Raw genomic sequence first — 59,837 nt, 5'->3', positions numbered from 1 at the left:
CAAATAAATTCAATCGTTGCTGATCTTTAATATCTACTCCATAGATGGATTGTTGGCCTTTGTTGCAAGTGGGCTGGAATATGAAAAGAGGTAAGTCTTACTACAACTATTACAGGGCATTGCTGAGACTGCAAAGGCTGTAAAGTGCCTAGCCAGAAGATGAGATGCTATTCCTTGAGTCTGTATTGAGTTTCACTGGTACGCTGCAGCAATTGTAAGCATGTGGTTAGCTCAACCAATTAATAAAGGCTCAAAGCTCAGCAGAAGGAATCAACCCATTAATGTGCTTACCTGAGTCCAACGCTGGCATCTCCACAACATTGCAGCAAGCTAGGGACAAACAGGTGGGCATGGGAGCAGGATCATGTGTTAAATTGGCAAGCAACTGGAAGGTCAGGGTCCTGATTGCCTACAGACTGAAGGTGCTCAGCAAAGCGATCACCCAGTCTATGCTTGGTCTCTTCGATATGGAGACGACCACATTGGGAACAGCAAATGCGATACACCAAATTGAAAGAGGTGCAAGTGAAACACTGCTTAACCTGGATGAATATTTTGGACCTTGGATGGTCAGCATAGAAAAGGTAAAGGGACAGGTGTTACACCTTCTGCAATTGCATGGGAAGGTGCCATGTGTGACGGGAGAGGTGTTGGGTATAGTGGAGGAGTGAACTAGGTTATCCCAGAGGGAACGGTCTCTTGTGGAATGCTGACAGGGAGTGAAAGGAAGATGTGTTTGGTGATGGCATCACGCCAACTCCAGTGTTCTGCAGAGACTGTTCCCTCCAGGATAACCTAATCCACTCCTTCACTCTACCCAACATCTCTCCCATCACTCATGGCACCTTCCCATGCAATCGCAGAAGGTGTAACACTTGTCCCTTCTATACTCACCATCCAAGATCCAAAACATTCATTCCAGGTTAAGCAGTGTTTCACTTGCTAGGCACTTTAAATAAAACCTTCCAGTCTCAACATCGAATTTAACAACTTCAGATGATTTGCTGTACCCCACCTCGACCCCTTTGTTTTCATTCTATTTTAATTTTTTACTGTTCTCTACCTTTTTTCCTTGTCTCCATTTTTCCCCCCACCCTTTTTCCCTCACTTTACACCCTTCCCTTGCCTAATTTCTTTTCTAAATTTTATCTCTGTCCCATCCATTCCTCCCCTCCCCTTCTTCCAACATCATTGTTTTAGCTTCTCTGCCATTTGGCCATTCAACCCTTTATTCTATCTATGGACAGCTATTAGCTGGTTTCCCTGGTTCCGTGGCTACGACTCATCTTTCATTCCCTCTTCCTGCAGTATAAATATCTCCCACTTTTCTATGCCTTTTAGCTTTGACAAAAGGTTGTCTGGACTCAACGTCAGCTCTTTTCTCTCTTTAGGTGCTGCCAGACTTGCTGACGTTTTCCAGCACTTTCTCTTTTGGCTTTGATTGTTGAGCAGATTAGGCCTAAACCTACTGGAGTTCACAAGAATAAGAGGTGATCTTATTGAAACGTATAAGATTTTGGACAAGGTGGTTGCTGAAAGTTTATTTCCCCTTGTGGGGAAATCTGGGACCAGAGGCATAGCTTAGTAAGATGTCTCCCGTTTAAGATTGAAATTAGAATTTCTTCCCCAGACAGCGGCGGAGGCTGAATCATTGAATATATTTAAGACTTGTCTGAGTTTTGATTAAATGAGTCAGTTACTGATGGTGGGGGTAGTCGGTGAGAGGGAGCAGTTGGGCCACAATTAGACAATCCATGATTTTGTTGACTGGCTTACTCCAATTTCCTATGATCTTTCAAGACACATCCCAGTATCTGGATTTCTTTGGCATTCCAAATGATCAATTTCCCTTGAGTATTATCACAATGCTCTGGCCCCTTTGTTTTTGAAAATACAGTTTTTCAACTAGCCCAAAACCTCTCGGGAATACACAACGAATGGAGTATTTCAAGGCAAGGCTGCCTAGCCATTGGAGAGATTCCTAAGTGACACATGCAATGCCAAGAAAATAGACTGCAGGCTGCATTCTCTCCCTCTCTGTTGGAATAAGTGTGTTTCCTGGTTCCAGAAGCCAACTCTACCAGATACCTGCCAGCAAACAGATTGCAACATCTACCTCTGACCACATTCAAGAAACCAGCTAATCCAAACACCACTTTTTTTTATTAGATATTTATTCTGAAGCAGGTGTACCCCATTCAGCCAATTGAGCTTATTCTACCATTCAGTTAGACCGTGGCCAAGTTGACTCCATAGCCTCCATATCCAAAAATCTATGTATTTCTGTCTTAAACATGTTCAGTGATTGAGCTCTCTAGGGTAAATAATACCAAAGATTCACTGCACTCTGAATGAAAGCATTTCAGTCTTAAAGGGCCTGTGGTTCTAGACTTCTCAGTCATCTACCTTACCACACCTTGTAAGAATTTTGTAAGTTTCAGTACAATCACCTTGTTATAGAGAGTACAGGCCAAGTATCTTAAATTTCTTCATAAGTCAATCCCACCATCCCAGGGATTAATCTGGTGAAGCTCCATTGCAATCCCTATATGGTAAGTATATCCTTCCTTGGATAGAGACCAATACTCCATGTGCAGACTTACCACGCTTCTATACGAGTGCAGCAAGGCATCTTTACTCCTGTACTGAATCCCCATGCAGTGAAGACCAGCATACCGTCTTCCTTTATGATTGTTGCATGCTAGTTTTTAATGAGTCATAAATATATGGACACCAACATTTCCCAACTTTACACCATTTACGATATTTTAAGTCTTTCTGATTTATCTACCAAAGTGGATAACTTCACATTTATTCACATATTCTACCTACGTTCTTGCCATTTAGCCTTTTTTAAGTCCACTTGAAGCCTCCTTGCAGCCTCTTCACAGCTCACGTTCCCACCAAGTTTTGTGTCATCTCAAATTTGGAAATATTACACTTGATCCCTGCCTATCAAGAGATCAAGGACCTTTTCTGTGCTGTGTGCATCAATGATTTGTTTAGATTGTGAACAGCCCTAGTACTGATCATTATGGTACCCCAGCAGTAGCAGCCTGGCACCCGCACAGTGATGCATTTATTCCCATTATGCTTTCTGTGTTAACCAATTCCCAGTTTCATGTGCTCTAATTTTATTTACTAGCCTGTGTGGCACCTTAACAAAAGCCTAAATTCTAAATACATCAGAACCACTGGGTCTCCTTTATCTGCAATAACATCCCCAAAAAACAAGCAGGTTTGTCAACTATGATTTCCCTTTCATAAGGCTGTGCAAACTTCACAGAGTGATCCAAGCTGGGAATCGAACCTGGGTCTCTGGCGCTGTGAGGCAGCAGTACTTGCCACTGTGCTACCCTGTCCATACCCCTCGTAATCTTACACACCTCAAATGATATCTCCCCTCAGCCTTCACTGCTTGAAAGAAAACACCCCATGCCTATCCAGTCTCTCCTTATAGCTCAAGTGCTCCATTCCAGGTAACATCCTGGTGAATCTCTGTAGCCCCTCTAGCGCAATCACATCCTTCCTATCGTGAGGTGACTAGAACTGCACCCTGTACTCCAGCTGTGGCTGAACCAACATTCTGTACCACTCTAATATTACCTCCTTGCTCTAGTACTCAATGCCACTAACTGATGAAAACAAGTTTGATTTGATTTATTATTGTTATGTGTATTAACACAGTGAAAAGTATTGTTTCTTGCGCACTACCTTCTCATCTGTCCTATTCATGTGCTCTGCTGCCTTCAGGGATCTGTGAATATTTACCCCAAGATCAATCTGTTTCTCTGAGCATCTCAAGTGTCCTCCCACTCATTAAATACTCCTTTGTCTGATTACTGCTTCCAAAGTGTATCACCTCACACTTAGAGTTAAGTACCATCTGCCATTGCTCTGGCCAAATTTCCCTTCCAATTTGATTTTCAAGTTTGTTGACGACACCACCATAGTGGATCGGATCTCAAGCAATGATGAGACTGAGTCCAGGAATGAGATAGAGAATCTGGTGAACTGGTGCAGTAACAATAATCTGTCCCTCAATGTCAACGAAACAAAGGAGATCATCATCGATGGTTAGGAAGCATAAAGGAGAATGTGCCCTTGTCTACGTCAACAGGACGAAGTAGAAAGGGTCAAGCGCTTCAAGTTTTTAGATGTCCAGATCACCAACAATCTGTCCTGGCCCACCCCACCCCACCCCACCCCCTGCCAACACTATAGTTAAGAAAGCCCACCAGCACCTCTACATTCTCAGAAGAGAAAGGAAATTTAGCATAGCAGCTACAACTCTCACCAACTTTTACAGATACAACCAGAAAGAATGCTTTCTATGTTGTATCAAAGCTTAGTATGGCTCCTGCTCTGCCCAAGACTGTAAGAAACTTAAGGTCATGAATGTAGCCCAATCCATCATGCAAACCAGCCTCCCATCCATTGACGCTATCTACATTTCCCACTGCTAATCCGTCTTACCTATACATCTTGAAACACTGAGGGGCAATTTAGCATGGTCTGTCCACCTAACCTGCACATCTTTGGAGTATGGGAGGAAACCCATGCAAACTCCACATGGACAGCCACCCAGGGCTGAAATTGAACCTGGGTCCCTGGTGGTGTGGCATGTCTTTGGCCCCTTACCTCCAGTCCCTCAAACAGACTTCTACTATCACTCTGTGTCCTATTACTAAACCAGTTTCAGACCCATCTCACTAAATTTCCCTGAATTCAATGGGGATCAAACTTCTCAATCAGTCTTCACTTGGAACCTTGTCAAAGATTTTGCTAAAATCCAAATGAAAACAGATTAACTGCAGTTTCCCTCATCCACACACTTGATCACATTTTTGAAAAATTTTAACAAATTTGTTACGCATGACATTCTGACAATGCCACGCTGACTAGCCCTAATCATAGACTCCCTACACTACAGAAGAGGCCATTCTGCTCACAGTCTGCCCTGACTCTTAACAGTGTCATGTCCATCTGCTGGCCCCATGCCCTATCCCCTTAACCCCACACGTTTCCCGTGGCTAATCCATCTTCCCTACACATCTTACAACACTAAGGGACAATTTAGCATGATCAATCCACCTAATCTGCACATCTTTGGAGTGTGAGGAAACCAGAGCACTCAGAGGTCCAGGGGATTTATTCAACCTTCAGTCCAATTAATGTCCCAGAATTTCCCTTTTATTTAATACTAATTTCTTTTAGTTCCTCATTCACAATATTCTTTTGGTCCTCCACTTCAAGGAGGTGTTTTTTTATCTTCCTCCATGGAAACATACAAAAGCTGGGGTTTTCCCCGATATCTGCAAAGGCTGATGTTGGACTGGAAAGGTGTTAAAACCACTAACAGTAAAGGCGGCTTTCTCTGCCATACAGTGTGGTGCTTAGAAAGAAAAGCTTGGAAGTCATGAGTCCCAAGATAATCATGGATGATTCACTCAACCCACCAGTGAATCAGATGCTCGATGATCCGGGCGCCATTTTAAAGGTCGCCCCAGTGCAGTCAGGAAACAATCTTCATCCAGGTACACTCCAGGGACGGAGAGAAGCTTCCTGGTTTGCTCTTCATGAAATGTGGCTTTGGCCTTCCTACAATATTTTCCAGTCGCGTTGCTGAACGTGCTTGATGGGAGTGGGAACAAATCCATATGCTTATTCCCCATTATCCTATCTCATTTGTCTTTGCTAATCTCCTTTTTAAATACCTATAGAAGCTGGTTTCCTTCCATATTCTATTTCTTCTTTATCAATTTCTTGGCCCTCCTTTGCTGAAATCTTAAAAAGTTCCCAATCTTCAGGCTTCCTACTTCTTTTGACTTATTTTATAAGTCTCTTCTTTTGGTCTAAAATAATCTTTAACTTCTCTTGCTGGCTATGGTTGGATTACTTTTCCTGATGGGTTTATGTGTGTCACGGGAATTTAAATTGTTGTGAATCACACATTAACTTCTCAAATGCTGGCTGTTGTCTCTCTACCGTTTCAATGTACTTCTCCAATCTTACCTCTCATACCTTTATAGTTCCTTTGTTTACATTTAAGACCATAGCTTTCACATCACTTACAAACTTACTGTAAAATTCTTTCAGATCATGCTGTGTAGGAGGATACATTGAACAAGTCTCCTTCTTGAAGTCGGCTCCACAAGCATTAACACAAAACTTCTGCAAAGTCAATTCCGATCAAAATCGACTGGATAGAACCATAGAAACTAGAAGCAGGAGTAGACTATTCGGCCCTTCAAGCCTGTTCCATCATTCATTTTGATCTTGGCTGATCATTGAATTCAATATTCTGATTTCCCCCTTCCTCCCATATCCCTTGATTCATTTGCCCCAAGAGCTATTATCTATTTTCTTCTTGAATTCCGACAACGTTTTGGCCTCAACTACTTTCTGTGGTAGGGAATTCCATACATCCACCACCCTTAGTTTAAAAGCTTTACCCCTTATCTTCAAACTATGACTCCTAGTTCTGGACTCCCTCACTATTGGGAACGTTATTTCTGAATCTGTCTGTTAGTACGTAGAATATTACAGCACAGTACAGGCCCTTCGGCCCTCGATGTTGCGCCGACCAGTGGAGCCAATCTAATGGCCTTCTAACCTAAACAATTCCAATGTTATCCATATACCTATCCACTGACCATTTGAATGCCCTTAAAGTTGGCAAGTCCACAACTGCTGCAGGCAGGACATTCCATGCCCTTACTACCCTCTGAGTAAAGAGCTTACCTCTGATATCCATCCTATAATTACCACCCCTCAATTTAAAGCTATGTCCCCTGGTATTAGCCATCACCATCCAAGGAAAAAGGCTCTCACTATCCACCCTATCTAACCCTCTGATCATCTTGTATGCCTCAATTAGGTCACCACTTAACCTCCTTCTCTCTAACAAAAATAACCTCAAGTCCCTCAGCTTTTCCTCATAAGACCTTCCCACCATATCAGGCAACATCCTGGTAAACTTCCTCTGCACCCTTTCCAATGCTTCCACATCTTTCTTATAATGCGGCGACCAGAACTGTACGCAATACTCCAAGTGCGGCCGCACCAGAGTTTTGTACAGTTGCAACATGATCTCACGGCTCCGCAATTCAATCCCTCTACCAATAAAAGCTTACACACCATACGCCTTCTTAACATCAATTTTATAAGTTTCTATGACATCCCATCTCACTCCTCTAAACTCCAGTGAATATAATCTGACTTAGTTGCTCCTCATATGACAGACCGGCCATCCCATGAATCAGACTAGTAAACCTTCACTGTACAGTCTATAGCAAGGACATCCTTTCACACGTAAGGACACCAAAACTGCACACAATACTGCAGGTGTGGCCTCACCAACACCCTATACAATTGCAACAAAACATCCCTATCCCTATACTCAAGTCCTCTCGCTATGAAGGCCAACATACCATTTGCCTTCTTTACCGCCTGCTGTACCAGCCCGCTTACTTTCAGCTGTCTGGAATATCAGCTGGCTGGAAAGCATTCCTCTACCAGGCCCTATTTTCCCCAACTTTCAATGGCTAGCTTTGCAGGGAAGAACAAAAGACATTTTAAGGACAGCGCTGACATTTTTGCCTGGGGGAGCTTTGCTGTCAAATGTTCAAAATGGTGATAAAGTGCAGTTTGATGGGCAAGTTGAGTCACAACATCTTACTGATGTGGCAGAGTGATAACAGAGAAGGGAGCTAGTCCTGATACACTGACTCTGTGGGAATTGCTTGGGAAGTCTGAAGTTCCAATGGGCAGTTTCTCTGCTCCCAGAGACCCTCTGGAAAAAAATGTCAACCCTGAATTAGACTCTGAGACTTGGACAGTTCCTACTAATCTAATTGAACAATTAGCTAAAAAAAATGTTAAACAGAAAGATTCTGGCCCAATTCGTGGATAACTGGTTGAACCCCGGCTCCGGTCAAACAACCTCAAAATCATTCACACTGACCTGCCCAACTCCCCCTTCAACTCCCGGATGCATCTCTAACCAGCTGTCAAATTAACCAGCTGCCACCTTACACACCTGCAATTGCACCCAACTTCCACTTTCCCTACCAACCACCCTACCTACCTCTCTACCCAGTTGCTGCCATTCCAATTTGCCTCAACCACCCACTGACATGTCTATACATTCACCCATTTGCTCTCATATTCACTCATTCACTAATACACTGAGAAGCTTGGGGACCTTTAAACACTTATCTAGGGATACAGGTTCATAGCTCCTTGAAAGTACCGTCACCAGTGGACAGATTGGTGAAGGCGACATTCGGCATGTTAGTTTTCATTGGTCAGAATATTGAATACAGGAGTTGGGATGTCTTGAAGTGTCTTAACAAGACATTGTTAAGGTCATATTAAGAATTCTGTGTACAGTTTTGTTCATCCAATTACAGGAAAGATATTAAATGTACAGGAAAGATATTAAAGATATTAAAGTGTGCAGAAAAGATTTACTAGGATGCTACCTTGATAGTTTGAGTTATAAGGAGATGCTAGATAGACTGGGCCTTTTTTCCCCTGGAGTGTAGGAGCTTAGGAGTGATCTTACAGAGGTCTATAACATAAGGAAGTGCATTGATGAGGTAGATAGTCAACATCTTTTCCCAAAGGAAGGGGAGTCTAAAACTAGAGGGCATAGGTTTAAGGTGAGAGAGGAGAGATACAAAAGAATCCAGAGGCACAGTTTTTTCACACACAATATGGTGAGCCATCTGGAATGCAGAATGAAGTCAAAGGGTCGATAACTTTGCTGGGTGTTTTCTATGGGCCGCCCAATAGTGACAGGGAAGTTGAGGTGCAGATAGGGAAACAGATCCTAGACAGATGTAGTAATAACAGAGTTGTCGTGATGGGAGACTTTAATTTCTCAAACATTGTAGGGGTTTGGATGGGGAGGAGTTTGTTAGGTGCGTTCAGGAGGGTTTCCTGACACAGTACGTGGATAAGCCTACGAGAGGAGAGGCTGTACTTGACCTGGTGCTGGCTAATGAACCAGGACAGGTGTCGGATCTCTCGGTGGGACAGCATCTCGGGGATGGAGATCATAATTCTATCTCCTTCACGATAGCATTGGAAAGAGATAGGATCAGGCAGGCTAGGAAAGCGTTTGTCTGGAGTAAGGGGAAATATGAAGACATCAGGCAAATAATTGGACGAATAAACTGGAAGGTGGTGTTCTCGGGGAAAAGTACAGAAGAAAGGTGGCGGATTTTCAAGGAATGTTTGGAGCTCTGCATGATGAGACAAGGAGGTTTTGGTAGGTCGCGGGAGCCGTGGTGCACGAAGGTTGTGGTGAACCTAGTCAGGAAGAAAAGAAAGGTATATAAAAGGTTCAGAGAGCTAAGAGATGTTAAGGATCTAGAGCAGTATAAGGCTTGTAGAAAGGAGCTTAAAAAGGAAATTAGGAGAGCAGGAAGGGGACATGAGAAGGCCTTGGTGGGTAAGATTAAGGAGAATCCCAAGGCGTTCTACAAATATGTGAAGAGTAAAAGGATGAGAAGGGATAGGACCTCTAAAAGGTGAAGGGGGAAAAGTCCGTGTGGAACCGGAAGAAATGGCAGAGGTGCTTAATGAATACTTTGCCTTGGTATTCACGGTGGAAAGTGATCTGGGAGGTTTGTGGCAGACTGAAAAGATTGAGTATGTGGATGTTAAGAAAGAGGATGTGTTGGAACTTTTAAATTCTATCAAGATAGATAAGTTGCCGGGACCGGATGGGATGTACCCCAGGTTACTGTGGGAGGGGAGGGCAGTGATTGCAGAGTCCCTGGCAATGATCTTTGCATCGTCGATGGAGACAGGAGGGGTTCTGGAGGATTGCAGATGTGGTTCCTATTTTCATGAAAGGGAACTGGGATAGCCCGGGAAATTACCAACCGGTGAGTCTGACCTCAGTGGTTGGTAAGTTGATGGAGAGGATTCTGAGGGACAAGATTTATGAACATTTAGAGAAGTTTAGAATGATCAGAAATAGTCAGCACGGCTTTGTCAAGGGCAGGTCGTGCCTTACGAGCCTAGTTGAGTTCTTTGAAAATGTGACTGAACACATTGACGAAGGAAGAGCGGTGGACGTGGTTTACGTGGACTTCAGCAAGGTGTTTGATAAGGTCCCCCATGCAAGACTTCTTGAGAAGGTGAGAGGGCATGGTATCCAAGGGGCTTTGGCCTTGTGGATCCAGAACTGGCTTGCCTGCAGAAGGCAGAGAGTGGTTGTGGATGGGTCTTTTCCTGCATGGAGGTCGGTCACCAGTGGAGTGCCCCAGGAATCTGTTCTAGGACCCTTGCTGTTTGTCATTTTCATAAATGACCTGGATGAGGAAGTGGAGGAATGGGTTAGTAAGTTCGCCGACGATACGAAAGTTGGTGGTGTTATGGATAGTCTGGAGGGATGTCAGAAGTTGCAGCGTGACATAGATAGGATGCAAGACTGGGCAGAGAAGTGGCAGATGGACTTCAACGCGGATAAATATGTATTGGTCCTGCCAAAATGGACCACTGGGATGCAGGAGTACAATATCAAGGGTAGGAGTCTTAGCAGTGTTGAAGAGCAGAAGGATCTTGTGGTCCGGGTCAATAGGACTCTTAAATCAGCCTCGCAGGGGGAGGATGTGGTCAAGAAGGCGTATGGTGTACTGGCCTTCATTAATCGAGAAATTGAGTTTAGGAGTCGGGAAGTAATGCTGCAACTTTATAAAACCCTTGTCAGACCCCACTTGGAGTACTGTGCGCAGTTCTGGTTGCCTCACTACAAGAAGGATGTGGAAGCTATTGAGAGGGTGCAGAGGAGATTTACAAGGATGTTGCCTGGATTGGGAGGCATGCCTTATGAAGATAGGTTGAGGGAGCTAGGTCTCTTGTCCCTGGAGAGACGAAGGTTGAGAGGTGACCTTATAGAGGTTTATAAAATGTTGAGAGGAATAGAAAGGGTGGATCCTCGGAGGCTATTTCCCAGGGCTGAAATGGTCGCTACAAGAGGACACAGGTTTAACGTGCTGGGAAGCAAGTACAGAGGAGATGTTAGGGGTAAGTTTTTCACTCAGAGGGTGGTGAGTGAGTGGAATCGGCTGCCATCGGCAGTGGTGGAGGCGAACTTGCTGGGGTCTTTTCAAAGACTTCTGGATGAGTATATGGGATCTAATGGGATTGTGAGTTACAGATAGTTCTATGGCTTGGTAGGTATAGATGTGATCGACACAACTTGTGGGCCGAAGGGCCAGTTTGTGCTGTAGTGTTCTATGTACTTCTGGGCATGTCAGAGGAACTGCCACTCTCAGTTAATACAAGGCAAAGACTCCCTGATTGGCCCATTAAGTGGATCCTTAATCAGGGAGTTCATACTCCAATAGGCCAACCTCATTGGCCTGATTGAAGTCATTCAATCCCAGCTCATCACCCCCCCCCCCACCCCCAAAATCTGAGGAATCCCCGTGGTCCGAGCACCTCACGGGTCTCTTCCTCTGTTTCAGCTCTGGGTCCAGATCCTCCAATTCAGCATCTGTGTCAGAGGGGTGTATCTACTAGGTGCCTATCTCTTCCACCATGGCCACCAGAGGACAGGTTCACCTTCTCTCTCAGCGGTAGAGGAACAGCCGCAGCTTCGTCCACCATGTCATTCTCAGAATCCAAGGTTCTCAACAGGGGTGCTGGCCCATCGGGAAAGACTCTCCTTGGTCCTTGGCCTGTTGGGTTGAGTCAGTTCTGGGATGGGTTGGTGGTGTTGTGGATAGTTTGGAGGGATGTCAGAAGTTGCAGCGTGACATAGATAGGATGCAAGGCTGGGCAGAGAAGTGGCAGATGGACTTCAACACGGATAAATGTGTAGTGGTCCATTTCGGCAGGTCAAATGGGATGAAGGAGTATATCAAAGGTAAGACTCTTAGCAGTGTAGAGGATCAGAAGGACCTTGGGCTCTGGGCCCACAGGACTCTTAAATTGGCCTCGCAGGTAGAGGATGTGGTTAAGAAGGCGTATGGTTTACTGGCCTTCATCAATCGAGGGATTGAGTTTAGGAGTCAGGAGATAATGCTGCAGTTGTGTAAGACCCTAGTCAGACCCCACGTGGAGTACTGTGCTCAGTTTTGGTCGCCTCATTACAGGAAGGATGTGGAAGCTATTGAGAGGGTGCAGAGGAGATTTACAAGGATGATGCTTGGATTGGGAGGCATGCCTTATGAGGGTAGGTTGAGGGAGCTCGGTCTATTCTTCGTCTCGCTAAGAAAGATGAGAGGTGACTTGATAGAAGTGTATAAGATGTTGAGAGATATAGATCAGGTGGATTCTCAGAGGCTTTTTCCCAAGGCTGAAATGGTTGCTATGAGAGGACATAGGTTTAAGGTGCTGGGGAGCAGGTACAGAGGAGATGTCAGGGGTAAGTTTTTCACTCAGAGGGTGGTGGGTGAGTGGAATCGGCTGCCGCCGGTGGAGGCAAATTCGATAGGGTCTTGGTACATGGGACTTAATAGGATTGAGGGTCATAGGTAAGCCCAGTAGGTAGGGATATCATAAGAACATAAGAAATAGGAGCAGGAGTAGGCCATTCAGCCCTTCGAGCCTGCCCTGCCATTCAATAAGATCATGGCTGATCTGTCGTGTCTCAGTTCCACATTCCCGCCCTCTCCCCATAACCCTTAATCCCCTCGCTTATCAAAAACCCATCAACCCGCGTCTTAAAAATATTTAGCGAGGCAGCCTCCACCACCTCAACGGGCAGAGAATTCCAGAGATTCACCACCCTTTGAGTGAAGAAGTTCCTCCTCAACTCCGTTCTAAACCGCACCCCCTTTATCTTGAGGCTGTGCCCCCTAGTCCTCCTGTCCTTTCTGAGCGGGAAGAGCCTCTCCACCTCTATCCTATCCATCCCATTCATCATCTTATACGTCTCAATGAGATCTCCCCTCATTCTTCTAAACTCTAACGAGTACAAGCCTAGTTTATTCAGCCTCTCCTCATAGCTCAACCCCCTCAACTCCGGTATCAGCCTAGTAAACCTCCTCTGCACTCCCTCCAAGGCCACAATATCCTTGCGTAAGTGCGGCGACCAAAACTACACACAGTACTCCAGCTGCGGCCTCACCAATGCCCTATACAGCTGCAGCAAGACCTCCCTACTTTTATATTCAATCCCCCTCGCTATGAAGGCCAGCATCCCATTCGCCTTCCTGACCACCTGCTGCACCTGCAGGCTGGGTTTTTGCGACTCATGCACAAGGACCCCGAGGTCCCTCTGCACCGTCGCCTGCTGCATCATCGGTGCAACTTGTGGACCGAAGGGCCTGTTTGTGCTGTAGTTTTTCTATGCTCTATATAGCGTTGCTTTTGCTCCTTTAATTGGACCTAGCCCTTCTTGAAAAACCTCTGGGTATCTGAGCAGGACTTTGCTCAGGCGACCATCTTCTAACTGAAGAATATTTACCCAATCTAGTTGGATTTCCTTCAGCCAATTTCATCCCAATAGGTTTGGTCTAGAACCTTCCACTACCATCAATGGTAGCCGAATCAGTTGCTTTCCATAAGCAACTGGTACCTGTGTTGTGCCCAACACTCTCAATGATTCTCCTGTATAAGTCTTCAGTCTTGGTCAGGGATAAGGTGTGAATTTTGTTGAACAGTTTCCCCTACCACAGATATTGTGCCTGTGTTGACCTCCATTATTAATGGACATCTGTTCAGTCTTATGGATAATATGTTCTGATTTGGTCATTGCAATGTAAAGTTCCTCGCTGGAGGTAGGTGGGACTTCCAAGGTGTGCATTCTCCTGTACCCCAGTCGACGTGTCGTTTTCCAAAATGTCACTTTTGGAACTTTGTTTTTCTTCTCTGAATACTGGCAACAGTTGCAATATCTTGCCGGGAAGGATTCTGCAAGTCCTAGTTCAGCCTTGTTTAGGAACGAGTCTGTGGGGAGACCTGGATTCCTTGTATCCGAATCCTTCCTGAGGACGGCTATGTAGCTGCCTGCCCCACAGTGGTGGTCCCTTAACTCAGTTGCAATGGTGTGGGCATCTACCTCCATCGGAATATCCTGTAACTCATGTGTTCCGCACACTGCTTTTTCTAAAGACAAAGCCAGCAGCAATGGTTTTTTGCAGTCCAGCTGAGTCTCCGTCAGCAGATGTTAACGCATGGTCATATTATTGATTCTGCACACAATTCAGACTCGGAGCATCTCATGTCAATCCAAATTCGCAAGCATCTGCTAATCACCTTAATCTCATCAGGAAACTGACTCCCCCATCTCTTGGAATGCTGAGTTAAACTGGTACCTTCGCAGGATCAGAGGTGGCGTAGGGTCATACACTCTTTTACTATGTCCGTCAGTTTCTGGAAGGTTTGTGTGCAGTGCCTTCGGAAAGTTTAAACTGTGCATAACAGCGAAAGCTGCCAGACCACAAGTGGTCAGCAAAATAACCCGTTGCTTTTCATCTGAGACTTTGTCATTAGCTCTGAAGAAATAACTCATTTGTCCTACATGTTGGCCCAGTCTTCCACAGCCAGATCAAAAGATGCCAATTTCCCAGATAGAAGCATGTTTGCCTGACAATGACTTACCTCAAATGTGTAGCAGCTGATAGCAAACAAATTCCTTCAGGTCATTTCTTTTTCCTCATCACCACCATAATAAGTCTGTGAAGGCAGAAGTCCCTTCACCAAAATCCCTTTATTTACAACTCTAACAGCAGTATACAAAGAGCTCGCAGTCAGCGGTCTGCCTCCAGGGATGTCAGAGGAACTGCCACTTCCACTTAAGTACAAGGCAGACTCCTGATTGGCCCTTCAAGTGGATACTTAATCAGAGAGTTCATACTCCAATAGGCTAATCTCACTGGCCTGATTGAAGTCATTACTAAACAGTTACTTTGCGAAAATCTCCCAGAAATATTAGGCTATACACCTTTGACTATGTGGCCAAATTCCCCTTGAGCTCAATTTTCATTACTATCATAGTGGGTCGGATCTCAAACAATGACGAGACACAGAACAGGAAAGAGATAATCTGGTTTACTGCTGTGATCACAATAATCTCTTCCTCAATATCAACAAAATGAAGGAGATTATCATTGACTTCAGGAAGTGTAATAGAGGGCATACCCCTGCCTATATCATAGAAACATAGAACATTACAGCACAGTACAGGCCCTTTGGCCTCAATGTTGTGCCGAGCTATGTCCAATCCCAAGATCAAGCTATCCCCTCCCTATCATTCTGGTGTGCTCCATGTGCCTATCCAATAAACGCTTGAAAGTTCCTAAAGTGTCCGACTCCACTATCACAGCAGGCAGCGCATTCCACACCCAACCTCTCTCTGAGTAAAGAATCTACCTCGGACATCCCTCCTACATCTCCCACCATGAACCTTATAGTTATGCCCCCCAGTAACAGCTACATCCATCTGAGGAAATAGTTTCTACACGTCCGCTCTATCTATCCCTCTCATCATCTTATAAACCTCTATTAAGTCGCCTCTCATCCTCCTCTGCTCCAAAGAGAAAAGCCCCAGCTCCTTCAACCTTTCCTCATAAGACCTACCCTCCAAACCAGGCAGCATCTTGGTAAATCTCCTCTGCACTCTCTCCAATGCTTCCACATCCTTCTTATAATGGGGTGACCAGAACTGAACACAATATTCCAAATGTGGTCTCACCAACGTCCGGTATAGTTGCAGCATAACCCCACGGCTCTTAAACTCAAACCCCCTGTTAATAATCGCTAATACACTATAAGCCTTCTTCACAGCTCTACCCACTTGAGTGGCAACCTTCAGAGATCTGTGAATATGAACCCCAAGATGTCTCTGTTCTTCCACATTCCTTAGAACCCTGCCATTGATCCTGTAATCTGCATTCAGGTTTGTCCTACGGACATGAATCACCTCGCACTCATCAGGGTTAAACTCCATCTGCCACTTTTCGACCCAGCTCTGCATCCTATCAATGGGGATGAAGTAAAAATGGTTGAGAGCTTCAAGTTTTTAGGTGTCCAGATCACCAACAACCTGTCCTAGTCCCTCCATGCTGACACTAAAGTTAAGAAAGCCCACCAACGGCTCTACTTTCTCAGGAAACTAAGGAAATTTGGCATATTGACTCTCACCAACCTCTACAGATGACCATAGAAAGCATTTTTTCTGGCTGTATCACAGCTTGGTATGGCTTCTACTCTATCCAAGACAACAAGGAACTACAAAGGGTCATGAATGAAGTTCAGTCCATCACTCAAACCAGCCTCCCATCCATTGACATATTCTACACTCCCGCTGCCTCAGAAAAGCAGCCAGCATAATCAAGGACCCCATGCACTTTGGACATGCTCTCCTCCACTTTCCCCCATTGGGAAATACATACAAAAGTGTGAGGACAAGTACCAATTGACTCAAAAATAGTTTCTTCCCTGCTGCCATCAGACTTCTGAATGAACCTATCTTGCATTAAGTTTGCATGTTCTCCCCGTGTCTGAGTGGGTTTCCTCCAGGTGCTCTGGTTTCATCCCACACTCCAAAACTGAGCTGGTTAGGGGGATTGGCCACGTCAGATTCCTCCTTAGGGTTTCATTTGTAGGTTAGGGGGATTAGCAAAGTAAATACGTGAGATTATGGGATAGGGAGGAGGTGGGCATGACTAAGTTGCTCTGTCAGAGAGTTGGCGCAGATCTGATAAGCTGATGTTGGGGTTGATGATGGAGAATGTTGATAGGCAATAGGGGTGATGATGGGGGAGGTGGCACAGTGGTTAGCCTCATAGTGCAGGCACCTGGGCTTGATTCCAGCGTTGGGTGGAGTCTGCATGTTCTCCCTGTGTCTGTGTGGGTTTCCTCTGGTGCTCCGATTTCCTCCCACAGTCCAAAGATGTGTGCATTTCGTGGATTGGCCATTCTAAATTGCCCCTTAGTGTCCAAACATGTAGGTTAGATTGATTAGCCATAATGCATGGGATTATGGGGTTAAGGAGGGGGATTGGGCTTAGGTAGGGTGCTCTATTGGAGGGCCAGTGCAGACTCAATAGGCCAAATGGCCTCTTCTGCACAGGGATTCTATGATTCTAGTGGCATAAATTGTCAGTGCAGTGCAGTTTCTGGTGAGGAGCAGAATGAAAAATCTGTTTTGTGTGGTTGTGGGTGGCACAGTGGTTAATTCCGGCCTCAGGTCACCGTCTATGTCTCCCACAGTCCAAAGATGTGTTGGTTAGATGAATTGGTCATGCGAAATTGAGAGTATGATGTGCAGGGGGGGTCAAAGAGGAAAATGTGTGGGGTTATGGGGTAGGGCAGATGAACCTGGGTAAGATGCTCTGTCAGAGAGCAGACTTGATGGGTCAAATGACCTCCTTCTACATTGTAGAGATTCTATGAGTCCTGTTACCATGATGGGGACAATAGTAGGGAGATGATGGAAATGAAAATGTTGGGAGTAAATATGATATCGATAGAAACATAGAACATTCCAGCGCAGTACAGGCCCTTCGGCCCTCGATGTTGCGCCGACCAGTGGAACCAATCTAATGACCCGCTAACCTAAACTATTCTAATGTTATCCATATGCCTATCCACTGACCATTTGAACGCCCTTAAAGTTGGCGAGTCCACAACTGCTGCAGGCAGGGCATTCCACGCCCTTACTACCCTCTGAGTAAAGAACCTACCTCTGACATCTGTCCTATAATTACCACCCCTCAATTTAAAGCTATGTCCTCTTGTGTTAGCCATCACCATCCGAGGAAAAAGGCTCTCACTGTCCACCCTATCTAATCCTCTGATCATCTTGTATGTCTCAATTAGGTCACCTCTTAACCTTCTTCTAACGAAAACAACCTCAAGTCCCTCAGCTTTTCCTCATAAGACCCTGAAAACTTAAAATGCAGTGAAGACTGTTCAACTACCCCACCCCTCCCCCAACAAGTCCTACCACCACAGTCTTCCTCTCTCAGATGTTGAGGGATAATGGGGAAAGGTGAGGGGGCAATGGGGTGATAATGGGGAAAGGTGAGGGGGCAATGGGGTGATAATGGGGAAAGGTGAGGGGGCAATGGGGTGATAATGGGGATGGTGAGGGGGCAATGGGGTGATAATGGGGAATGGTGAGGGGGCAATGGGGTGATAATGGGGAATGGTGAGGGGGCAATGGGGTGATAATGGGGAATGGTGAGGGGACAACGGGGTTGATAATGATGAATTGATGGAGTATTTTCTGGTTTGGCACATCATCATAACATTCAAGACTCTGGGCCAAGTGCTGTAGATGGGGTTAGGTGGGAGTTCAGGTGTTTCTCTTCTGTCGATGCAGACCTGATAGAGGGATGGCACTGTATAATTCTATGATTCTATAATGGGGGGGGGGGTGGTGAGGGGCCAATTGAGGTGATAATGGGGCACTGAAGTAGGTTTGTGGGCAATGGGGAGGTTGGGGACGATGGGGGGAATCTAGAGGCTTGGGGTAATGGGGGTGCCGGGGGGGGTTGGGGGTGAATGGGGGTGCCGGGGGGGGGGGGGGGGGGCCGGGGGCGGGGGGGGGGTTGGGGTGAGTCCCGCCCCGTTTCGCGGGAACTTGTTTCCGGGCGGAATCCGCGGCTCCGGGATCGAGTTCCGGTTCCGGTCCCGGGGATGTGCGGCGGCGCGCGGCTCTGGGATCGAGTTCCGGTTCCGGTCCCGGTCCCGGGGATGTGCGGCGGCGCGCGGCTCTGGAAGCTGCTGCTGGCGGCGCTGCTCCTGGTGAGAGCGGCCCGGGGACAGGGACCCCCCCCACCCAGCACCCGGCACCCACCCGGCACCCCCCCCCCCACCCCCCAACCGGCAACCCCCACCCCCCCCACTGCCCCCCCCCCCAACCGGCAACCCACCCCCCAACCGGCAACCCCCACCCCCCCACTGCCCCCCCCCTCCAACTGGCAACCACCCCCCCAACCGGCAACCCCCCACCCCCCTCCAACCGGCAACCCCCACCCCCCCACTGCCCCCCCCCCCCCCCCAAACCGGCAACCCCCCGCAACCGGCACCCCCCCCGACATCCCCCCACCCAAACGGCACCCCCCGGCTCTGGCCCCCCACCCCCTCCTCCCCCTGCCTGCCAGCCACCTCACAGTCCAGCAATGTCCACTCAATGAACCCAAACACAGTGCTAGAGTGTGGGGACTAGGAGATGTTAACGTAAGCCTATTTGTAACATTAGTAAATTGTTTTGGTCCTCATGCCATTTGCCTCTTGTTTCTAGGGCAGTGCAGTGGTTCCTGGCCTTGGAGGACTCTTCTTCCTGTTTATCAACAGGAGCTGCCATCATTTCATCGGGAATGATTACCTGTTACTGCCAGCCAGCCTCAGCTTTGCAGTTGCAGGACTGCTGATACTCACTGGGATTATTGGACTGTGTGTCGCAGTCAACCAGAGCCATTGCCAACAAGGAACAGTAAGTACAGGGTGCAAAACAGAGAGCCAGGAAATGGGAGAGAGGTTTCACTGGTGAGTTTGACTCAACTCTTGCACCGAGGGGTAACGCTGATTAATATTATGGATTGGAGTCAGTCCAGGGAAAGTTCACCAGGTTTATTCTGGAGGGATTTTCTTTTGAAGAGAGTTCAGTAAGTTGGGCCTGTACTCATTAGAGTTCAGAAGAGTGAGAGTCGACCTTATTGAGACATATAGGATTCTCAGGGGGCGTGACAGGAAGATTGAGAGGTTGTTTCCCCTTGTGGGAGAGTCTAGCACCAGAGGGCATAATCTCAGAGTGAGGGGCTGCCCATTTAAGACAGATGAGGAGGAATTTCTTCTCTGAGGGTAATGAATCTGTAGAATTCTTTACTGCATAGGGCTGTAGAGAATGAGATGTTAAGTATGTTCAAGGCTGAGATAGACGGAGTTTAAATCAGTAAAGGAATCAAGGGTTATGGGGATATGGTGGGAAAGTGGAGTTAAGGATTATCATATCAGATCAGGCATGATCTTATAGAATGGCGGAGCAGACTTAATGGGCCAAATGGTCTACTTCTGCTCTTACTTCTAACGGTGACTTAGCTTAAATTACTGTTTTAGTTGAGTGCTCTTCTCGCTTGTGATCTGCTGATATGGTTTGGTTTGATATCCCCATGTGATAATGGGGTCAATTAGCTCATTTGCCGAGATGACCAGATGTGGTTCAGAATAACGCTAATGGCACAGATTCAATTCCCACTCTACTGAGGCAGACTTATGACTAGCTCCCTTGCTCTCTCCCTAAGAATGGAAGGAAATATCATATAGAACATAGAACACTACAGCACAAACAGGCCCTTCGGCCCACAAGTTGCGCCGATCACATCATCACCTACCAACCTACAGACCTATCTATAACCCTCAATCTCATTAAACCCCATATACTCATCCAGAAGTCTTTTAAAAGACCCCAGCGAGTTCTCCTCCACCACCACTGACGGCAGCCGATTCCATTCACTCACCACCCTCTGAGTGAAAAACTTACCCCTAACATCACTTCTGAACCTCCCTCCCCGCACCTTAAATCTGTGTCCTCTCGTAGCGACCATTTCAAACCGGGGAAATAGCCTCTGAGAGTCCACCCTATCTATTCCTCTCAACATTTTGTAAACTTCTATCAGGTCGCCTCTCAACCTTCGTCTCTCCAGGGAAAAGAGTCCCAGCTCCCTCAACCTAACTTCATAAGGCATGCCTCCCAGTCCAGGCAATTAATCATTAATGTAAAATTCCAAGGAAATGACTCAGGCTGAAGCATCAATAGACAAGTGAGCTTAGGACAAGGCCGGGTGAAAGATATTATGATATTATGTGTGATATTATGGTGTGGTTTGCTGTGTTAATCTAATGGTTGGACCAGTTAGACAGGAATGTTGATACAAAAACAGCAAGCAATACAGTCAGAAATACATTAAAATGTAATAAAGAGGTGGGTTTCAATTTTGCAGTTTATTACAAAAACGGGTAAAATTAGAAGACAGAAGATCAGAAACTGGACGCCGTTTGCTACTTACACAATCAGAAGAGGCCTTACAAAGTCTTGTAGATGGAATAAAATCTACAAGTTTAGAAGGTGGATTGAGTATGAACAACAAAAGTCAAAAACAATGGCAGTAGGAAGGAGTTAATTTGAGGAAAATAGAGTGAATGATGAAGTAGATGGTATCACACTGCATAAGAACATAAGAAAAAGGAGCAGGAGTAGGCCATCTTGCCCTTCGAGCCTGCCCCGCCATTCAATAAGATCATGGCTGATCTGTCGTGGCTCAGTTCCACTTTCCCGCCCTTTCCCCATAACCCTTAATCCCCTCTCTTATCAAAAACCCATCAACCCGCGTCTTAAAAATATTTAGCGAGGCAGCCTCCACCACTTCAACGGGCAGAGAATTCCAGAGATTCACCACCCTTTGAGTGAAGAAGTTCCTCCTCAACTCCGTTCTAAACCGCCCCCCCTTTATCTTGAGGCTGTGCCCCCTAGTCCTACTATCCTTTCTGAGCGGGAAGAGTCTCTCCACCTCTATCCTATCCATCCCATTCATCATCTTATACGTCTCAATGAGATCTCCCCTCATTCTTCTAAACTCTAACGAGTACAAGCCTAGTTTATTCAGCCTCTCCTCATAGCTCAACCCCCACAACTCCGGTATCAGCCTAGTAAACCTCCTCTGCACTCCCTCCAAGGCCAAAATATCTTTGCGCAGGTGCGGCGACCAAAACTGCACACAGTACTCCAGCTGCGGCCTCACCAATGCCCTATACAGCTGCAGCAAGACCTCCCTACTTTTATATTCAATCCCCCTCGCTATGAAGGCCAGCATCCCATTCGCCTTCCTGACCACCTGCTGCACCTGCAAGCTGGGTTTTTGCGACTCATGCACAAGGACCCTGAGGTCCCTCTGCACCGTCGCCTGCTGCAGTTTTTCGCTACGTAAGTAATAGTCCTTCCTACCATTATTCCTACCAAAGTGGACCACCTCACACTTGCCAACATTAAATTCCATTTGCCATTTCCTGGCCCATTCGCTCAGCCTATCTAGATCCTTCTGCAGACTCTCCACACCCTCCACACAATTTGCCGTTCCCCCAATCTTGGTGTCGTCAGCAAATTTCGACACTCTACACTCGGTTCCCTCCTCCAGATCATCTATATAAATGGTAAAAAGCTGAGGCCCCAGCACCGACCCCTGGGGCACTCCACTAGTCACCATCCGCCAATCCGAATAGCACCCGTTGACCCCCACTCTCTGCCTCCTATTTGACAACCAATCCTCTATCCACGCTAACACCCTACCCCCAACTCCATGTCCCTCGACCTTCTGCAATAACCTCTTGTGAGGTACTTTGTCAAACGCCTTCTGAAAATCCAGAAAGACCACATCCACCGGCTCTCCTCTATCCACCGCCCTAGACACATCACTGCAACATGTCAATAAGTTTGCATACTTAGGGCAAGTTATAACAGAAGATGGTAAATGTGATTCCAAAGTCAGAAGAAGGTTAGAGTTGGCCAGAAGTAATTTTATGAAGATGAAGGAAATGTTACCAACAAAAAAACTCCAGCTTGTAACAAGGAAAAATGTCATGCGATGCTCCGTTCTGTCCACTTCGCTGATTGCATCAGAAACTTGGACAATAGCTAAAGATCTTTGGAAGAAAATTGAAGCCTTTGAAATGTGGATGTTAAAAACATGTTAAAAATTTCATATGCAGATCATTAGACAAAGGAAGTGGTGCTTGAAATTCCAATGACGAAAAGATGTGTTAAAAAGTGACATCCAAAAAAGTTGTCAGTATCTTGGCCGTTTTGATCAAAGATGAAAAGCTCTTGGCAGAGATCTCTATTCGCGGGTAAAGAGGTGGGCAGCAGAAAGAGGGGTCAACCTAGATTAGGTTGGATTTATTATTGTCATGTATGTGTATACAGTGAAAAGTATTGTTTCTTGTTCGCTATTCAGGCAAAGCATACCGTTCATAGAGAAGGAAAAGAGAGGGTGCAGAGTGTAGTGTTACAGTTATAGATAGGCTGAAGAAAACGATCAGCTTAATATGAAGTAGATTCATTCAAAAGTCTGATGGCAGCAGGGAAGAAGCGGTTCTTGGTTGGTACATGTTCTCAGGCTTTTGTATTTTGTATCTTTTTACCAACAGAAGAAGGTGGAAGAGAGTCTGTCTGGGGTACATGGGGTCCTTGATTATATTGGCTGCCTTCCCAAGGCAGCGGGAAGTGTAGACAGTTCAATGGGTGGGAGGCTGGTTTGAGTGATGGACTGGACTTCATTCACAACCCTTTGTAGTTTATTCTGTTCTTGGACAGAGCAAGAGCCACATCAAGCTGTGATACCACTATACAGAATGCTTTCTATGGTGCATCTGTAAAAGTTGGTGAAAGTTATAGTGGATATGCTGAATTTCCTTAGCCTTCTGACAAAGTAGAGACATTGGTGGGTTTTCTTCACTATAGTGTCAGTGTGGAGGGACCAAAGCAGATTGTTGGTGATCTGAACACCTAGAAACTTGAAGCTTTCAACCATTTCCCCTCCATCACCTTTGATGTAAACAGGTGCATGTCCTCCACTATGTTTCTTGAAGTTGATGACTATCTTCTTCATTTTGTTGACAAGGGAGAGATTATTGTTGCCGCACCAGTTCACCAGATTCTCTATCTCATTCCTGTACTCTGTCTCATCATTGTTTGAGGTCCGACCCACAATGGTGGTGCTATCAGCAAATGGAGTTGGAGGGGAATTTGGCCACACAGTTAGAGGTGTATAAAGAGTACAGTAAGGAGCTGAGGGCACAGCCTTGCGGGGCACTGGTGTTGAGGATGATCATGGAGGAAGTATTGTTGCCGATCCTTACTGATTGTGCAGTCTGTGGGTTAGGAAGTTCAGGATCTAGTCGCAGAGGAAGGAGCTGATGCCCAGGGCACAGAGTTTGGAGATGAGTCTCATAGGAATAAGGGTGCTGAGAGCTGAGCTTAGTCAATAAATAAGAGTCTGACAAAGGTGTCTTTGTTATTCCAGCTGTTCCAGTGTTGTGTGTAGGGTTATGGAGATAGATGGTGCCTGCTGTGGACCTGTTGCAATGATAGGTGAACTCTAGTGGATCTAGGCAGTCTATTTGTGCCATGATTAACCTTTCGAAGCACTTCATAATGATGGATGTTAGAGCCACTGGACGATAGTCATTAAGGCACACTGCCTGGCTTTTCTTTGGGACCAGGATAATGACTGTCTTCTTAAAGTAGATTGGGACCTTAGATTGTTGTAAAGAGAGGTTAGCGATATATGTGAACACCTCCGCCAGCCAATCCGAAAGCATCTGAGTGCTCATCCAGGTACTCCATCCAGGCCAGTCGCTCTCGTGGGTTGACTCTTAAGAAAGCAGCTCTGACATCTGCGTTCGTGACCTCAGACACTGTTTTGACTGAGGCTTCCGGGTAGATCGTATCTGGATTCCTTTATAGGTCAAGGTCACCCGATTTGAACGCCTCAGACTTGGACTTCAGCAAGCAATGGATATCCCTGTTCATCCATGGTTTCTGGTTGGGAAACACTGGGATCTTTGGCACACAGTCTTCTACACACTTACTAATGAAGTCGGTTTCTGTAGAGGCATACTCAGTTAGGTTGGTCACCGAGTTCTTGAATATTGACCAGTGCACCAACTCGAAGCAGTCCCGTAGAAGATCAGTTGTTTCCTCAAACCAACATCACACAAATTTTTTTATCGGATTCTCCGTTTCAGTGTTTGCTTGTAAGCTGGGAGCAGGAGCGCGGCCTTGTGGCCTGATTTACCGAAGTGTGGGCGGGCAATAGAGCGATAGGCATGTTTGATGTTTGTGTAGCAGTGGTCGAGGATGTTTGGGCCCCTGGTGGGACAGGAGGTGCTTTGTAGTATCTTGGTAGGATGCTCTTAAGCTCGGCCTGATTGAAGACCCAGCCACAATTACCAAGGCTTCAGGATGTTTTGTATCAAGGTTATTTGTGGTGGTATATATTTCATCCAGTGCAGTCTCTTCCTGTCCTCGTAGGGTGGGATGTAGACTGCTGTCAGAATAACAGAGGTGAACTCACGTGGAAGGTAGTAGGGGCGGCATTTCAGCGTCTTGTACTCTAGGTCCAGGGAGCAGAAACTTGCCTGTGTCACTGCATCTGAGCATGAAGGCAGACCCCATGTCCACTAGCCTTGCCTGAGGCTGCTGTGCAGTCCATTTGCTGGATAGAGAAACCCCTGATTGAAGAGTTTCCAGTAAAGCAGGAGTGAGCTGTGAATCCATGAAACAGAGCACAGCGGTGTAGTTAGATGATGGATATCACAGAGAGGCTGCAGCTGAGCTACAGTGGACGTGTTGAGGTGGCATAAGCGTGACATAGGATGGCAGCAGATCTCCTGGTAAGAGTAACGATAAACAGAGAGGGAGAGTACAAACACAGAAAACTGATCAAAGTGGAAAGAAAAGTGTGATAGAGGCTCTGTGTTTTCTGCTCAGGGGTAATCATTGTCAACATGGATGCTTCAATTTGGAAAGAAAACCTTACTCTTACGCCCACTTTTCTTTCTCTAAAGTTCCTGTACTTGGTCCTGATTCTGTTTGGTCTGGAGGTTACGACAGGCACCCTTGGATACATCAACAGTGTTCAAGTGAGTATGGTTCTGACAAATTGTCTTATGACATCCCCCTTAAATTCAGCATCACTGTGGGTAGTGGATGAGAGAGGAGAACAGGGATTGAAAGTGACTGCTCTGTGAGCAAAGACTGATATGATAACTGAGTAACATTTCCACTGTGTGTCGTGTCCAGTAAACCAAACAGAGCAATTAAACTTTGTGTCAGCTTTGGCCTCATAGTCATGCTCTAACCACTGAGTCACAAGGGTCAAATCCCACTCCAAAGTCCTGAACCGACAATCCAGACCAATATTCCGAGTGCACAACCAAGACAGTGCCGCACTGTCAGAGGGTCAGTGCTGAGGGAGTGCCGCACTGTCAGAGGGTCAGTGCTGAGGGAGTGTCGCACTGTCAGAGGGTCAGTGCTGAGGGAGTGTCGCACTGAGGGGGTCAGTGCTGAGGGAGTGCTGCACTGTGAGGGGGTCAGTGCTGAGGGAGTGCTGCACTGTGAGGGGGTCAGTGCTGAGGGAGTGCTGCACTGTGAGGGGGTCAGTGCTGAGGGAGTGCCGCGCTGTCGGAGGGTCAGTGCTGTGGGAGTGCCGCGCTGTCGGAGGGTCAGTGCTGAGGGAGTGCCGCGCTGTCGGAGGGTCGGTGCTGAGGGAGTGCCGCGCTGTCGGAGGGTCGGTGCTGAGGGAGTGCCGCGCTGTCGGAGGGTCGGTGCTGAGGGAGTGCCGCGCTGTCGGAGGGTCGGTGCTGAGGGAGTGCCGCGCTGTCGGAGGGTCGGTGCTGAGGGAGTGCCGCGCTGTCGGAGGGTCGGTGCTGAGGGAGTGCCGCGCTGTCGGAGGGTCGGTGCTGAGGGAGTGCCGCGCTGTCGGAGGGTCGGTGCTGAGGGAGTGCCGCGCTGTCGGAGGGTCGGTGCTGAGGGAGTGCCGCGCTGTCGGAGGGTCGGTGCTGAGGGAGTGCCGCGCTGTCGGAGGGTCGGTGCTGAGGGAGTGCCGCGCTGTCGGAGGGTCGGTGCTGAGGGAGTGCCGCGCTGTCGGAGGGTCGGTGCTGAGGGAGTGCCGCGCTGTCGGAGGGTCGGTGCTGAGGGAGTGCCGCGCTGTCGGAGGGTCGGTGCTGAGGGAGTGCCGCACTGTCGGAGGGGCTTTCTTTCAGATAATATTAAAAATGAGTTGATGTAACACATTCCATGATATTATTAGAAGAAAAATTGATGAGTTCTCCCTGGTTTGGCCAATGTTTATCCTCAACCATTAATTAATACAAAAATACGCCTTTCTGCTTTTGGGAACTTGCTATGCATATTGGCTGCCAGTGGAACATTGACTGCACTTTAGAATTACCAATGAACCGTGTAGTCTGAAACATTAATCCTTTCTGTTTTCACAATGTCTGACCTGCTGAATATTTTCAGTAGTTTTTGTTTTCATTACTACTTTAAAGGTTTTTGGTACTTCCTAACATTGTGAAAGATCAGTTGCAGCCCTTTTTTATTTCTTCTATCTTAGTTATATCATGATGTCTTTGCCTCTCTGCTGCTGTGAATCATCAGCTGCTAACTTTTTTCTGTTCTTCCTTGTTACCAGGTAGTATCTACTGACCTGGATAGTTTTAATGAGATCTTCAGGAATTATGATGGCAATGACTCCACGATCGAGAGTAGGGAAGTAGACCGATTGCAGCAAAAGGTGAGCCCATAAACCAATGCAGACCTCTATCAGGCAGACAGACTCCACAATCCTGATCAGTGCCAAATGGAATTCAATCCAGATAAGTGTGAGGTAATGCACTTGGGCAGGACGAACAAGCCAAGGGAGTACATGACAAATGGCAGGACGCTGGGGAGCACCAAGGATCAGAAAGACCTTGGTGTGCTGGTCCCTAAAGGTAGCAGGATTGTGGATGAGATGGTTAAAAACTTGCCTTTATTATCTGAGGCGTAGAGTTTAGAAGCAGAGAGGTTATGCTGGAACTACATGAAACATTGGTTTGGCCACAGCTAGAGTACTGTCTGCAGTTCTAGAATCCATATTATAGGAGGGATGTGATAGCATGTGAGTGCAGAGGAGATTTACCAGGATATTGACTGGGCTGGAGAGTTTGAGGACAGATTGGATAGACGGGTTGGAGTAGAGGAGACTGTGGGGGACATGATTGAGACGTATAAAATTATGTTGGATGTAGAATAGACAGTGTGATGATACAAGTGCAATTGATTAAAAAAAAATACATTTTTTCTTGTTTATGGGAAAGTTTCACATTTCAAATTTATTCTACCTGCAGTGGTGTGTCTGGAAATGTTTAGCTTAAGGGTGTGAAAGCAGGCTCATTTTCAGCCAGGAATTTGATACTTTGGTAGAACTATTATTTATATCAGAAGTTCCCCTTGGATTTCTGATTAAATTTGATTGACAGGGTCATGGATAAACTGGGTCTATTGCAGAGAGAAATGAAGTTGCATTTTAGCTGGGAGACTGCTGAAGACAGAGGTCTGCAAGCTGCTGTAAAACTCAGTTTCTCTTTGACAGTCTCAAGATTATTAACCCAATTTATAGTAAGTGCATTTATGGTTGCTAACTATATTTAAAGTGGCACTTAACACTCTAAGAGGAATGTTGCTTATTTGGAACTGAAACAGTTGTAAACTAAGAACTAAATTTATTTAGAACATAGAACATGACAGCACAAACAGGCCCTTCGGTCCACAAGTTGTGCCGATCATATCCATACCTACCAGGCCATAGAACTATGTGTAACTCCCAATCCCATTAAATCCCATGTACTCATCCAGAAGTCTTTTAAAAGACCCCAGCGAGTTTGCCTCTACCACCACCGACGGCAGCCGATTCTACTCACTCACCACCCTCTGAGTGAAAAACTTACCCCTAACATCTCCTCTGTACCTGCTCCCCAGCACCTTAAACCTGTGTCCTCTCGTAGTGACCTTTTCAGCCCTGGGAAATAACCTCTGAGAATTCACCCTATCTATTCCTCTCAACATTTTATAAACCTCTATCAGGTCGTCTCTCAACCTTCGTCTCTCCAGGGAGAAGAGACCTAGCTCCCTCAACCTATCTTCATAAGGCATGCCTCCCAATCCAGGCAACATCCTTGTAAATCTCCTCTGCACCTTCTCAATAGCTTCTACATCCTTCCTGTAGTGAGGCGACCAGAACTGCGCACAGTACTCCAAGTGGGGTCTGACAAGGGTCTGATAAAGTTGCAGCATTACCTCCCAACTCCTAAACTCAGTCCCTCAATTAATGAAGGCCAGTACACCATACGCCTTCTTGACCACATCCTCCACCTGCGAGTATTTTTTTTTCTCTTTTCCTAAATACTCATAAATCTTGTCCCTCAGAATCCTCTCCATCAACTTACCAACCACTGAGGTCAGACTCACCTGTTGGTAATTTCCCAGACTATCCCTGTTCTCTTTCTTGAAAATAGGAACCATGTCCGCAATCCTCCAGAACCTCTCCCGTCTCCATCGACAACGCAAAGATCATCGCCAGAGGCTCTGCAATCACTTGTCTTACCTCCCACAGTAACCTGGGGTACATCCCATCCGGTCCCGGCAACTTATCTAACTTGATAGAATTTAAAAGTTCCAACAGAATTGTTTCTTTACAAGTTTAAATATTCTCAACTGTTATTTGTCAAGATGCTTAATTTATTAGTCATATTTAAATTGTGTTATTAAGTAAAGTTTCTTTCCATTAAAGGTCTCTATTTTGTCAGTGGAATCATTCTTAGAAGGAAGTAACCTTTCCTCACATTGATGCCAAAATAGAAAGATCATTGGAGTCTAGTCTGACATCTAATATAACTTTGTTCAGGATCCTGACAAAAATTGGAACTCTTGCTAGAATGAAAAAGTATAATTTCTTGTTTGCTTTGGAATTATTGAATTTAAAGAGAGTGAGTGTTCTTATTTCTTTCAGTTGTTGCATTCAGTTAGTTTAAATAGGGAGTGCCTTGAGAAAAATGGCTCTGTCAGTGGCTAAGGATTTCCTGGGTATGGAAGAGGCCACTCAAAGTGGTTTACAGGGGTAGTTAAAACAAAGCTTTTGGAGTTGGTGAACAGGCCGCAGTTGACTATGCTTGAAAAGTTGAGGAAGGTGGGGATAATTTCAGTGATGGTGCAGCATTTAAATTTGCCAAAAACACAGTTTAAAGCATTGGAATTGGCTAGAATTCAATTGCAAAGAAGAATTTAAATAGAAGCAAAGGAAAGAGAGAGAGGTACAATGATAAAGGAAAGAGAAAGATAAAGGAAAGCCTTTGAACTTCAGGAACTGAAAAGAAAACTTTAACTTAAAATGGTAGTAAAGGATTAAAATTGCAAGACTGGCACAGAAACGGCAGATGATTTTGAATTAGCTCATAAGTCAATGTTTGGTTTTCAACCTCAATTTTAACCTGTGAGGGATAGAAATTGGGGAAGAGAGAAAAACACAGGTGGTCAAGGCAAAGAGGTCTTGTTGCTTTGTTAGTTAACCAATCCTCTATGCCAATACAATACCTTATGCAGCAGCCTTTTGTGTGGCACCTTGTCGAATACCTTCTGGAAATCCAGATAAACCACATTCCACCAATTCCCTGTTGTCCCTACTAATCTTTACCACCTTGTATGCGTTTTCTTTCAATTTGATACCTTTAGATTTTCTTAGATATCTATGGCTGATTATCTCTTTCCCTACAGTCCTTCATTTACTTTTGCTGAGCAATGTGAAAAATTACTTTGAAAGTCCTCCACTGTTCCTCAATTGTCCCACCATAAAGCCTTTGCTCCCAGCCTATCTTCGCCAATTCCTCCCTCATCCCATTGTAGTTTGCTTTGTTTAAGCACAAGACACTTGCATTGGATTTTACCTTCTCATCCCCATCTGTATTTTAAATTCAATAATTGTGTGATTGCTCTTTCCAAGAGGATCCCTAACTGTGAGATTATTAATCATTCCTGTCTCATTACACAGGATGAGATTTAGGATAGCTTGCTCCCTCATAGGTTCCATTACATACTGTTCAAGGAAAGTATCTTGTGAAGAGAGTAGTGTTCCATTATGTAAGGGAAGATCAGAGAGTTCCAGTGAAAAATGGTGAAGTGGTGGTAAGAGTAATAGAGAAATCACATTTTTGAGGGGTAAAGCGTATCCTAGGTAATGATATATAGCTGGATTGCAGGTCGGGGGTGATACCTACTATGGTTGAAAAGCCAGTGGAAAGTCAAACAACTGAGATGCTTCCTGACTGTAACATAGAACATAGAACATAGAACACTACAGCACAAACAGGCCCTTCGGCCCACAAGTTGCGCCGACCACATCACCTACCAACCTACAGACCTATCTATAACCCTCAATCTCATTAAACCCCATATACTCATCCAGAAGTCTTTTAAAAGACCCCAGCGAGTTCGCCTCCACCACCACTGACGGCAGCCGATTCCATTCACTCACCACCCTCTGAGTGAAAAACTTACCCCTAACATCACTTCTGAACCTCCCTCCCCGCACCTTAAATCTGTGTCCTCTCGTAGCGACCATTTCAAACCGGGGAAATAGCCTCTGAGAGTCCACCCTATCTATTCCTCTCAACATTTTGTAAACTTCTATCAGGTCGCCTCTCAACCTTCGTTGATCACTAAAGATCACTAAACCCACAGGTTGAGGAGAAATCATTGGGTAATGGTCAGGAGACTGAGGTTCAGTTATCAGAAACCATTTTTCACCAGGTAATTGAGAAAGAACAAGAACAGGTGGAGGATGTGAGGTAATGCATTTTGGAAGGTCTAACACAGATAGGAAATATATAGTAAGTGGCAGAATCCTTAAGAGTATTGATAGGCAAAGGGATCTGGGTGTACAGGTACACGGGTCACTGAAAGTGGCAATGTAGGTGGAGAAGGTAGTCAAGAAGGCATACGGCATGCTTGCCTTCATCGGCCGGGGTATTGAGTTTAAAAATTGGCAAGTAATATTGCAGCTTTATAGAACCTTAGTTAGGCCGCACTTGGAATATTGTGTTCAATTCTGGTCACCACACTACCAGAAGGATGTGGAGGCTGTGGAGAAGGTTACAGAAAAGATTTACCAGGATGTTGCCTGGTATGGAGGGCATTAGCTATGAGGAGAATTTGGAGAAACTTAGTTTGTTCTCACTGGAGCGATGGAGGTTGAGGGGAGACCGGATAGAAATCTACAAGATTATGAGGGGCATGGACAGAGTGGATAGTCAGAAGCTTTTTCCCAGGGTGGAAGAGTCAATTACTAGGGGGCACAGGTTTAAGGTGCGAGGGGCAAGGTTTAAAGGAGATGTACGAGGCAAGTTGTTTTACACAGAGGGTGCTGGGTGCCTGGAACTTGTTGCCGGGGGAGGCAGTGGAAACGGATACGGCAGTGACTTTTAAGGGCTGTCTTGACAAGTACATGAATAGGATGGGAATAGAGGGATATGGTCCTCGGAAGGTTTTAGTTAAGTCAGGCAGCATGGTCAGTGCAGGCTTGGAGGGCCGAAGGGCCTGTTCCTGTGCTGGAATTTTCTTTGTTCTTTGATGAAGTGGAATCTTTAGTTCAGGAAATTTGGCAGAATCACACAAAGTATACACAGAAGAAGAATCTGAGTGTTATTACGTTAAAAATGATGTCTTTATGAAGAAATGAAGACTTTTACAAATTCAGGCAGATGAAAAATGGGCAGAAGTTCATCAAGTGGTATGACCAGTGGGTTATAGAATGGAGGTGTTGCGGGTCACTCATGAGGCTCCAGTAGGAGTAAGGAAAACTTGAGCAAAAAGACAAAAACACTTTTATTGGCCTGGATTGCATAAAGAGGTGATTGAATTTACTCATGTCAGGTAACAGGAAAACATCAAGTGCTAATGAAACTTTAATACTCATTCCAGCATTTGTGCAACCTTTTATGAGGGTCTTAATTGATTGTTTGCAACTCCTGCCTCAAATGAAAAATGGGAATCAGTATTTAACCGTAAAGGATGTGTCTACTAAGTTTCCAGATGCCATTCCATTAGTAATATTACAGCTAAAAGGATTGTAAAGGAATTATTTCCTTTTTTTAACCAGATATGGACTGAATCCAATCAGATGTAATTTTATATTGAAGTTATTGAAGGAAGTTATGGATAGCTTAGGAGTCAAATAATTTAAATCAACTGCGTACCATCCAGAATAACAGGGAGTGTTAGAATGGTGGCATTAAACTTTAGACAATGTTGAGGGCCTCCTTCTGCACTGTAGGATTCTATGATCTATTGTCAAGATTATCCAGAGGATTGGGATAAAGAAATTCTATTTGTACTCTTTGCAATTAGGGATGCACTGAATGAGTCAAATTCAGTCCATTTGAATTGATTTTTGATCCTGAAATAAGTGGACCACTTAAATTGATCAAGGTGAAATTGGCGAGTCTGTATTCCGAGATTATATTGTTGGACTGTGTGCCAAATTTTAGGGAGGGATTAACTCGGGCTGGTGAGTTGGTTAGGCAACATTTAAAGGTGGCACAGCATGTGATGAAAAAAGAAATGATAGACTAAAAATTTGTAGTTTTGCTAGTGGGGACATAGTGTTATTATTACTACTATTATTATTACTATCAGCTTATTATTAAACTAGAAATTGTGCAGAAAAGATTTACTAGGATGCTACCGGGACTTGAAGGTTTGAGCTAAAAGGAGAGACTGAATAGACTGGGACTTTTTCCCCTGGAGCTTTGGAGGCTGAGGGGTGATCTTATAGAGATCTATAAAATAATGAGGGGCACAGATCAGCTAGATAGTCAATATCTTTTCCCAAAAATCGGAGAATCTAAAACTAGAGGGCATAGGGGATAGTCCAACGCTGGCATCCCCACATCAGTATTCTTCCACAACAGGAAGGAACTTTTCACCTTGGTGGACAGATCAAGGGGTCATTCATTTAAGGTAAGGGGCAAGAGGTTCTTGGTGGATGTGAGGAAAAGCCTCTTCATCCAAAGGGTGCTGGAATCTGAAGCTCACTGCCTGAAAGTGTGGTGGAGGTGAGACCCACAATATATATAAGAAGGATTTAGATGTGAACTTGTGATGCCAAGTGGTGGAAAATGGGATTAGAATAGTCAGTGTGAGTGATCACAGCTCAATACAGGATTCAGTATGAGCTCCAGGGCCGATTGCTTCATAGTTTGATCACAATTTTGATCAAAGTTTGTTCACTCGAACATAAATTAGGAGGAGTTGGCCACTTGGCCCCTGAAACCAGCTTTGCAACTGAATGGGCTAAAGGCTGATCTGTTTTTAACCTAAGAGGGGATCTTATTGAAACATATAAGATGATTAGAGGTTTAGATAGGGTGGATAGTGATAGCCTTTTTCCTCGGATGGAGAAAGCTAGCACGAGGGGGCATGACTTTAAATTAAGGGGGGGTAGCTACAGGACGGATGTCAGGGGTAGGTTCTTTACCCAGCGGGTGGTGAGGGATTGGAATGCCCTGCCTGCTGCAGTTGTAGATGCGTCTAGTTTGGGGGCGTTTAAGAGATCTCTGGATAGGTTTATGGACGAAAAGGGATTGGTATAGGCTAGTGGGTCATTGTTTTTGTAACTGGTCGGCGCAACATCGTGGGCCGAAGGGCCTGTTCTGCGCTGTAATGTTCTATGTTCTATGTTCTATGTTCTAATTCAACATTCGCAGATCTGTCTACCTGTGTCACCTTCCTGCTATTTGTCCATCTGTCCACCTATGTGTCACCTTCCTGCTACCTAACTATCTATCTGTGCCACCTTCCTGCTGTCTGTCTGTGTCACCTTCTTGACATTGTCTATCTGTCTGTATCACCTTCCTGCTGTCTATCCACGTGTGTCACCTTACTGCAGTCTATCTGTCTGTGTCTATCTAGTGATCAAGAAGGCGAATGGGATGCTGGCCTTCATAGCGAGAGGGATAGAATATAAAAGTAGGAAGGTCTTGCTGCAACTGTATAGGGCATTGGTGAGGCCGCAGCTGGAGTACTGTGTGCAGTTTTGGTCGCCGCACTTGCGCAAGGATATTTTGGCCTTGGAGGGAGTGCAGAGGAGGTTCACTAGGCTGATACTGGAGATGAGGGGGTTAGACTGTGAAGAGAGATTAAATAGACTGGGTCTGTACTCGTTGGAGTTTAGAAGCATGAGGGGGGAATCTTATAGAGATGTATAAGATAATGAAGGGGATGGATAGGGTAGAGGTAGAGAGATTCTTCCCGCTCAGAAAGGACAGCAGGACTAGAGGACACAGCCTCAAGATAAGGTGGGGGGCAGTTTAGAACAGAGTTGTGGAGGAACTTCTTCACTCAAAGGGTGGTGAATCCCTGGAATTCTCTGCCCGTTGAAGTGGTGGAGGCTACTTCGCTAAATATATTTAAGTCACGGGTAGATATGTTTCTGACAGACAAGGGAATTAAGGGTTATGGCGAGAGAGCGGGAAAGTGGAACTGATCCACTTCAGATCAGCCATGATCTTATTGAATGGCGGGGCAGGCTCAAAGGGCTAGATGGCCTACTCCTGCTCCTATTTCTTATGTTCTTATCTGTGTCACCGTCCTGCTGTCTGTCCATGTGTGTCACCTTACTGCAGTCTATCTGTCTGTCATCTTCCTGCTGTCTGTCTATCTATTTGTCTCACTTTTCCCCTGTCTATTTATCAGTGTCACCATCCTGCTATCTGTCCATCCATCTATCTGTCTGTGTTACCTTAATTCTGTCCGTCAGTCTATCTGTGTCGCCTTCACAGGGTAGTTATCATGGGTGACTTTAACTTTCCAAATATTGATTCGAACCTTTATAGGTTGAATAGTTCAGATGGGACACTTTTTATACAGTGTGTGCAGGAGGGTTTCCTGACACAATATGTGGATAAGCCAACAGAAGGTGGGGCCACATTGGACTTGGTACTGGGTAACGAACCGGGCCAAGTGTTAGATTTGTTTGTGGGAGAGCACTTTGGAGATAGTGACCACAATTCGGTGTCCTTCATTGTTGCAATGGAGAGGGATAGGGTCACACGGCAGGGCAAGGTCAATTGGGGTAGGGGTAATTATGATGCAATTAGGCAAGAATTAGGGAGCATAAGGTGGGAACAGAAACTGTCAGGTATGGACACAAACGAAAAGTGGAGCTTTTTCAAGGAACAAATATTGCGTGTCCTTAATAGGTATGTCCCTGGCAGGCAGGGAGGAAATGGCTGAGTGAGGGAACCATGGTTCACAAAGGAGGTTGAATGTCTTGTTAAGAGGAAAAAGGAAGCGTATGTAAGGATAAGAAAACAAGGTTCAGTTGAGTCGCTCGAGGATTACAAGGTAGCTAGGAATAAGTTAAAGAAAGGATTTAGGAGAGAAAGGAAGGGGCATGAGGAGTCCTTGGTGGGTCGGATAAAAGAAAACCCCAAGGCTTTTTACTCTTATGCGAGAAATAAAAGAATGACCAGGGTGAGGTTAGGGCCAATCAAGGATAATCAACTTGTGCATGGAGTCAGAGGAGATAGGTGAGGCGTTGAATGAAGACTTTTCTTCAGTGTTCACTAAGGAGAGGGGCCATGTTTTTGAGGATGACAGTGTGATACAGGCTGATAGGATGGAGGAGGTAGATGTTCTGAGGGAAGATGTATTAGCAATTTGTAAAACCTGAGGGTGGATAAGTCCCCTGGGCCAGATGGGATACATCCTAGGATACTTTGGGAGGCAAGGGATGAGATTGCGGAGTCTTTAGCTTTGATCTTTGGGTCCTCACTGTCCACGGGGATAGTGCCAGAGGACTGGAGAATGGCGAATGTTGTTCTTTTCAAGAAAGGAAATAGGAATGACCATGGTAATTATAGACCAGTTAGTCTTACTTCAGTGGTCAGTAAGTTAATGGAAAGGGTCCTGAGAGATAGGATTTATAACCATTTGGAAAGATGCAGTTTAATCTGGGATAATCAGCATGGTTTTGTGAGGGGTAAGTCCTGTCTTTCAAATTTGATTGAATTCTTTGAGGAGGTAACTAAGTGTGTAGATGAAGGTAGAGCAGTTGGTGTCGTATACATGGATTTTAGTAAGGCGTTTGATAAGGTTCCCATGGTCGGCTCATGAAGAACATAAGGAGGTGTGGGATCGAAGGAAATTTGGCCGATTGGATAAGTAACTGGCTGTACCATAGAAGACAGAGGGTGGTGGTGGAGGGAAAATTTTCAGACTGGAGGCCAGTTACCAGCGGTGTACCACAGGGATCAGTGCTGGGTCCTCTGCTATTTGTGATTTTTATCAATGACTTGGAGGAGGGGGCTGAAGGGTGGGTTAGTAAATTTGCTGATGTCACCAAGATTGGTGGAATAGTGGATGAGGTGGGGGGCTCTTGCAGGCTGCAAAGAGACATTGATAGGATGCAGAGCTGGGCTGAAAAGTGGCAGATGGAGTTTAACCCTGATAAGTGCGAGGTGATTCATTTTGATGGGATAAACTTGAATGCAGATTACAGGATCAATGGCAGGGGGTTCTGAGGGACTGTGGAGGAACAGAGAGATCTTGGGGTTCATATCCACGGATCTCTGACGGTTGCCACTCAAGTGGGTAGAGAGGTGGACTGGTGGTGTTGAGATGGCGGCACGGGCTCGTTGGGCCGAAGGGCCTGTTTCCCGGGCTGATTTTGTTCTTTGATAGAGCCGTGAAGAAGGCTTATAGTGTGTTAGCATTTATTAACGGGGTTTACGTTTCAGAGCCGTGGGGTTATGCTGCAACTATACCGGATGTTGGTGAGACCACATTTGGAATATTGTGTTCAGTTCTGGTCACCTCACTATAAGAAGGATGTGGAAGCATTGGAGAGAGTGCAGAGGAGATTTACCAGGATGCTGTCTGGTTTGGAGGGTAGGTCATATGAGGAAAGGTTGAGGGAGCTGGGGCTTTTCTCTTTGGAGTGGAGGAGGATGAGAGGCGACTTAATAGAGGTTTATAAGATGATGAGGGGGATTGATAGAGCGAACGTTTGGAGACTATTTCCTCGGGTGGATGTAGCTGTTATTAGGGGGCATAACTATAAGGTTGATGGTGGGAGATATAGGAGGGATGTTCGAGGTAGATTCTTCACTCAGAGAGTGGTTGGGGTGTGGAATGCACTGCCTGCTGTGATAGTGGAGTCGGACACTTTAGGAACTTTCAAGCGGTTATTGGATAGGCACATGGAGCACACCAGAATGATAGGGAGTTGGATAGCTTGATCATAGATCTTAGAACCCTGCAGTGCAGAAAGAGGCCCTTTGGCCCGTCGAGTCTGCACTGACCACAATCCCACCCAGGCCCTATCCCCATACCCCTACACGTTTACCTGCTAATCCCTCTAACCTACACATCCCAGGACACTAAGGGGCAATTTTAGCATGGCCAATCAACCTAATCTGCACATCTTTGGACTGTGGGAGGAAACCGGAGTACCCGGAGGAAATCCACGCTTGATCTTGGGATTGGACATAGCTTGTCACAACATTGAGGACTGAAGGGCCTGTACTGTGCTGTAATGTTCTCTGTTTCCTGCTCTACCTATCTATCCGTGTCCCCTTCCTCCTGTCTCTCTATCTCTGTCACCTTCCTGCTACCTGTCCATCTATCATCTGTGTCACCTTCCTGTTATCTGTCCATCTATCTCTCTCTCAATCTGTCACCTTCCTGCTGTCTGTCTATCTATCTCTGTCCACGTCCCTATTCTCTCCCAATCTTTAACGTTTACAGGATGTTTACTCTATTCCATTTCAGATGCAATGTTGTGGAGTGAGGAATTATACTGACTGGACTCAATTTCCATGGTCTTTCCAAAGCGGGAATGACAGTGTTCCTCACAGCTGCTGTGCCAGGAATTTCACAAGCTGCACTGGAAGTATGGAAGAGCCAGAACTGTTGTACACACAGGTGGGAGCAGCACAACGGTCAACTGGGGCTTAACTGAATTACACAAATTTCCAGCAATTAATAATGAAGGCCAGGCTCTTCTGCTCATGGTTAATGGGAACAATCTGTGCTGCATGCAGTGAGACCAATTGTTTCAGGGAAGTTATACTATGCATGACTTCAATAATGGTTAATGGAGACCAGATTAGTGTACACGTTTAAACTGGTTGTTAACAGGGACCCAACTATAGAGCAGTGAATATATTGCGTAAAGTTACAGGAGCATAGTAAAAAGAGGAGACATAAGAACATAAGAAATAGGAGCAGGAGTAGGCCATCCAGCCCTTCGAGCCTGCCCCGCCATTCAATAAGATCATAACTGATCTGTCGCTGCTCAGTTCCACTTTCCCGCCCTCTCCCCATAACCCTTAATCCCCTCTCCTATCAAAAACCCATCAACCCGCGTCTTAAAAATATTTAGCGAGGCAGCCTCCACCACTTCAACAGGCAGAGAATTCCAGAGATTCACCACCCTTTGAGTGAAGAAGTTCCTCCTCAACTCCGTTCTAAACCGCCCCCCCCCTTTATCTTGAGGCTGTGCCCCCTAGTCCTATTGTCTTTTTTGAGCGGGAAGAGTCTTTCCACCTCTATCCTATCCATCCCATTCATCATCTTATACGTCTCAATGAGATCTCCTCTCATTCTTCTAAACTCTAACGAGTACAAGCCCAGTTTATTCAGCCTCTCCTCATAGCTCAACCCCCTCAACTCCGGTATCAGCCTAGTAAACCTCCTCTGCACTCCCTCCAAGGCCAAAATATCTTTGCGCAGGTGCGGCGCCCAAAAATGCACACAGTACTCCAGTTGCGGCCTCACCAATGCCCTATACAGCTGCAGCAAGACCTCCCTACTTTTATATTCAATCCCCTTCGCTATGAAGGCCAGCATCCCATTCGCCTTCCTGACCACCTGCTGCACCTGCAAGCTGGGTTTTTGCGACTCATGCACAAGGACCCCGAGGTCCCTCTGCACCGTCGCCTGCTGCAGTTTTTCGCCACGTAAGTAACAGTCCTTCCTACCATTCTTCCTACCAAAGTGGACCACCTCACACTTGCCAACATTAAATTCCATTTGCCATTTCCTGGCCCATTCGCCCAGCCTATCTAGATCCTTCTGCAGACTCTCCACACCCTCCGCACAATTTGCCGTTCCCCCAATCTTGGTGTCATCAGCAAATTTCGACACTCTACACTCGGTTCCCTCCTCCAGATCATCTATATAAATGGTAAAAAGCTGAGGCCCCAGCACCGACCCCTGGGGCACTCCACTAGTCACCATCTGCCAATCCGAATAGCACCCGTTGACCCCCACTCTCTGCCTCCTATTTGACAACCAATCCTCTATCCACACTAACACCCTACCCCCAACTCCATGTCCCTCGACCTTCTGCAATAACCTCTTGTGAGGCACTTTGTCAAACGCCTTCTGAAAATCTAGAAAGACCACATCCACCGGCTCTCCTCTATCCACCGCCCTAGACACATCCTCATAGAACTCCAGTAAATTTGTCAGACACGACTTCCCTTTAATGAAACCGTGCTGCGTCTGCTCTATCAAGCAATTCCCTTCAAGATGCCTCGCAATTTCCTCCTTAATGACAGATTCTAACATTTTACCTACCACAGACGTTAAACTAACCGGCCTATAATTCCCCGCCTTTTGCCTGGCACCCTTCTTAAACAACGGCGTAACATTAGCCGTTTTCCAATCATCCGGCACTTCCCCGGAATCCAGCGACGTTTGGAAAATAACCACCAAGGCATCCACTATCACCTCCGCCATTTCTTTCAGAACCCTCGGATGCATTCCATCCGGTCCTGGGGACTTGTCCACAATCAGCCCCTCCAGTCTGTCGAGCACCGCCTTTCTAGTAACAGTAATGTCGTTAAGACCCTCCAGTCCTACCACCTTTCCATCGCTAACACCCGGCAAATTATTCATGTCCTCCTCCGTGAAGACAGAAACAAAAAAGTTATTCAATACCTTAGCCATATCCCCATCCCCTACCACTAGGTCCCCTTTCTCATCCTCTAAAGGACCAACATTCACCCTAGCCAGCCTCTTCCTTTTTATATATTTATAAAAACCCTTGCTATCCTTTTTTATATTAAGCGCTAACCCAGCTTCATAGTTTCTCCTACCCTTCCTTATCAACTTCTTTGTCAATCTTTGTTGACATTTAAACCTCTCCCAATCCTCTTCTCGCCCACTACTCTTAGCTACTCTAAATTCCTCCGCTTTTAGCTTAACACATTCCTTCACCTCCTTCGTTATCCACGGCTTATTACCTCTCCTCCTACTATCCTTTTTGACCATTGGAATAAATTTCCGTTGAGCACCAAGAAAGATCTCCTTAAAGATCCTCCACTGCTCCTCAACAGACCCTCCCTCCAACGCGCTCTCCCAGTCCACATTCGCCAATTCTTCTCTCATCCTACCGTATTCCCCTCTATTCAAACAAAGGACGCGTGTCCGGGAACCCACTTTCTCCTCCTCCATCTGCACCAGAAACTCCACCATACAATGATCACTCTCCCCAAGAGGATCCTTCACCACAAGGTCCCTAATTCTACCCGCTTCATTACATAGCACCAGATCCAAGATAGCTTGCTCCCTCGTCGGCTCCAACACACACTGTTCGAGGAAACTATCCCGGCAGCATTCCAAGAACTCTTCCTCGAGCCCCCATTCAGACCATTCAGCCCCTCACATATGTTTCACTATTCTGCAAGATGATGTGATCTTTGGTTCTGACTTCACAAAGGAGGCCACAAATAAGGTACCAGAAATGCTGGGGACACAAAGTGAGAGGGAGGAGTTGAAGGAAATCAGTATTAGTGGTGATATGATGTTGGGAAAACTGATGGGATTGAAGGCTGCCAAATTCCTAGGTATGATGATCTACATCCTAGAGTACTTCAGGAAATGTCTCAAGAAATTGTGGATCCATTAGTGGTTGTCTTCCAAGATTCTGTAGATTCTGGAACACATCCTACAGATTGGAGTTAGCTAATGTAACCCCACTATTTAAAAATGGAGCTAGAGCAAAAACAGGAATTATAGACCAGTCAGCCTGATGTTGGGAAAATCCTAGAATCCATTATCAAAGATTTTACAGCAAAACACTTGGAAAACAGTGGGAGGATTGGACAGAGTCGCCGTGGATTTACGAAATGGGAATCGTGCTTGACAAATCTACTGGAATTCTTCAAGGATGTAACTATTAGAGTTGATAAGGGGGAGCCATGAATGTGGTTTATTTGGACTTTCAGAAGGCTTTTGACAAAGTCCCACTTATGAATTCATAATTCCTGAAGATATAGGAGCAGAATTAGGCCGTTTGGTCCATTGAGTACGCTCCGCCATTCAACCTTGGCTGATATGCTTCTCATCCCCATTTTCCTGCCTCCTCCCCATTAGCCTTCAACCCATTACCAATTAAAAATCTGTCTTAACTCAAATTTACTCACTGTCCCAGCACCCACCGCACTTTGGGGTAGTGAATTCCACAGATTCACAACCCTTTGGGAGAAGTAGTTTCACCTCAACTCTGTTTTAAATTTGCTACCCCATATCCTAAGAATATGACTTCACATCCTATAGTGTCCCACAAGAGTGTGCGTCACATCTACTTTATCCATACCTTTTATCATCTTCAGTGCCTCAATTTGATCTCCCCTCATTCTTCTAAATTCCCCAGAGAGTAAAGGCCTAAAGTGTCCTGTCTCTCTACATACAATAAACTCCTCATCTCTGGATTTAAGAGATTAGCATTGGAGATTAAGGCTCATAGGATTCAGGGAGGTGGTATTGAGATAACAGAAAACTGGTTGACAGAGAGGAAACAGAGTAGGAATAAATGAGTCTTTTTCCAAATGGCAGGTAGTGAGAGACTAGTGGGATACCGCAGGGATGAGTGCTAGGACCCCAGCTATTCACTATATTTATAATTGTTTAGATAGGGAACTAAATGTAATATTTCCAGATTTGCAGATGACACAAAGCTGGGTGGGAATGTGAGCTGTGAGGAGGATGCGGAGATGTTTTGATGTGATTTGGACAAGTTAAGCGAGTGCATAAGCAGATGCAGTATGATTTGGATAAATGTGAGGTTATACACTTCAGTAGCAGATTATTATCTGAATGGGCATAAATTAAGAGAGAAGAATGTGTAATGGGACCTGGATTTCCTCGTACACTAGTCACTGAAGGTAAGCATGTAGGTGCAGCAGGCAGTAAAAAAGACAAATGGTATTTGAGTGCAGAAGCAGGGATATAATGTTGCAATTGTAATGTTGGGCCTTGGAGAAGCCACATCTGGAATATTGTGTGCAGTTTTGGTCTCCTTATCTAAGGAAGGATGTTCTTGCTCTAGAGGGAGTGCAGAGAAGATTTACCAGACTGATTCCTGGGATGGCTGGCCTGATGTATGAGGAAAGATTGCGTTGGTTGGGATTGTATTCACTGGAGCTAAGAAGAATGAGAGAATCTCATAGACAGCTGCAAAATTCTAACAGGACTACACAGGATAGACACAAGAAGGATGTTGCTGATGATGGGTGTCCAGAACCAGGGATCACAGTCTGAGGGTACAGGGTAGACTGTTTAGGATTTAAAGTTTATTTATTAATTTAAAGTTTATTTATTAGTCACATGTAGGCTTACATTTACACTGCAATGAAGTTACTCTGAAAATCCCCTAGTCGCCATATTCCGGCGCCTGTTCGGGTACACTGAGGGAGAATTTAGCATGGCCAATTCACCTAACCTGCACATTTTTGGACCGGAAGGAAATTGGAGCACCCAGAGGAAACCCGCACAGAAATGGGGAGAATGTGCAGACTCCATACAGACAGTGACCCAAACTGGGAATCAACCTGGGCCCTGGAGCTGTGAGGCAGCAATGCTAACCACTGTGCTGTCTATCCAAGGATAGAGATGAGGAGCAATTACTTCACCCAGAGAGTGATCGGTCTGTGGAATTCACTACCACAAAAAGTAGTTGACGCCAAAACATTACATGTTTTCAATAAGCAGTTAGATATAGACCTTTGGGGCAAAGGGAATTAAAGGATTTGGGGGTGAAGGTGGGAGCAGGTTATTGAGTTGGACAATCAGCCATGACCATAATGAGTGGTGGAACAGGCTCAAATGACCAGATGGCTTCTTCCTCCTATTTTTTATATTTTTATGACCTAACTTAATATACAAACAGATTCATGAATATCTACCATCCTTTCTGTGCAAATGTGTTTCCTAATTTTACTTCTGAAAGGTATGATCTGATTTCTTAGTCCTAGAACCCTGACAGTGCAGAAGGAGGCCTTTCAGCCCATTGAGTCTGCACCGGCCACAATCCCACTGAGGCCCTATCCCCGTAACCCCACTTATCTAACCTACAAATCCCCCTGACACTAAGAGGCAATTTAGCATGGCCAATCGATCTAACCTGAACATTTTTGGAGTGTGGGAAGAAACCGGAGCACCCAGAGGAAACCCACGCAGACAAAGGAGAACTTACAAACTCCACACAGACAGTGACCCGACCTGGGAATCGAACCCAAGTCCCTGGCGCTGTGAGGCAGCAGTGCTAACCACCATGCCACCCATCAATGCTCCCTTAATCCGAGACTTCCTGCCTAGTGGATTCTCGAGATTAACTAGATTCTCTTGATTGATAAATCTTTGCTATTTATTCCCCTTTGTATCTTGAAAATTTTAAAAGTCTGAAGTTTTTTTTAATAATTTTTGAGTTCCAGGAAATACAGCCCAAGCTTGGGGAAGCTTTCCTTGTAATTAAATCCTCTGGAGTGCGGGTATCACACTCCATATGAGAGAAGGTCACTATCCTGAGGTATTTTGCCCTCAACTGCTCAATGTACTCCAGGTATGGTTGAAGCTTGATTTCTGTCTCGTGGTGTTCTAATCTCCTGGACATGAAGCTCAGCATTCCACTTGGCTTTTTGATTATTCGCTGTCCCTGCTCATGACATTTTAATACCGACATTTTAATACCAACATCTCCCCTCTGCCCTCTCAGGAGGTGAATTGCTTAGCATAGAATTCCCATGCTTGGGACAGCTCGGTAGCACAGTGGGTTAGCACTGCTGTCTCACAGCGCCAGGGACCCAGGTTCACTTCTAGCCTCTGGTCACTGTTTGTGTGGAGTCTGCACATTCTCTGCGTGTCTTTCCTCCAGGTGCTCCGGTTTTCTCTCTCAGTCCAAAGATGTGCGGGTTAGGTGGATTGGCCATGCTAAATTGCCCCTTAGTGTCAAGGGGATTAGCAGTATAAATATGTGGGGTTACATAAGAACATAAGAAATAGGAGCAGGAGTAGGCCATCTAGCCCCTTCGAGCCTGCCCCGCCATTCAATAAGATCATGGCTGATCTGAAGTGGCTTAGTTCCACTTTCCTGCTTTCTCCCCATAACCCTTAATCCCCTTGCCTACCAAAAACCTATCAACCCGCGTCTTAAATATATTTAGCGAGGTAGCCTCCACCACTTCAACGGGCAGAGAATTCCAGAGATTCACCACCCTTTGAGTGAAGAAGTTCCTCCTCAACTCTGTTCTAAACTGCCCCCCTCTTATCTTGAGGCTGTGCCCTCTAGTCCTGCTGTCCTTTCTGAGCGGGAAGAACCTCTCCACCTCTACCCTATCTATCCCCTTCATCATCTTATACGTCTCAATAAGATCCCCCCTCATCCTTCTAAACTCCAACGAGTACAAGCCCAGTCTATTCAGCCTCTCTTCATAGTCCAACCCCCTCAACTCCGTTATCAGCCTAGTGAACCTCCTCTGCACTCCCTCCAAGGCCAAAATATCCTTGTGCAAGTGCGGCGACCAAAACTGCACACAGTACTCCAGCTGCGGCCTCACCAGTGCCCTATACAGCCGCAGCAAGACCTCCCTGCTTTTATATTCAATCCCTCTCGCTATGAAGGCCAGCATCCCATTTTCCCATTTTGATAATTCCATGATTCTTTGAGCTGCAGTATTTCAACCCCTGGGATGTTGACACTGGGGGATTCAGTGATGGTAATGTCAGTGTATGTCAAGGAGTGATGATTAGATTCTCACTTGTTGGAGATGGTCATTGCCTGGCTCCTGTATGGCACGAATGTTGCTCAGCGACCAGTGAAATACTGAGGTGAACTCACTGATGTAATATAGGAGATGGCCTCAAACTGTGTATTGTTACAAAGATGGTTAATCAGAGCCACAACAATGTGGATTTATAAAATGCCAGTATAAAACATCCCAAAGTGCTTCAGGGAACGGGACTCAAACTGAGATAATGTAATATAGAACATAGAACATTACAGCGCAGAACAGGCCCTTCGGCAAAGGAATAGTTTATCAGGCACATCTTAAAGAATGAGAGAGAGGTGGACAAGTCTCGGGAAGGAATGATAGGGTTTATTTATCCATCATAGTACAGTGCAGAGGAGACCATTCAGTTAATCGAGCCCTGCAGTGACAGCAATCCTACCCCCATAAGCCCTTGCATTTACCTGAGCTAGTCCCTCTGACACTAAGGGGCAATTTAGCAAGGCCAATTCACCGAACCTGCACATCATTGGAGTGTGGGAGGAAACCAGAGCACCATGCAGACATGGGGAGAATGTGCAAACTCCACACAGTGAGCAAGCTGGGAATCAAACCTGGGTCCCTGGTGCTGTGAGGCAGCAGCACTAACCACCGTGCCCCCACCCCTCCATTTATTCAGTTTATTTATTAGTGTCACAAGTAGTCACTGTGAAAATCCCCCAGTCGCCACACTCCTGTTTGAGTATACTGAGGGAGAATTTAGCATGGCCAATGCCCCTAACCAGCATGGTTTTGGGACTCTTGAGCCTTGGGCTCAGACAGCTGATTCACAAGAACATTTTAAAACAAAATTGACACTAAGCTACATGAGGTCAGATGATCAACCACTTGATTAACGAGGAGATTTTAAGAAGTTTCTTCAAAGAGGAAAGTGATGTAGTCAGGCGGAGAGGTAGAGAATTTCACAGCTTTGGCAACTAAAGACATAGCTGCAAATGCTGAGTCTTTTAAAATCAAGGGTTGCTGAAAACATCCAAAAGTGGAGGAGTGCAGAGATTGGGAGGGATGAAAATTTTAAAACTGCGGCATTGTGGGATGTGGTTTGAGTTGGTTATGGTGACACACTGAAATGAGATAACAAATGGGGATAGCATCATGCAGCTTGTCGTGTGAATGGTTAATGGGAACATTGTGATACTGGACTGTTACTGCATTGGTAAATATGAATGTGAACAGTTGCATCTCTCTCGCGCGCGCGCCCTCCCCCTCTCTGTCCGCCTCTCTCCCCCGCGTGTGCACGCCCCTCTCTCTGTCCGCCTCTCTCCCCTGCGTGTGCACGCCCCTCTCTCTGTCCGCCTCTCTCCCCCGCGTGTGCACGCCCCTCTCTCTGTCCGCCTCTCTCCCCCGCGTGTGCACGCCCCTCTCTCTGTCCGCCTCTCTCCCCCGCGTGTGCACGCCCCTCTCTCTGTCTGCCTCTCTCCCCACGCGTGCGCAGACGCCCCTCTCTCTCTCCCCATGCGTGCGCGGACACCCCTCTTTCCCCTGCATGTGCACGCGCGCACCCCTCTCTCCCCCCCGGGCATGCTCCTCTCTCTTCTCTCTGTTGCGCACACCCACCTCTCTCTCTCCGCCTCCCTCCCCCACCTGCGTGTGCCTCCCTCCCCTGCGCGCCCCCTCCCCTGCTCGCGCACGCGCACCCCTCTCTCCCCCGCGCGTGCACGCATATGTGACGGAGAGAGAGAGACGCGTGCGTGTGTGAGGGAGAGAGGCACGTGCAAAGAGACATTGATAGGATGCAGAGCTGGGCCGAAAAGTGGCAGATGGAGTTCAAAACCTGATAAGTGCGAGGTGATTCATTTTGGTAGGACAAATTTGAATGTGGATTACAGGGTCAATAGCAGGGTCCTAAGGAATGTGGAGGAACAGAGACATCTTGGGGTTCATATCCACAGATCTCTGAAGGTTGCCACTCAAGTGGATAGAGCTGTGAAGAAGGTTTATAGTGTGTTAGCGTTTATTAACAGGGGGTTTGAGTTTCAGAGCCGTGGGGTTATGCTGCAACTATACCGGACCTTGGTGAGACCACATTTGGAATATTGTGTTCAGTTCTGGTCACCTCACTATAAGAAGGATGTGGAAGCATTGGAGAGAGTGCAGAGGAGATTTACCAGGATGCTGCCTGGTTTGGAGGGTAGGTCTTATGAGGAACGGTTGAGGGAGCTGGGGCTTTTCTCTTTGGAGTGGAGGAGGATGAGAGGCGACTTAATAGAGGTTTATAAGATGATAAGAGGGATTGATAGAGTGGACGTGCAGAGATTATTTCCTCGGGTGGATGTAACTGTTACTGGGGGGCATAACTGTAAGGTTCATGATGGGAGATAAAGGACGGATGTCCAAGGTAGATTCTTTACTCAGAGAGTGGTTGGGGTGTGGAATGCACTGCCTGCTGTGATAGTGGAGTTGGACACTTTAGGAACTTTCAAACGGTTATTGGATAGGCACATGGAGCACACCAGAATGATAGGGAGTGGGATAGCTTGATCTTGGGATTGGACATAGCTCGGCACAACATTGAGAGCCGAAGGGCCTGTACTGTGCTGTAATGTTCTATGTTGTATACACACAGTTCTGTTTCCCTGACACACGCACACACCTCTCTCTCCCTGACACACGCACACGCCTCTCTCTCCCTGACACACGCACGCGCCTCTCTCTCCCTGACACACGCACGCGCCTCTCTCTCCCTGACACACGCGCGCGCCTCTCTCTCCCTGACACACGCGCGCGCCTCTCTCTCCCTCACACGCGCGCGCCTGTCTCTCCCTCACACGCGCGCGCCTGTCTCTCCCTCACACGCGCGCGCCTGTCTCTCCCTCACACGCGCGCGCCTGTCTCTCCCTCACACGCGCGCGCCTGTCTCTCCCTCACACGCGCGCGCCTGTCTCTCCCTCACACGCGCGCGCCTGTCTCTCCCTCACACGCGCGCGCCTGTCTCTCCCTCACACGCGCGCGCCTGTCTCTCCCTCACACGCGCGCGCCTGTCTCTCCCTCACACGCGCGCGCCTGTCTCTCCCTCACACGCGCGCGCCTGTCTCTCCCTCACACGCGCGCGCCTGTCTCTCCCTCACACGCGCGCGCCTGTCTCTCCCTCACACGCGCGCGCCTGTCTCTCCCTCACACGCGCGCGCCTGTCTCTCCCTCACACGCGCGCGCCTGTCTCTCCCTCACACGCGCGCGCCTGTCTCTCCCTCACACGCGCGCGCCTGTCTCTCCCTCACACGCGCGCGCCTGTCTCTCCCTCACACGCGCGCGCCTGTCTCTCCCTCACACGCGCGCGCCTGTCTCTCCCTCACACGCGCGCGCCTGTCTCTCCCTCACACGCGCGCGCCTGTCTCTCCCTCACACGCGCGCGCCTGTCTCTCCCTCACACGCGCGCGCCTGTCTCTCCCTCACACGCGCGCGCCTGTCTCTCCCTCACACGCGCGCGCCTGTCTCTCCCTCACACGCGCGCGCCTGTCTCTCCCTCACACGCGCGCGCCTGTCTCTCCCTCACACGCGCGCGCCTGTCTCTCCCTCACACGCGCGCGCCTGTCTCTCCCTCACACGCGCGCGCCTGTCTCTCCCTCACACGCGCGCGCCTGTCTCTCCCTCACACGCGCGCGCCTGTCTCTCCCTCACACGCGCGCGCCTGTCTCTCCCTCACACGCGCGCGCCTGTCTCTCCCTCACACGCGCGCGCCTGTCTCTCCCTCACACGCGCGCGCCTGTCTCTCCCTCACACGCGCGCGCCTGTCTCTCCCTCACACGCGCGCGCCTGTCTCTCCCTCACACGCGCGCGCCTGTCTCTCCCTCACACGCGCGCGCCTGTCTCTCCCTCACACGCGCGCGCCTGTCTCTCCCTCACACGCGCGCGCCTGTCTCTCCCTCACACGCGCGCGCCTGTCTCTCCCTCACACGCGCGCGCCTGTCTCTCCCTCACACGCGCGCGCCTGTCTCTCCCTCACACGCGCGCGCCTGTCTCTCCCTCACACGCGCGCGCCTGTCTCTCCCTCACACGCGCGCGCCTGTCTCTCCCTCACACGCGCGCGCCTGTCTCTCCCTCACACGCGCGCGCCTGTCTCTCCCTCACACGCGCGCGCCTGTCTCTCCCTCACACGCGCGCGCCTGTCTCTCCCTCACACGCGCGCGCCTGTCTCTCCCTCACACGCGCGCGCCTGTCTCTCCCTCACACGCGCGCGCCTGTCTCTCCCTCACACGCGCGCGCCTGTCTCTCCCTCACACGCGCGCGCCTGTCTCTCCCTCACACGCGCGCGCCTGTCTCTCCCTCACACGCGCGCGCCTGTCTCTCCCGCTCTCCCGCGCGCGCCCCTGGCTCCCGCTCCCGCGCGCGCCTCCCCGATAATCGGTGGTGCAGTGCCTGGAGATTGTGGGTTTTTTCTTTGTTTAAAAAGGGGTGCCTGGGAACTACAGGCCCGTGAGCCTCATATTTGTGATAGATGAGCAGTTGGAAGGTATTTTGCGAGCAGGATCTACAGGCATTTAGAGAAGCAAGGACTGTTTAGGGACAGTCAGCATGGCTTTGTGAGTGGAAAATCATGTCTCACAAATTTGTTTTTTGAAGGGGTAACCAAGAAGGTAGATGAGGGCAGTGCAGTTGATGTTGTCTACATGGACTTTAGCAAGGCCTTTGACAAGGTACCACATGGTAGGTTGTTGCATAAGGTTAAATCTCACGGGATCCGGAATGAGGTAGCTAAATGGATACAGAATTGATGACAGAAGGCAGAGGGTGGTTGTAGAGAGTTGTTTTTCAAACTGGAGGCCTGTGACCAGCGGTGTGCATGATGTGGATGTGCCGGCGTTGGACTGGGGTAAACACAGTAAAAAGTCACTTGATGTCTCAGGGATCAGTGCTGGCCCCACTGTTATTTGTCATTTATATTAATGATTTGGATAAGAGTATAGGAGGCAAGGTTAGTAAGTTTGCAGATGACACCAAGATTAATGGCATAATGGACAGTGAAGAAGGTTATCTAGGGTTGCAACGGGATCTTGATCAGTTGGGCCAGTGGGCTGACGAATGGCAGATGGAGTTTAATTTAGATAATTGCGAGATGATGCATTTTGGTAGATTGAACCAGGACAGGACTTACTCAGTTAGCGGTAGGGCGATGGGGAGAGTTACAGAACAAAGAGATCTTGGGTACATGTTCATAGCTCCTTGAAAGTGGAGTCACAGGTGGACAGAGTGGTGAAGAAGGCAGTCAGCATGCTTGGTTTCACTGGTCAGAAATTGAATACAGGAGTTGGGATGTCTTGTTGAAGTTGTACAAGACATTGGTAAGGCCACACTTGGAATACTGTCTGCAATTCTGGTCACCCTATTATAGAAAGGATATTATTAAACTAGAAAGAGTGCAGCAAAGATTTACTAGGATGCGACTGGGACTTGATGGATTGAGTTATAAGGAGAGGCTGGATAGACTGGGACTATTTTCTTTGGAGCGTTGGAGGCTGAGGGGTGACATTATAGAGCTGCACAAATCAACTGGATGGCCAATATCTTTTCCCAAAGGTAGGGGAGTCTAAAACTAGAGGGCATAGGTTTAAGGTGCGAGGGGAGAGATACAAAACGGTCCAAAAGGGCAATTTTTTCACACAGAGGGTGGTGTGTCTGGAACAAGCTGCCAGAGGTAGTAGTACAGGTGGGTACAATTTTGTCTTTTAAGAAGCATTAAGACAGTTACATGGGTAAGATGGGGAGAGATGGATATGGGCCAAATACGGGCAATAAGAACATAAGAAATAGGAGCAGGAGTCGGCCATCTAGCCCTTCGAGCCTGCCCCGCCATTCAATAAGATCATGGCTGATCTGAAGTGGATCAGTTCCACTTTCCCGCTTTCTCCCCATAACCCTTAATCCCCTTGCCTACCAAAAACCTATCTACCCGTGACTTAAATATATTTAGCGAGGCAGCCTCCACCACTTCAACGGGCAGAGAATTCCAGAGATTCACCACCCTTTGAGTGAAGAAGTTCCTCCTCAACTCTGATCTAAACTGCACCCCCACCACCGCCCCCCCCCCCCCCCCCCCCCCCCTTCCATCTTGAGGCTGTGTCCTGTAGTCCTGCTATCCTTTCTAAGCGGGAAGAATCTCTCTAACTTTACCCTATCCATCCCTTTCATTATCTTATACGTCTCTAAAAGATCCCCCCTCATCCTTCTAAACTCCAACGGGTACAGACCCAGTCTATTTAGTCTCTTTTCATAGTCCAACCCCCTCAACTCCGGTATCAGCCTAGTGAACGTCTTCTGCACACCCTCCAAGGCCAAAATATCCTTGCGCAAGTGCGGTGGCCAAAACTGCACACAGTACTCCAGCTGCGGCCTCACCAGTGCCCGGTACAGTTGCAGCAAGACCTCCCTGCTTTTATATTCTATCCCCCTCGCTATAAAGGCTAACATCCCATTCGCCTTCTTGATCACCTGCTGCACCTGCAGACTGGGTTTTGCGACTCATGCACAAGGACCCCCAGGTCCCTCTGCACTGTAGCGTGCTGCAGTTTTTCGCCCTTTAAATAATAATTCCTCCAACTATTATTTCTGCCAAAGTGGATGACCTCACACTTGCTATCATTATACTCCATCTGCCAGGTCCTTGCCCACTCGCTCAGCCTATCCAGATCCCTCTGCAGACTTTCCACACCCTCCGCACAGTTTGCTTTTCCATCTTTGTGTCATCAGCAAATTTCGTCACCCTACACTCAGCCCCCTCCTCCAGATCATCTATATAAATGGTAAATAGCTGAGGCCCCAGCACCAATCCCTGCAGCACTCCACTAGTCACCAACCACCAATCAGAATAGCACCCATTGATACCAACTCTCTGCTTCCTATTAGACAGCCAATCCTCTATCCACACTAACACCTTACCCCCAACTCCATGCACCCTACCCTTCTGTAGCAACCTTTTGTGAGGCACCTTATCAAACGCCTTTTGGAAATCTAAAAACACCACATCCACTGGTTCCCCTCTGTCTACCGCACTAGTCACATCCTCATAAAAATCCAATAAATTCGTCAAACACGACTTCCCCTTAACGAATCCGTGCTGCGTCTGCTCTATCAAACCATTCCTTTCTAGGTGCCTCGCTATTTCTTCTTTGATGACGGATTCAAGCATTTTTCCAACTACAGACGTTAAACTAACCAGCCTATAATTCCCTGCCTTTTGTCTGCTACCTTTTTTAAACAGCGGCGTAACATTAGCCGTTTTCCAATCTTCTGGCACTTCCCCGGATCCAGCGAATTTTGGTAAATAATCACTAAGGCATCCACTATCACCTCTGCCATTTCTTTCAGAACCCTCAGATGCATTCCATCCGATCCTGGGGACTTATCCACCATCAGTCCCATTAGTCTATCAAGCACTACCTCTCTAGTGACAGTAATTGCATTCAGGCCCTCAACTCCTACCATCCTTCTGTCTTTAATATCCAGCAAACTATTTGTGTCCTACTCTGTGTATTCCGAGGCAAAAAACTTATTTAAAGCCTCAGCCATTTCCTCATCGCCCACTGCTAAATCCCCCCTCTCATCCTCTAGGGGTCCAACATTCAGTTAGCCCAATTAAGAAAGAGTGGCATGGGCAAATTGGGCCAAAGGGCCTGTTTCAATGCTGTAAACCTCTGTGACTCTTATCTGTCTCTCCCTCCCTCACACGCACACAATTCTCTTCCTCATGCATGCACAGCTGGCTCTCCCTCCACACCCTCGCACCCCCCCTTCCCTCTGCACCCTCGCACCCCCCCTTCCCTCTGCACCCTCACGCCTCCCTCTCCCTTTGCACCTCCCTCTCCCTCCGTGCCTCCCTCTCCCTCTGTGCCGTCGTGCCTCCCTCTCCCTCCGTGCCTCCCTCTCCCTCTGTGCCGTCGTGCCTCCCTCTCCCTCCGGGCCCTCCGCGCCTCCCTCTCCCTCTCCCCCAGGCCCTCCATGCCGCCCTTTCCCTCCGCGCCCTCGCACCTCCCTCACTCACCCACCCTTAAATGTCCTATTTTAGACGACATTTGAGTGTTAATCACATTGCTGTGAGTCTGAATTTGCACGAAGGCTGGACTAGATAAGGATTTCTCACCCGAAAGGACAATAGTGGGTTTTTGTGACAATCGACAATGGTTTCATAGTCATTAGTAGATTCATAATTCCAGAGATTTTACTATATTCAAAATTTAACATCTGCCATACTAGGATTTGAACCAAGGTCCTCAAAATATATCAATACAGTAGCCCAGAGCCCTGTGACAATACCACTGCCCCAATATCTCCCCATGTTACTGATATTCCTGGTGTACTGTCAGATTAATTCTCCAGTCACCCATTATTTTGAGAACAACCTTACCTCCAAATAAACAAGGACAATTCGGAATGAGCCACGAATGCTGGCCAACCAGTAAAGCCCACATCCCACAGCTGAATAATAATAACAATAAAATTAGCTTTAATTTAAAATAGACAGTACAGCACAGGAACAGGCCCTTCGGCCTGCAATGTTGTGCTGAACTTAACCCCAAGTTGAACTAATCCCTTCTGTCTGCCCTTGCTCCATATCCCTCTATTCCTCGCATATTCATGTGCTTATCTAAAAGCCCTTTAAATGCCCCTATTGTATCTGCCTCCACCGCCACCCTGGCAATGCATTCCAGACAACTACCACTCTGTGTTTAAAAAAAAACTCGCCCCTCACATCATCTTTGAACTTTCCCCCTCTCAGCTTAAGTGCGTGCCCCCAAGTATTGGACATTTCAACTCTGGGAAAAAGATCTGACTGTCAACAACATCTATGCCGCCCTTAATTTTATAGAGTTCTCCTTAGCCTCGGCCGCTTCAGAGAACACAACCCTAGTTCTGTCCAGCCTCCTCTTATAGCTGATACTCTCTAATCCAGGCAGCATAAACCTCTTCTGCGGCCTCTCCAAAGCCTCCACGTCCTTCCTGTAACATGGTGATCAGAATTGAACACAGTACTAAGTGTGGTCTTACAAAGCTGCAACATGACATCCTGACTCTTGGACTCAATGGCCTGACCAATAAAGACAAGTGTACCATACACCTTCTTTCCCATCCTATCTACTTGTGTGGCCACTTCCTGGGAGCCTTGGACTTGAACCCCAAGATCACTCGATGGCAGTACATCAATGCTGTTCAAGGTCTGCCATTAACTGTATACTTAACGGCCTCACTTGGAGTATTGCGTACAGTTCAGGTCGTCGCATTATAAGAAAGAAGTGGAGGCATTGGAAAGGGTGCAGAGGAGGTTTACCAGGATGTTGCCTGGTATGGTGGGAAGGTCTTACGAGGAAAGGCTGAGGGACTTGAGGTTATTTTCATTGGAGAGAAGAAGGTTACGAGGTGACCTAATTGAGGCATACAAGATGATCAAAGGATTGGATAGGGTGGACAGTGAGAGCCTTTTTCCTCGGATGGCGATGGCTAACACGAGGGGACATAGCTTTAAATTGAGGGGTGGTAATTATAGGACGGATGTCAGAGGTAGGTTCTTTACTCAGAGGGTAGTAAGGGCGTGGAATGCCCTGCCTGCAGCAGTTGTGGACTCGCCAACTTTAAGGGTGTTCAAATGGTCAGTGGATAGGCATATGGATAACATTGGAATAGTTTAGGTTAGAGGGTCATAAGATTGGTTCCACTGGTCGGCACAACATCGAGGGCCGAAGGGCCTGTACTGCATGTTCTAACGTTAACATTTGATCTCCCAAAGTGCAGCACTTCATATTTGTCCAGATTAAACTCCATTTGCCATTTCTCTGCTCATATCTGAAACTGATCTCTATTCCACGGTATCCTTTGACAACCTCCTACACTATCCACAACTCCACCTATCTTTGTGTCATCTGTAAACTCACTACCCCACCCATCTGCATTTTCATCCAAGTCATTTACGTATATCACAAATAGCAGAGATCGGAGTACGAATCCCTGCGGAACACCACTAGTCATGGACCTCCAGAAAAACACCCTTCCACACTTCTCTCTGACTTTTATGGGAAAACCAATTCTGAATCCAAGTGACCAAGTCATCGTGGATCCCATATATCTTAATCTTCTAGATGAGCCTATCATGAGGGAACTTACTCAACAATAAAACATCCAAAAGCCACGGTAGCAGAGAATTCAAAAAATTATTGAGTGAAGTAATTTCACCTTATCTCGGTCTCAATGAACTAACTGACTGCCTTGAATCTGCCCAGTGACACATTCCTTTCTATATTCCACAGCCAAGGGAAATAACCTTCAAATCTTTCCATCCCCTTCAGAATTGGAGGTGAACCAATGAAACCACCCCCGGTTTTCCCTAAACTCCAGATAAACATCACCCATGGCAAGCTGATATGGTGACCCCAAACTAATAATCCTCAGAAGACAAATATATCATTACTTCATGATCTTTTAAAAATGGCCAGCAGTACAGGCAGTACTCCAGCTGTGGTCACTGAAGCTGGGTAAGATTCCAGGATGATTTTGCCAAAGCTCTTAGCAATAAATGCTGACAAGCCATTGGTCTGGTATTTTCTTGTGCTGAGATGCTCATATTTTGTGTTCTTTGTAAGTGCTCACCAATTACCAGTGAACATTAATGGTTAGACTTTCCAGTACATTAAAAGGGATCAGTTATACCTTCTACTCTGATACCAAACTGCGTCAGTCCTTTTCCCACTGGTCCCTGCTGTTCAATTCTGGCTGTTGGCTGAGAGATTTTCTGCCTAGCGACAGCGCGATGCAATAAATCAAATAAACCAATCAGCAAAAAGCCTCTGATTCACTCTCAGCCTATCAACATCTAGTGCTTCAAGAGACCTTGCCCTGACTGACCTATTTCGTTGCTTTATTTTTGAAATAGGTGGCTTTCTCCTTTTGAGCCAGTGTTTGCAGTCACATGGTGACCATCATCTCTGCAGACCCCCAAGAGACCCTTTAGGGACTTCCAGGGGTCAAGGGAGCCAGCTTGGGGTCACCAGTTAAAAGGATAGTCACTACTTGCTTGCAGCATAGACTGCTGATACTTACTCTGAAGGTAGCTGTGATTTTTAACAGCACAGTTCACCAAAACGTAACATCATTCTATGATTTTTCACTCCAGGGCTGCCTCATGAGACTACAAGATGAGCTACAGTGGATCTTCCTGTTCACACTAGGCTGGGTCATTGCTGTTAGCTGCCTCCAGGTAAATCCAGGATAAAGGGAAGAGTGGGAGAATGGGAATGAGAGAGTGCTTCTGTACAAAAAGAACTAGCATGGACTCGATGGGCAGAATGGCTTCCTCCTTACTGAAATGACCCCATGGCTGCAAGGAACCAATGTTAAAATGGAATGACGAATCCACACACTGCCTATACCCGGGGGATCCAAGAGTAATGTCAGTAATAAATCTGACCACAGAACTTGAATCAGAAAAACTGAGTATTTGACGTTTGATCATTTTAACTTTGACTAAAAGTTCTTTTCTGTTTTCAGACGCTTGGAGCTTTGGTGATCTGCCTCTGGACTGACTCCGATTCGGCTCCATACCAGCTGTTGAATACTGATAACTCGTGAAGGATACTGTCTGACTCTCTGTCACTAACCCAGGCACAAAACAAGCTCAGAAATTCCACATCACATTGGATCCTGTAGAAATAGGAAGCACCCATTTGCAAACTGCTGCCTGCTCCCGGAGCAGTCAGCACTCTGTTCTCATCAGGTGAATACGTTCCGTTGATCCTATCCCTTCCCTGTCCCATGCTCATTGAATTGTCCAGAGAGCACCATTGTCCAGTGACCCCATTGGGTGAATGACCAATCCAATGAGGCCCCCCCACCCCCACCCTGTAACCTTACCGCATTCCAAGGGCTCCCTTATATGATCCCATCCTGTGACACTACCTTCCCCCTCTCCTTATAGCTCATACTGTCTAATCCAGGCAACATCCTAGTAAACCTCTTCTCCAGCCTCTCCAAAGCCTCCACATTCTTCCTGTAACGTAGTGATCAGAATTGAACACAGTACTAAGTGCAGCCTTAACTAAAGTCTTATAAAGCTGCAACATGACATCCTCACTCTTGTACTCACTGGCCCAACCAATAATGACAAGCATGCACTACACCTATCTACTTTTGTGGCCACTTTCTGGGAGCCTTGGACTTGACCCCAAGATCCCTCGATAGCAGGACCCTGTACATCAATGCTGTTCAAGGTCTGCCATTAACTGTATACTTAACATTATCATTTGATCTCTCAAAGTGCAGCATCTCGTATTTGTCCAGATTAAACTCCATCTGCCATTTCTCTGTCCATATCTGAACATAGAACATTACAGCGCAGAACAAACCCTTCGGCCCACGATGTTGCGCCGACCAGCTTTTAAAAAAAAACACTAACCCACTAATCTAAACCAATCCCATTTCGTCCATAAACCTAACCACAGATCTCTTAAACGCCCCCAAACTAGGCGCATTTACAACTGCAGCTGGCAGTAATCTTTACCCCACTATATCCTTTGACAACCTTCTATACTATCCACAACTCCACCTATCTTTGTGGCTTCTCTGACCTTTCTGGTAGAGTGACCACCTCTGTCCTGTGAGTGAATAGCTACCCACTTCTCTGCACACCTCTCATTGTGTTTCCTCTCTAATACTGTACCAGTCCACACACTGACACACTCCTCTCTCAGATGCTGAACAGAGTTGTGGCCTGTATATCGAGAAATCATTTGATACGTGTCCTAATTTGATATGTATATGACTGTGGGCAGAAAATAAATTCTACATTTTAATTGGAATTTGCAAGTATCGTTCTTCTTGATCATGAATATTAATTTTAACATCTCCTCAAATTGAGTTCACAATCACCAGCACCCAGATTCTATTGTTGCTTTCATGATAGCATCTGGGATCTTGTAACTTTGTGTCCCCTTGTCCTCTAAAGAATCCAGAGACAATTGTTATTCACAGATTGAAGGTTTTATGTAAGAGATACATTGGGATGGGGGTAAGTAGGGAGGTGGAGTTAGGAAGAGCTTTGTTCATGCAGTGAAGTGTTAACTGATTGCCTGATCAGGTTGTGGGAGCAGATACAGAGGATACAGGATGGGTATTTAAGGGAAATGAACTTGCAGAGCTGGGAGGATAGAGCCAGGTAACAACTGATCCTTTTACAGAGAACATGTTTGGACTTGATGGATCGAATGGCCTCCATTGTAATGATATGATTCCAAAGCCTATTAGAGTCATAGAGGTTTACAGCTTGGAAACAGGCCCTTTGGCTCAACTTCTCCATGCTGCTTTTTTTTACCACTAATCTAGTCCCAATTGCCCACATTTGGCCCATATCCCCTCTATATCATCCTAGCCATGTAACTGTCTAAATGCTTTTTAAAAGACAAAATTGTACCCGACTCTACTGCCTCTACTCGTTCCAGACACTCACCACCCTCTGTGTGAAAAAATTGCCCCTCTGGACCCCTTTGTATCTCTCCCCTTTCACCTTAAACCTCTGCCCTCTAGTTTTAGGCTCCCTTGCCTTTGGGAAATGATGTTGACTATCTAGCTGATCTATGCCCCTCATTATTTTATAGACTCTATAAGATCACCCCTAAGTCTCCTACGCTGCAGGAAAAAAAGTCCCAGTCAATCCAGCCTCTCCTTTAATTCAAAACATCAAGTTCCATTGGCATTCTAGTAAAGCTTTTCTTCACTCTTGTAGTTTAATATTATCCTTTCTATAATTAGGTGACCAGAACTGTACACATTATTCCAAGTGTGACCTTACTAATGTCTTGTCCCAACTCTTGTATTCAATGTTCTGATGGATGAAACCAAGCATGCCAGATGCCTCCTTCACCACTCTGTCCACCTGTGACTCCACTTTCAAGGAGCTATGAACCTGAACCCCTCGATCTCTCTGTTCTGTAACTCTCCCCAACGCCCTACCATTAACTGAGTAAGTCCTGCCCTGATTCGGTTGACCAAAATTCTGAAGAGATGGTGTTGACGCACCTGGACTGGACTTGTCAGATCTTGCACACTTTTTCCAATAATTTGCAAAGTTGTTGGGTGAAGGAATTGATGTTCCAGGTGACATTGTCAGGAGTTGTTTCTCCAAGTAATTCTAGGCAGACAGGGCACATGAAATCCATACCATTTAAAACGAGGTGGGGAATTCTTTTTGTCAGCAGCAATTTCCTTGATGATGCTGAGAG

General features: G+C 46.7%; 1 protein-coding gene across 1 annotated transcript; it reads left to right on the top strand.

Annotated features, from left to right (window-relative positions):
* The first annotated feature begins 18,622 nt into the window (after positions 1–18,622).
* Positions 18,623–58,418, top strand: LOC145358765 (tetraspanin-3-like). The gene is made up of 7 exons (XM_080213028.1): positions 18,623–18,720; positions 19,220–19,411; positions 25,540–25,614; positions 27,168–27,269; positions 38,339–38,491; positions 56,738–56,821; positions 57,112–58,418. The coding sequence occupies exons 1-7, from the start codon at positions 18,670–18,672 to the stop codon at positions 57,190–57,192; spliced, it is 738 nt and encodes a 245-aa protein (XP_080069154.1). The 5' UTR covers positions 18,623–18,669; the 3' UTR covers positions 57,193–58,418.
* Positions 58,419–59,837: the final 1,419 nt, after the last annotated feature.

This window comes from Carcharhinus amblyrhynchos, chromosome 26 (assembly GCF_965287045.1).
Source record: "Carcharhinus amblyrhynchos chromosome 26, sCarAmb.v2.hapA, whole genome shotgun sequence".
In the NCBI taxonomy this organism is placed as follows: Eukaryota; Metazoa; Chordata; class Chondrichthyes; order Carcharhiniformes; family Carcharhinidae; genus Carcharhinus; species Carcharhinus amblyrhynchos.
Note: the sequence above shows the minus strand (reverse complement) of the source record. Positions and strands in the feature narration are given on the sequence as shown.

What these genes read in the sequence shown, in the direction of transcription:
- LOC145358765 (XM_080213028.1), top strand. Translation starts at nt 18,670, where the DNA reads ATGTGCGGCGGCGCGCGGCTCTGGAAGCTGCTGCTGGCGGCGCTGCTC. An exon ending in TAGACCGATTGCAGCAAAAG is followed by an intron (nt 27,270 to 38,338) that starts GTGAGCCCATAA and finishes ATTCCATTTCAG; the next exon opens with ATGCAATGTTGTGGAGTGAG. An exon ending in CAGAACTGTTGTACACACAG is followed by an intron (nt 38,492 to 56,737) that starts GTGGGAGCAGCA and finishes TTTTCACTCCAG; the next exon opens with GGCTGCCTCATGAGACTACA.